This window comes from Lolium perenne, chromosome 4 (assembly GCF_019359855.2).
Source record: "Lolium perenne isolate Kyuss_39 chromosome 4, Kyuss_2.0, whole genome shotgun sequence".
NCBI classification, from domain to species: domain Eukaryota; kingdom Viridiplantae; phylum Streptophyta; class Magnoliopsida; order Poales; family Poaceae; genus Lolium; species Lolium perenne.
In genome coordinates this window covers 332083796-332144743 of record NC_067247.2, presented here as the reverse complement: position 1 = coordinate 332144743, position 60948 = coordinate 332083796, and the positions used below count along the sequence as shown (strand labels likewise).

Here is a 60948-nt window from a genome sequence, read left to right as displayed (position 1 = left end):
ATGGGTTTTACATTTTCATTGTTTACCTCACTAGAGATAAATGAATGCTTATGATATTTCATCTATTGACAATTAAATGGTCTTGTTTGTTCGTGGTAGCATATTTGTTATTCAACATCATGTCAAAGTACCTAAGGCAATACTTTGTTTTACGTAAACTTAGTTTGTGAAGTTTTCTTTTACTAAGGGATTATTAATGATATGTATTGCATCATCTCAATGTTATTTATGTGATTCCCATATAAATGCTTATCAACCGCTACATGAAGTTTTATTGCTATTAAGTTGTTACGTATAGCTATATTCATGCCACCATGATTCAAGTCGAATTTTCTACGTAAGAAACACCGTTTACTTGGGAAATGCACTTTGGCTCATAGGAGCATATGCTCCCATTATGTGAATCCACATTTCAAAGTGTCAAAAAATTCTAAACTAAATTTTTACATGTACATCTAGACATTTTATATTGGTACACAAGTTTTCAAAAAAAACTAAAAATAATTGTGGCTCCTGTAAAAAAGACAAGTTTTGATGCTATAACACGACTACATACAGGATATTTTTTTGTCTTTTTTGTACACGCCATATAAAATGTTGTTTCTCCACGAAAATTTGTGCACTAACATAGAATGTCAAGATGTACACCAACAAATTTATATCAGAATTTTTTAACATTTTTAAAATTGTTTTTTAATTATTTTATATAATGAGAGCATTTGCTCCTATGAGCCAAATTGCCACCTCCCGTTTACTTTACTTTGTATGATGTTCTATTTTCAGTTATATTTAAATCCAAAATTCAAACTTTGTATTGTTAGTTTGCATATTTGCAAACACCATTGATGCATCTTTACTTTTACTATTGCATTTGCATTAACTATAAATTTATTATATATTTGTTTTGATACTTACACATCTGTGTGTCTGGCAAACACCACGGTGGAGTTGGAGGCACAAAACATGTGCTTTGTTATTGTAGATCCCTTGAAGAGGATAAGGAGAGTAAACTGTTATTTCTTTGATAGTTCGATATAAACCCTCGAGTCATCCTCATGGGGAAAAACTTTTATTGCTACACCACTTTGTGTTTGGATACCCAAGGAGTTGGTATACATTTGTACTTTTGTTGCCATCAGTACTCTACCTCGTGCTTTGGAAGTAGATAAGAAATTTGACCCGTCGAGGTCCAGATCAAGAGAAACAAAATATTGCATGAAAGTTTAGGTATAAAATCAACGATAACATATTTCTACATATTTTGGACAATCATAGTTACATTTGGCTTGAAGTAATGCAAACGGTTAGTTTTCAGACACAAAACCTAAATATTCCTAGCTTAACTAAGTTCAACAATAACTTTAAGTTAGTCAAGATGAGCTCAACATATATCTGACAAGTGATAAACAATAAATGTAACTTCAAGCTTAAAAGGTTATCAAAATAAAATAAACCTGGTTATAGTGTTAACCATTGCACACATAGACCGAGATATATCTCAAGCTCAAAGGCTATCACAATGAAATGATTATCTCGATGTTCACTTACTCACTCATCCTAACATTCACTCGTGGATTTTTCTTCTTCTGACGAGACATAATCTATCAATGCAAATATCAGTGCCTTCATATTCGATTCTTTGGATTTTTTTAGATTAATAACACTGTAACATTTTAGTTCTCAGTTTTTCTTTGAGAATATTTTAGTTCTCAGATAGCACACATGACACATGTGTTTAGTCAACTCCTCATGAACTATGTAAAAAAAAAAAACTCCTCATCAACTAAAGCCCATGCCTTCATATATTTCCAGTTCAAAAAAAAACTGAAGTCCATGCCCAAGGCCCGCTCTGCGTCCAACACGACTGCACGATCGGCCCATCCATCCAAGGTCGACCTGCCCCACCTCCTCCAAAGACTCCGGCCAAGTTCGCTGCTCCACCAGTCCCCAGACCAGATCCGGCGCCGCTGCCATGGATCCACCGCCGCTGCCGCTGCCGCTGCCGCGCGTCCTCCGCCTCGCCCTCCTCCTCCTGCTGCTCGCTTCCCCCGCCGCGCTCGCCTGGAAGAAGGACGAGTTCCGCAACTGCAACCAGACCCCCTTCTGCAAGCGCGCCCGCACCCGCGCCCCGCACTCCCTCGACGCGCCGCTCTCCCTCGTCGCCGGCTCCCTCGCCGTCTCCCCCGACGGCGCCCTCACCGCCGAGCTCTCCCACCCCTCCCGCCCGCGCCCGCTCCTCCTCCGCCTCTCCGCGCTGCCGCCCCACGCGCTCCGCCTCCAGATCGACGAGGACTACTCCACCAGCACCCCGCCGCACCGCCGCTTCCACGTCCCCGACGTCCTCCTCCCGGACGTCGACTCCCGGACCCTCCACCTCTCCAAACCCCAAACCGTCGCGGGGGGCGCCTCCACCGTCGCGCTCTCCTCCGACCTCGACGCCGTCCTCAACCACGACCCCTTCGAGCTCACCGTCCGCCGCGCCGGCTCGGGCGACCCCGTGCTCTCCTTCAACTCCCACGGCCTCTTTGACTTCGAGCCGCTGCACGAGTCCAGGCCCGAGGGCGAGACCTGGGAGGAGCAGTTCCGGAGCCACACCGACACGCGCCCCCGCGGCCCGCAGTCCATCTCCTTCGACGTCTCCTTCCACGGCGCCGACTTCGTGTACGGCCTCCCCGAGCACGGCTCCACGTCGCTCGCCCTCCGCCCCACCCGCGGCCCGGGGGTCGAGGAGTCCGAGCCTTACCGCCTCTTCAACCTCGACGTGTTCGAGTACCTCCACGAATCACCCTTTGGGCTGTATGGCTCCATCCCCTTCATGATCGGACATGGCCCGGGGGCGTCTTCAGGGTTCTTCTGGCTCAACGCTGCGGAGATGCAGATCGATGTGCTTGCACCAGGGTGGGATGGCGCCGCATCCACGGAGAATGGCCGAATCGACACGCTGTGGATGGCCGAGGCCGGCGTTGTTGATGCCTTCTTCTTTGTCGGGTCGGAGCCCAAGGATGTGATCAAGCAGTACATCAGTGTTACAGGTACGCCCTCCATGCCACAGCAGTTTGCGGTGGCATATCACCAGTGCCGATGGAACTACCGGGACGAGGAGGATGTTGCGGGAGTGGATGCTGGGTTTGATGAGCATGATATTCCCTATGACGTGCTCTGGCTCGACATCGAGCACACGGACGGCAAGCGATACTTCACGTGGGACCGCTCCACATTCCCCAACCCAGAGGAGATGCAGCGCAAGATAGCAGATAAGGGGAGGAAGATGGTAACTATTGTAGACCCACACATGAAGAGGGATAGTGGGTACTACCTCCATGAGGAAGCCACTGCTAAGGGCTACTATGTGAAAGATGCAAGCGGGAATGACTACGATGGCTGGTGCTGGCCTGGCTCATCATCTTATCCTGACATGTTGAACCCTGAGATACGGGACTGGTGGGCTGATAAGTTCTCCTATCAAAACTACAAGGGATCAACTCCAACACTGTACATTTGGAATGACATGAACGAGCCATCTGTCTTCAACGGCCCTGAGGTATGTCGCTATATTGCAATATGCCTGTGCATTATCTTGCAAACTTGAAAACATTATATGTTTGAATTGAATAAATCATTGTTGTATTTTATCTCTTGAATAGGTCACCATGCCTAGGGATGCAATACATAATGGTGATGTGGAACACCGAGAACTGCACAACGCATATGGGTATTACTTCCATATGGCTACTTCAGATGGGCTTGTCAAGCGAGGTGAAGGTAAAGACAGACCATTTGTTTTGTCAAGAGCCTTTTTTGCTGGAAGTCAACGCTACGGGGCAGTTTGGACGGGCGATAACAGTGCAGATTGGGATCACCTTAAATCTTCTATTCCGATGGTTTTGACCCTTGGTCTTACTGGCATTACCTTCTCTGGTGGGTGGACCTAAATAACAACTTCGCCTCAGTAATCCTGATGTTAGAAGCCTTACTAACATGCAAAGCTTTGACAGGTGCGGATGTTGGCGGATTCTTTGGTAATCCAGAACCTGACCTGTTGGTGCGTTGGTACCAAGTAGGAGCTTTTTATCCTTTCTTTAGAGGTCATGCTCATCATGACACCAAGAGGCGCGAGCCATGGTTATTTGGGTAATGCCACAAATCGTGAACTTTATGGTTTTTTATTTTATTTTAGAAGTTCTCACCCTAGCTGATAATCTCATATAAAAAACTGGCTGATAGTTGAGAAAAATCGTTGATGATGACGTGACTTCACTGTCATCTATGCAATTTTTCTTCATAAACTTAGTTTGGCAAGGTAGATCACAAATGATGTTTGTTTTAAGGCTAATATATTCTTTCCTACTTACTACAGAGAGCGAAAAACTGCCCTCATGAGGGAGGCAATACATATGCGCTATTCATTGCTGCCATACTATTACACTCTGTTCCAAGAGGCTAGTGTAACTGGTGTTCCTGTTATGCGTCCTCTGTGGCTGGAATTCCCTGATGACAAGGAAACATATAATAATGGTGAGGCTTTTATGGTTGGGCCTAGCATTTTAGCCCAAGGAATTTATGAGGAGGTAAGTGACAGTGCATACATTTTCCCCTGAATAAATAACCCATGTTTTGCTTGAAGTTGCAACATACCTGTTTCACATACAGGGCCAGAAATCAGTGTCGGTTTACCTTCCTGGTAAGGAGCTGTGGTATGACTTGAGAAATGGATCTCCATTCAAGGGAAGTGTCTCACACAAGCTGCAAGTTTCAGAAGATAGCATACCAAGCTTCCAAAGGGCAGGTACAATTGTGCCAAGAAAGGATAGATTCAGGCGCAGTTCTACGCAGATGGTCAACGATCCATACACCCTGGTATGTTGAACTTTTTTTTTACATAACTAGCATTTAAATGTGGTTGTGTACTCATATAGCTCTTTCCTATCTCATAGCTCCTGGTCGTTATTTCTTTGATGCGCGACTGGTCGTTATTTGGTTCACCTGTTATTTCTTTGTTGCGTGACTAGCCATTATTAGTGTTATTAAATTATTGTCTACCTGGCATCTCATAATATTTTTCCTGATGAAAAGTTACATGTGAACCTATTATTTTTGTATACTAAAGAAAGGTTCCATGTGAACCTTACTCAGCTAGCCCCTTCGCTATTAGTTGATGTTGTTATGATGACCAAATAACATCATTTTGCTAGTGTTGTTGAATTATTAGGCTCATTGGTCTGTTAGTCAGGGTTGCTGTGATTTGATCACTTGAATTGAGCATTGTACATGCATTATCTTGTTCCAACACAAAACCAGCTGAATAATAAATATCAAATCTGTTTGGTTGATGTAACCATTCGCTGTGCTCCGATCCATATTATTTGCCACTAGTATGGATGTACCTAGAACTAAAATACGTCTAGATACATCAGTATTAGCAGCAACTAATATGGATTGGAGGAAGTACATTACTAGTATGGTTTATTCTTTCAAGTAGACTATCTAACTTTGTAATTTTGCAATATCAGGTGATAGCCCTCAATAGCTCGGGTTCTGCAGAAGGTGAACTTTATGTGGATGATGGGAAAAGTTATGATTACCAGCAAGGGGCATTCATCCATCGGCGTTTTGTATTTGCCGACAATAAGCTAACTTCGATCAATATTGCCCCTGATATTCTGGGCAAGAAGGTATTTTCGACTGAGTGTGTGATTGAAAGAATTATAGTCCTCGGGTTATCATCGGGAGCAAAGAAGGCTATTATTGAACCTGGGAACCAAGAAGTGGAAATTGATCTCGGACCGATTAGTTTAAGGAGTGGTTCGAGGTCTGTTGCTCCAACAGTCAGGAGGCCTAATGTTCGTGTTATAGATGACTGGACCATAAGAATAGCATGATATGCAAGCCCATTCACTTCTGGATCCTGATAAAATTGGCAAGTTAGAAGGGTAGTAGCCTCGCAAGTGTTTATCTGTGGACACCCAAATTTCATTGTTGTGGTGGCATCAAAATTTCTGCATGTACCTGGTACGCATGCTGTTTCTACTGCCAATTTTGACATAAGCGGAGACACAAATTGCTGATGTATACTTGTAGCTTTTATACTGATTTGTGTGCCACGGTCCGGTGTATGTGATGTGGAACATTACATTTTAATAGCTTTTTTAAATTTAGATGGTTCTTGGTGACTTTGTCTGAGGTTACGGATTTATTGTTCATGAAATTCTTTTGTAAGCGCTATATCCCTAGGAACTTGCTAAGTGAGCTTGGGAGGACATGCTCCTGGCTTAACAAACAAAAAAAAAGTACATTCTTTGAAAACGTTTAAAAGATTTTTGTGCCCTGTGAGAAAACAACAAACTCAGTAAGAAGATGTTTTTTTAGATCCAAGAAGATGCACTTCTATTAACACATTTATTTGTCTGGTGACATTCTTGCTATTTTGCTGAACTCAAAATGGCATGTTTTCGTACAGAAAATTGCAGATAAATAGTATACTATCACATGTACATTACTTGTTTTTTGAAAAAAAATATTTTGAAACTTTAGAAAACATGTGTTGAGCTATTTTTGAACCAAAGAGTGCAAGTGAGCTCGGTAGCAACAGACAATTTGATAAAATACCCCACTTTAGTTTGCCGTTTGCCCCAAAGGGCATATTTAGTTTGGCATGGATGAAATGCCCTGCTTTACATTGCCCATTTGCTAAAATGCCCTGTTTTGGGTGATTTACTGCTACTAGTTGAAATAATATACTCCTCTTAAGCTAATCTAATCTCTAACCTGTAATTACCCCTTTGTCCTTCAGTGGATTGAGGCAAACCTGGCCACCTGTCCAAGTGCATCTTTGTCTCTCCCTCCGGTACGAATACGCACTTACTTAGGGCTTGTTTGGTACTAGAGTTCTAGTGGGGATTAGCGGGGATGATCCGCTCCAAACTTGAAATTCCCACTTATCCCTAATACATGTTTGGTGCTAGAGTATGAGCGAGTTTAATCCCCACTTATCCTCACTTTCCCCCAAATTTAGTGTAATTTTTTCAATCCCCAATACTCTACCCCTACCTAGTGGATTGGGGATGGGGTTTTGTGCGGATTGGGTGACAACAGAGATTCACCCAATACTCTACTCTAGAGTGTTATCCCCACTAATCCCCACTAAAACACTAGTACCAAACAAAGCCTTATGCAGACGACAAGCCCCATCATCGCCCTATCTTTTCCCCGCCTGTCCCTCTCCGCCTCTCCGTCCGCATTCCTATGGTAGAGCGACTTCACTGGTGACCAACAATGGCGCATCTTGGCGACTCGTGATCCAGATGAGAGGGGTGAAGAGGGATGCGACGGCAGAGAGAGAGGGTGGCGCTTGGGCTTTTTCGTGGCAGTGGCAGAGAGAGAGATTAGTATTAACTTGCAGTAAATCATCCAAATGAGGCATTTTAGCAAATGGGCAATGTAAAGTAGGGCATTTTATTCGTGCTATCAAATTTAGGGTTTAGGTTTTAGGACCTAGAAGTGTTGAATGCCTTCAAAAAAGAGTGTAGAACATAAGTAGGGAGTACTCTATAGCTTCGAGCCTTGTAGGTTAGGTTGCTATTTTTGTAGACAATTTGATTGCTCAATTTTGCCCAGGCCAAGAACAAAGCCGGAGCCTCATTAATTGGATATCTCAAGCTCGTCGCCTCGAGCACATCTCATAAGAGGTATAGAAGGGCGGGCAAAAAGTACAGAGTAGAAATAGACCAATGTATCACTGGATGATACTACAGAACCACTGGTCCACTTATATTCCCTTCTCCAGCGCAGAACAGCAGCATGAATCTCACAAGCTCGAAGTACCCTCTCTACCCCCACAAAAGTCAGACAACCGTGAAGCAATAAGCCCCATCTAACTCCAGTACCTGAAGCTTAAAACACCAACAAAAACATGTACTATACTATAATAATTATTTGAATTACATGAGCCGAGCATGCATTGGCTATCTACCAGCTATGTACTGTAGACTAATCGCCATCGATCTTGCCAGCCGATTCATCACTTCCGAAGGAACGCCCATGGCCCCCTGGCTGCCCCCATCCTGCAGATACAAGCCACAAACCTTGATGATTCCTAATCGAAGATTACAGAACATTTCGTGGAACACATAAAGTTTGCAAGAATTTCACAGAGCAGTTCAATTTCTTCAGGATTCAAAAGATTCTACTGAAGACAAGGAGGCCTTGATGAGGAGGATAAGGTGGAGTGTAGTATGATTCATACCTCCAGGTGCTAGCTATGGTCCTCAGGCTCATATAGATCGTCAATGCGACCCATATGCCGATGAATCCGTTGTGGGCAGAAAGGTACACCAGGCACGGTATGGATATGGACGCCACCCCAACCTGAAGGTGTACATAGATTGCTTCAGTCTTGGGAGAAGTTTCAGAGCCAAAATTGATGCAGCAGCTTATAATCTTAGGAGTGAGGGAATTTGCTGTACCATGGAGTAGGCAGAGTATGTGTAGTCTGAAGCTCCAAAGTTGATGCCATCGAACACGAACGCCAGGGCGTTTATTGTCTGCGTGCCGGCAACGAACTGACCACACCGAAACATAGCTCTTTTCAGTGTCTAAAATCCCGGAAAACATTATCTACATTTGAACAGCCGAGGTTCTTACCGGGATGCCCTTGTGGATGACGCCGATCACGGCGGCGTCCTTGGTGAACACGCCGGCGCCAAACTTCATGAAAATACCAAGGACCACCGTGAGACATATCCCCAGAACAATGCTCAGCTGCAAGGTGAGGAGATTACCATTAGTCTCTAATTCTTGGTGAAACGATATGCAATGTTCTCGAGAAAAGGAACGAGTGGCAAGAATCAACTGTGACAAACCTGTAGCACGCGAGAGGTCGCAACAACCACCTTCTTGTTATCGCTCTTGGCAAACGCGCTTGCAAGCACTGCCTGCAAGAGTTTATTCACAACACCCAGTTAAGCACACTTGTCATACTAAAAACTTCTCCGTGAACTAATGCATGGCAATCTGACAGACCTGTCCAGCGACGGCCAATCCGTCGGCTAGAAGTGATGTCGCAAGCCAGAGCTGGCAGCAGATCTGGAAGGCCGCCATGATTGTCGGCCCATCTCTAGCAGCCAGCGACGATGCCAGGGTGACGCAGAATGTCACGGCTACGACCCTCGCAAGCAGCAGGAATCCTGAAGAAAATAGAGGCAACTTTCAGAACCTTCCAGGGACCAGTGAGAGATGTTATCTAGTTTCAGGATTCCAACGGTATCTTACCACATCCAAGAAACCGCCCAAACTTCAGGGATTTAAGGCTCGGTGGGATAACATCAACTTGCTGGACGAGCCGACATACCAAGATCATGGTTATCAGGTACCTGCAAACAAAATGGATATAAGGAGAAAAGTCAGGACATACTGGTCACCGGAAAACATAAGCTGCGAAAGGTACTGGTAGTGGTGAAACCTACTGGGAAATGACATGAGCAACAGCTGCACCAGTGACACCCATATGACAAACAAACATCAAAATTGGGTCTAGGATGATATTTGTTGCGTCGCCAACCACTGGAATGTTTTTCAAGGAAATGTCAGTAACTTGAGGGATTCATCTCTTCAAATGTTTTTCTTGATTGAAATGAAAATACATAAGCCAACTGAAAGAATGTCATCATCAAAAGATGTATTTACCGGTAGCATATAATGGTGTCTTTGTGTCTTTGAAACCCCGGAAAACGCCCTGCATTGCCAAAGACAGGAGAACAGCGGGAGCACCAAGTGATCTGATCGTTAGGTAACGAACCGCAGGTTCTAGCATCGGTGAATCCTATAAATGAAAAATATTTATTAATTTTAAACAATATGGAAAGAAGAATGAGCAAGCATCATAAGTAATTTAAGATTGAAAAGATAAAGAAGGTACCGGCACCTACATGTTTCACACCCATGATGCCCAATACAACTTTTGCTGAAAAGATCAGGAACACAGCCTGAACTAGCCCAAGAAATGAACCAACTATTAGTGCTGATGTCACAGAAGGTATGTACTTCCTCTTGCACACTTGATTTGAGAGATCAGTACACTCTGTGGGGATACAAGAATTAGCACACTCTGGCGTGCCATGACCTGGAAAGAAAGTTGACATGCAGACTTCTTCAGTCCTGGGGTTAAATTAGTTTACTATCAAGATATGTGAAAGCAGGTATTTTTGCAAGAATTTGGTACCAGATGCAGGAACGTTGCATGTTTCTGAATGCACAGCAGAAGCTTTCTCCAGGTCTTTGCTGCTGTTTTCTTCTAGGTATTTACTAATGATGGCATCTTCTTCAGCAACGAATGATGTCGTTACACTAACTAGGGGGTAGATACAGACTTTGGAGACTTGGTTAAATATGGCAATCGAAACACCAACAGCAGCTATCTCCACCGAACCTGAGGACAGATCAATTGTGGCATTAAATCTCAGATCAGCACCAAACTGATCTCTTACATTGCACAAAGTAACACGAGCCAGCTCCGGGTAGTGATTGTAGGGTGTCCGAAAGGCTAGGTAGGTTCTTTCAACACTTATTTTGCAACTTGCTGGACCATACTAAAAGTGCAGAACTAAATGAGTATCTGTGGGAAGGATCATAATTTTTGTGTGTGTGTGAAAGGCAAACATGCTCAAAATGGAGAAGGCAAACATATTATTTTGTGTTTCTAAAATTAAGAGTGAGGCGCCTCTTTGCGCATGGCGGGTGCTAACCACTTGGGTTCAATAATGCCGCGAGAGTAATTCTTTTGTTACCGAGCATGACTCGGCTTTGTAACAAACCATAACTTCTTCTTAATGAATGAATGGGGCAGAGCTTCTGCCTCCCGTTTTTTTAAAAAAAATGGAGAAGACTGGGCTACTGTGATGCAATTCAACAAAAAGGATACGGATGGACGTTTATTGAAGAGTATGAACTCAGCATGTACCTGGCTAACCATTTGTGTAACGAGAAGTTGCAAGTGGCATGCACAGAAAGATTTTGGAAAAGTAGCTTTTGTGATGCGCAAAACAACAAATGAAAACCGGAGTGAGGACAAAAGGCCATACACAATTGAGAGAATACAGTTATTTCAGCTATGTTAAAGATACCTATGTAACTGAATCAAAGTATATATGGAACGGAGGGGAAGAATATTGTATCAGTAAAAGCTAAATGGAGACATGCTTGTTTGAGGAGGGGGAAAAAGGGCCAGAAACACGCAAGTCTGCTCTTATCAGCAAAATAAAATTAGCAGAAACAGAAAGTGATGGTGGGCATTATCACTAGCTAGTAGTACGAAAAAAAACACAGTAAAGATGTAGAACCCTGGAGCGCATTTCCTGCAAGTTTTTTGGCGCCCAATGAGCTGGTTATACGTCCAAATCGAGGGAAAGTGATACTGCAGAGTGGAGTCGGTTACTTTGCCAAACTAGCAACAAGGAAATGCAGCAGGGGCTATCCCGTGACAGAAAACAGCAAAGGCTGACATATTTGGAAATTCGCTTGTATGTCTACCTAAAATTAGGACTGCCGATGAAATGGAATTCGAGGCGGTCTATCCCGTGCAAAGTAAGCAAGACGCGAGCACTGGTGGAACAACAGAGTGAGTACGGTGTGGCCATAGCGACAGATAGTATTTCGTAGTATTATTCTATTCCTTTTTGTGCAGAATTAGATATTAGATCATAGTATGTGGTATACAGAATGACAGGAGTATTGCGATTAGTTACCTAGACGGCCGATGAATGCTGTGTCGACCAAGGAAGCGAGCGGATCGGCGGCCAAGGCCAGCGACGCCGGCACCGCAATGCGCAGCACCTCCGACCCGAGCTCGTCGAGCTTGAAGACGCTCCTGCGACAAGGTCGAATTGTTAGGAGAACAGACAACGTACATGGGCGCAAGATAATCGATCAACCCAGCATGGGACGAACCTGATGTTCATGACGAAGAGGTAGAGTCCCGTACTCCTTGGCCAGCCGGACAATGCTGGTGGCGCTGGCGGCGCCGGCGGCAGGTCCTCCGCCGCCTTCTCCTCCCCCGCGCCGAGCCCGTTGGTAGGGACGTCGATGGCCACCCGCTTCTCCCCGGTCATGCTCGCGGCGCCCTCCTCCATACACAGACGATCGATGCTTGCCTGATCGCTGGCTCCCGGTCCCGGTGGTCACGACTTTGGACTGAGAGGAGGAGAGACGCGATCACGAGAAGAGCAGCGCACCCCTACTTATAGGGACCTTCTGGAGTGGCGTGCTCGCTTATCAGGGCGTCAGCAGCTGTCACATGGAAAGGCAAATGCAGCAATTTGCGTCAATCAATCTACTATATGATTTGTACCGGATCCTAGGTCCTTAGCTTATACTACAGGAGTATCTCTCTCGAGTCTCGACAAAGAGATCATCATCTTCACCTAAGGCCGTTCCGTTCGTGTACGTGTGTGTTAAGTGGAGGCGAAGGCCAAAACAGAAAGCAGCCAGTGGGACGCAACGCGACAGCAGGCAGGCGTTACGGCCGGTGGCGGTGAGGCGCGAGCACGAGCCCAAGTCGTCAGAAATGGCAAGTTACGGCATCCTAGTCCGGTGCTCGCGCGTGCCGCCGTGGTCCGCCGCGCGAACGGGGCAATAGCCAGCAGGGGTTCTGAGGCCCCGTGCGTGCCACGGGCCGACGACGCGCATGGAGCGGAACGCGCGCGGCTGCGCGGCCGGCCGTCGACCGGGAACGTTCCCAGCGAGAGACTGGCCGGCCGGCGACGGTTTCGGTTGGCATGCGTACGTGTGCGGAACGCCGCGCGCCGGGCCGGAGTTCCGGCCAGTATTGATTGCTGCCGTTACGTTGCGTGATGGAACGCGCAAGTGACATGGCATCGGTGCCGCCGTCCGGCCGTCAGTGCCGTCCCGGCAACTACCATGCGCAAACCACGTACCGTTGGGATGGCTACGGCCATGGCCGGCGGTTTGGCTTGGTCCTCTGCTGAGCGATGGTACGTACGGTACGGCCGCCGGGCCTCGCCGGAGGTCATGGCCGGCGTAGGCGGCATGGGCTCCGCCCCATATCGATCCTCTCCATCAGCTCTTCTGGCCTTCCTTGTCATCCAAAACCCCTGATCTCTTCCTGTACGGGAAACGGGTAAAGGTACCTTTGACGCAAGGTTTTTTTTTTTTCAAAATGAGGAGAGAAGCCCTAGCTTCTGCATCAATAGATTTACACAACCGTTTCATCTATTGCAATGTATGAATGTTTAATTTTTTGTCGAGAAAGAGGAAATTCTTCATATTTTCTTCTTGGGTGTGATGAATTTTTTCAGTTGAATAAGAATTAACTTAGTTCTCAGTTAGATGATCAATGCCACTAACAATTGAAAAAAAATCTTAATTGCTATCCAACCTGCAAATCCGGGTAGTGTAGAACATGACTGACCACTAAGTTAATTTTGAGCTAGGTGACATTTTAGCAATTCCATATTATTTTTGCCAATTGTGAAAGGAAAAAAAGGATTCTGCCGCGTTGCATGCATATGAAGATTTGTTTCGACGGGCCGGCCGCGTGAATCTGGTGAGATGGAGATGCAAGTGCAACCGGATAGAGATTCAGATAAACGGGACAAGGGGGGCATGGGAAAAGTCGAAAATCCATATGTAGGACGGTTATGAGTGTGTGATGAGCTAGGGTATGGTGTTTCAGTGTGTTCATTGGCCATCCCGTTCCATCTGGTCTGCCTTTTTCTCTCTATTCATGGTCTTTCTCTTCTTCAAGGTGGGAAACATGCATGAAAGGAGCAATCATCTTGGTGTCCCCACTACTCATATGATAGCTCTCTCTTCACTCTTTTCGATGGGAGAGATGCCAGGATATATCACCTATCCTCTTCCATCCGATTTGGGCATCACCTAATTGTCATCATGTTTTTGTAGCCAGTTTCCCCCATCTAGTATTGGGTAAAGTGTAGATGAATATGAATATGCATTCAATGGAGTGAACTATACCCCCTTCTGCCCAAAATAGGTTGCATATAAAATTTGGTCAAAGTCAAATTTGTCATGAAATATATTTTCATATTATATGCATTTGGTATAGTAGATCTTGGTATTATTATTTTTATCATAGTTTGCAAAGTTTAACTTGCACGCGAAATTGTGCGCAACATATATAATATGGGCAGGAGGGAGTACCGTTTGTAGAGCTCATACCGTTTGGGCACAATTTCTACATCAGCAATGGGAAGAAAAATAATTCTTTGTCCCGTCAGAATAATAAACTCCACATGCTGTAGTAAACTACCATGCAACAATACTTCTACTATGCCAAAATTTTGCACATGAATTGCTCCACTAGGGCATCAACAGCGATGTTAACATCATTCCTCGTCGCATGTACCTTGTAAGTTTTTTGTTCAGTAGAAAGAGAGAGAGAAAAACAAAAAAGAAGAAGGCGGGAAGAAGGCTGTCTTCTGTAAAATAGATCACTATTTTATAGTTGTACAAGATGCCCTCCCGTTATCAGCCATTTTACTATGAATTTTAACTATCACAATATCTTTATATTAATTCTAAAAATAATTATTAGAGAGGACACTAAATAGTAATCTCAGTCTACAACAAACTTAGTTGGGTTTCTTAATATCAATTAGGTTTTTGTTACCAGTTTGTGGGAAAATTAAATGAAAGGCCGGGGGCGCCGGTCCCGGTACAACCAGAGCAACAACAAAACCACCAGCCATTTACTGCCCCCAAAGTTTCCAAACAGATTTTTTTTTCCTAAGTTTGATCAAAATATTTATTGACAACACTGCCCTGTTACCTGAGCCCTGGATGAAGTGGAGGGCACAACAAAAGTCACAGTCTTGAGTGGCCCCTTTCTTTCACACGAAAATAATTTGGCTAAATCCATTTTCAATATACACACCTAGTATTAAACATACTCAGTGCCAACTAGATATGGAACGTAGCTCATTATCATCTTCTGTGAGAAGACTTGTTTTAAGCCACAAAACATCCAACATAAATTATGTATTGTGCACTAGTAGCTCTCCTGCTAGTTAGTGCTGGGATTATGTCGCCGGATGTGCCACTAGCATTTTGGACTAACCACATACGCATAATAATTCCAATCATACAAAAGGTGGTGGGCTAGTCTTTCTGAATGTGATTGGCTAGCGAGGTACCTTGCTACTTTTGACCATACTTTGTGTATCACGTATCGGAGTGGAGCTATCTAATCTTTGTCGGTATAAACTCAAAACAAAAACGACTCAACAAAGTGGTAAAAGCAGGTTTAGGTTAGAACACGTACTTGTATGATGTCATCACACTTTGTTACCACAGATACTCCCTCCATACCGGATTAATGGGAAATTACGCACTTCGATAAATAAGTTTGACTATAAATTTGGTCAACAAAATATGAGATATATCCCACAAAAATTAGACCATTGGATTCGTATTCAAAAAGTGTTTTCAATAATATAATTTTTGTGATATATATTTTATATTTTGTTGACCAAATTAGTAGTCAAACTTGTTTCTCGAAGTGCATATTTGCCCATTAATGCGGTATGGAGGGAGTAGTTGTTTCTGACGCGGAGGACATTGAGAGAGAAATGTGCTATGTCAAGGGTGTGCTAAATTAAGACCATAAACAATTAAACTGAATGAATAGGAAAATAATGTCAGAACATTCCCAGATTAACTATTTTTCGTTGAACCGGAACATGATGCCAACTTAACAAGGCAATGCATATAACTTACTGCATGGTATAACAGGCAGAAAATAAATAATGATGTATTCTAGTTATTTTTTCATGGAAAAAATTATGTCTTATCAAACTTGTGACGTATATATCCCCTATTCCCATATGCTTTGGACATATTCCAGAGTTGTGACTGATAATTTATGCTCTCCAGAGTCCAGACAATTCAAATGCTTTGCATCTTAATCTCGCTAAAAAAGCTTTCCCAATAATATCTTGCCTAGGACAGATTCGGAAAAGCTATAAATGGACAGACGTGATAATTGACTTGAAAGACAAGGACAATCTTGGGGAAGCATGCATAAGCGATGTGACGCTAATGCTCGACAAAACCTATCAGGCCGGTTGATTCCAAATAAAGTCTTCAATAATGCTATCCTTGAAGTTTCTGATCGAAAAATTATTACTACTATATTTTCTGCTAAATTCATGGGTGTCGTTTCCGTAGAAATGGTACAACTAATTAGAAGGATGACTTGCCACACAGATACGTCAGAACAGACCACAGAGAAAGTACTATCACTAGCGGGCAAAAATGGATATATCCCAGTCTGCTTATATATATCCAACAAAAGCAGATTGAAATGCGAGCTGCGTCATGGTCATTAGGCATTAGATAAGCAGCTTTAGGAGACTACTGCCATCTTTGATTGATCGTGCTTGCCAGCTTTGAGTGCTTGGCTGAAATGAAGGAAGAAAAAGGAGCAGCGGTGTGTGAACCTAGCTAATGACGTGTAGTTACCCTGGTCGTCCTTTCCTCTATAACAGCAATAAGGTGAACTTTGGACTGGCGCCAGCAACCTTTAGAAAACCACCACCCGATATACGAAAAGAAAAACAAAAGGTGCACAAGCGCACGAAGAATGGTCAGCAAGTATAATCTTCTGGTATACGTATATACCCATGGGAGATGGGACCGATGAATCTAAGCATGGTTTGGTTTTCTGAACTGCATGCATATATATACATATTGTTTGGACAAGTATTAGATTGATGCAGAGTACCTAGAACGGTGGAAGCGTTCTACCTCTGCGCAGTACTAGGTTTGCAAGTAATCCACCGCGGATGCCTGCAGCCGCTCGATTAATTAACCTCTCTAGCTTCTTATGTACTTCACCGATGGATCGATCACGTACAGTTTGCGGGACAGAGACACGACGGCCGGAGCAGTTCGTGGTTAGGAAAACACTCGCACCTGGTTACTTACAAACACTCACCTACTCTAGTTAAAACGTCGGCACACTGAGTATTACGCATCACGGCCACCGCATCGTGCCGTGCCGTCATCGAGGCCCATCGCTCTCCATCGTACTATATGCTCGAAGTCGTGGCTCAAAGGCATTAGCTTGGGTCTTACGATCCATGGAGCTTCATCTCATGGCCCCTATCTCGCAAATCCAAGAACCCTAACACGGTCTAGTAGCTAGCTAGAAGAAGAACACGACTGGAAACGGAAGGTAGATCAAAGCATACGCATGCGTACCTCTGGCCTGAGATTAGCAAAATGGCCGGAGCTTGATCAGCTCTGCTGCTCTTTGCTCGCTCGCTGGTGGACTCTCTGCTGCTGAGCTAGCTCGCTGCTGCTGCTGCTGCTGCTTCACTCTGCCAGGCTCGTGCCCTCTATAAATAGGAGGCGCCGCGATCGAGCGGCGGCACGAAGCACGCGTGGCTAGGAGAGGCGTACGAACTTGCGGTCGCGCGACGGCTCGAGGGCCCGGTGGATTTTCGTCTCCGTTGGCCCCTTTTTAGCTCTGGAGTCCAGGTCGGATTCGCAACATAGCCCCAGGAATCCTTGTTTAGTCGCGCGCCGCGTGGCCTGCACATGCCCCGCGCGCGTCGCCGGATCCGGCGCTCCGGCCAGAACAGCGCGCACCGGCGCGCCGTCCGCCGTGTCAATGCGCCATTGGATGGCGGCTCGCCGGCTGAATCGAGAGCTCAAGCGGGAGAGGTGAAAAGTTTGGTGCGGTGTGTGTTCGCCAGTATACAAATCGAGGATATTACCGGAAAGAATTCGCTCGAAGAAAAATGGAGGATATAAGTCACTAGCAGCAGCAGCCAGCAATGGTAAGCTTGGCCCACTTATTTAGGCCCGCCCGCCTGTGATCGCTTTCGGATCATCACCCCTAGTTTACGCATTCCATCGACCTTGTTTTGCTAGTAGAAGAAGACGTCTGTGGAAAGGAGCTGCACCGAGGAGAGGGACGACGCAAATCCGTGGGAAAGTTAGGTTAGAAGGGGTCGGTCAGTGTAGCAGTGAGTGAGGTGCATGCGCCTCTGATTTTTTATTTCTTGATCAAGAAAGAACAAGGTCACCAAGGACGGGCTATGGCGACGCACTCTCTCCCCAATAATAATTTCCTTGCTGATAAGTTGATCTGGTGATATTGTTTTCTCTGTCTGAATGCGCGCACGGAAGGAAGAGTGCGCCGGTGCGCGCGAGTGGTCGCTTGCGTGTGAAATGCGGTGATCACCTCAGGCACAGGGCGGATGAGCCGTCGGTGCTGGCTGGGTGCCTGCTCTCGATCAACCTCCTACGAACATTGGAGTAGAAGCTTGCGCGACGACTATGGTAAAAGTTCTACCTCTTGCGAACATCATCTCGATCGCTCACCGGTTCAGAGCTTCCATGAAACACTGTAGCATCACTCCACCACATAGTACGCGTGGCAAGCTATCTACAAAAATCAGAAAAAAATGTGAACATGGTGTTTTGGCTAATACGCCCAATTGTTCAAATGCACCAATTCTAAAAATACATTTTAAATGCATTTTAAAATGTTAAAAAATCCTAGGTATTTCAGGATATTTTGTACTCGCACACAAAGTTTCATGAAGAAATTTTCTGTGGGATGTGTAAAAAGAACAAAAAATATATTTTTTTTATCACCGGACATTATCGTCTTTACAGAAGCCACAAAAATATCATTTTTAGCGAAACTTTGTGTGCGAACATAGAATGTCTGGATGTACACCTAATTTTTTTTAATTTTTTTTGATAGTTTAATACTCCCTCTTAATTAATGTATGATCTTTTAGATATTTCAAAATGGACTAGACACATTAAAATAAGTGAACATACATACTAAAATGTCTTTAGATACATGCATTTATAAAAGAAGTTAAAAGATCTTACACTAGTGAATTGAGGGAGTATTTGTTTTTGACACTGGGTGCATTTACTCTATGAGCCAAAATGAATTTTTGAAAAAAATGCTTCCAAGTTGTTCGATCTGCTCGTTTAGGCACGAGGGAGTAAACACGTAAAAGGCACTGGTACTTCCATACCAGTTCAAGCTTTTAGGTGAATGGCTGGGTTGGCACATGTAACTCAATAAACGCTAGTGTCTCAAATAGTATATTGTCGCTATCGTGCGTGTATGTATTTATGGGCCACTGCCACAATCACATCTCTAGAATAATTCCATCCGCATCCAAGCAAAGATGTGTAATGTCATCAGATGGAGAAAAAGGAACGTGATAGATGGGGTGATATCTAGGGCATAAAAGAACAAGGGATCGAAGCATTCATACATACATTAGACTGAGACGGGCGAACTGCAAAAGAGAAGTTGACAAAGAAGAATATGAAGGGAGAGAAAATACTATGGACAGACTCATCAGACTGAAGCTCACCTGGCCGGTTGAGGCGATCACGGAACCGTAGCTAGTGCTCCGGAGAAACACCTGAAAGATGGAAGAGGAATGCCTGGATACTGAACTACTGATGAGAAGAGAGCTTTACTGAGCTCAAGATGGATGGACACGTACCGTCTCATGGAAGACGCCGTGGGCTGCTGTGGTGTTGCATGACAGCCATGTTTAAAAGCCCACACAGTAAGCAGTGGTGGATTATTACACCCACAAAAAGCATTTCGTTGGTTAAGTGGCCCGACATGCTCATTAATGGGCCGTTTTTTTCCGCTTGGGCTGATACAAAGGCTTAGCCGATTAGCTGGCCCTTGATAACAATCACTTCCTTATCATAATTGCAAGTCGCAAAAGGTAACATGTTTTTGCCTGATCTATCTTTGTTTGAATTTTGAAGCCTATCGGGATCGTCCTATTTTCTTTCCCGCGTGGCAGTGTTGTCTCTTCCGACGTCGTCGCCCAGATGGTTCTCGCCCATCAGCTAACCCCAGCTTCTTCCCTACATGTCCGCTATGCCTCTTTCGTGTGTCACCGTCCAAGTGGTCCTCACCCAGCTAACCCTAGCTTCTTCCCCATGTGGCCGCTTTGCCTCTTCATCATGACGAGGCATTTGACAATAGTTGCAGATAAGGTTATCCATCCACTGCAAACACCGTTTATTCCTGGTCAACATAGTTGAGGGAGTAGTTGTGATCCACAAATTTTGCATGAGCTTAAACGGACTAATGCGAAGGGCATAGTAAGATCGATTTTAAAAAGGCTTACAACAAGATTAGTTGGTCTTTCCTGAAAGATGTTCTTAGGAAGAAGGGTTTTTTGCAACAGATGGATTGACTAGATTGCCCTTGCGGCCGAGACACTCAAAGTCTGTTTCTACATAAGTGGGGAGTTCGGAGAATATTTTAGAATCTACAATGGGTTACGGCAAGGAGATCCAATTGCTCTTTCATTATTTAACACGGTGGCAGATGCATTGGGTGTTATCATTACGGTGGCTACAAATAAAGGTCACATGGAGGGTCTTGTTCCATACTTGGTTGATGGATGGATTGCCCATTTGCAATATGGAGATGATACGTGAAAGTACGATATGAGCTACTAGAGGGGTGGTGAATAGGAGCTAACAAAATTTTAATATTTTTCAAATTTTAGGCATTAATGTAACAGAAGATTATTAGCAAGTAAGGTGAGCAACCTAAATAAACAATAACAATAACAAAGAAATAATTTACAACAAAGAGACAATAGTAAAGGAAAGAGGTGACTGTCGGGGGACACCTGACACAAGATTTATTTCCCATAGTTACTTCCAAATGGAAGGACGCGTACGTTGGAGAGGTGTGGTGACGCAAAGGCCTACCAACACCCACAAGGGCTCCACCTTCTTCTCCGATGAAATCACCACAAAGGTGAGTTCATTTCCACTAGGTGGTGTCGATCGAGGTGGATACCAAACCTTCACACAAAGTTGGGGCATGACTCCACAACTCAATTCAAGGCTTCGAATGCCATCACAATCTTGTACAACACCAAGCAAGTCTCATGATAGCCTCTAAACAAAGATGCCCACAAAAGGAAATCTAGGGTTACAAGTTCCTTGAGGGAATCAAGGAGAATTCAAATTCCTTCGATGGACAGTTTGACAAAAGATGGGAATGATAGGTTGGCTAGGGACGGAGAACCACACACTTCAAGCTCAGGAGCAATGGAGGGGAGAGAGAGAGGGAGAGGGAAAAACGAGCTACGTCCTTGGGAAGAAGGGTGCCTATTTATAGCCCCCCTCAGATTTCTTACCATTGCACAACTGCGGGGCTGCATTATCCGAGGTTAGTGAAAGATGAAAGTTCCGCGGGGGAGGGGCCCCTCCCCCCCACACACACACGGAAACTCAGCATTTCTGGGGAAGTATTTCCGGGGCCAATGTTCGGGCCCACTACTGGTGATACGGGGTGGCCTTTGGACACCGCCTCCTCAAGACCGACAAGCCCTCCTCGTGGTCCAATGACACGAGCTCGAGCCCAAGCCTTACACCAAGAGGTGAATTCGCTCCTTTCCACGTATGCATTTGATACCTCTTTGGATGGCATTCTACTTCATGCAAATACCTTGTGTTCAATCAGGTACATCGGTCATCACACAAGCCATGGAGACCAAGCCAATGGAGAGGGAACTGGAAATGAAGAAGATGAAGCTACAGCGCCCCAGCCGGAACTTCCGCCCCCAGGACCGGAACTTCCGGCCAGATGCCTCCCGGATGCCTTCCAGCGCCCAGGAAAAAGGATCCCGTCGGAACTTCCGCCCCGAACGACCGGAACTTCCGGCCACCGGAACTTCCGCCCAAGTTCCGCCCTAGTTTCGAAAATGCGCCAAAACGCCCCGGGATGTTACTGCAAGGGAATCGGACGTTTTCGGAACTAGGCCAGAAGTTGGCCAGAACTTCCGCCCCGACCGGAACTTCCGGCCTCCAGGACCGGAGCTTCCGCCCAGATACTTCCAAGATGCTGTCCAAAGGGAATCCAGCCGGAACTTCCGCCCAGGACGACCGGAACTTCCGCCCGACCGGAACTTTCGCCCCCTGAGGCCGGAACTTCCGCCAGTACGCGTTTCAGCACTAAAACTGGCAGATTCAGCATGTAATTTACCCCTTCGCCCCACCAACTATAAATAGCCTTGTTGGCTCAGATCTGAGATTAGACTTGATGTAAGAGAAAACATGAGCTTTGCTCCTTCCTGCGGGAAACCCTTCTAGATCTACCAATCTACGAAGTTATCTACTCTTCTAGGTAGTTGATCTCTTCCATTCTAGGAATTCTAGTGTTTTGGATCTTTTGCTTTTGCAATTCTATCTATTTGCACTCTTTTCCTCTTTGGAACTCTATCAATTGCTATTGCCAATCTTTTGTGAGAGATTCTACTCCTTGTGGGTCTTTTTCTTGCAATTCCATTGGGTTGGTGTATTGGGCCAACGAAGAACAACCGGTTGTGTGTGTGTGTTGCGTTTGTATCTTCGATCCACCCCGCCTTCCACCCGTGTTCTTCGTGTTCATCCACCTACCCCACGAATCCCACCCAAATCCGTGAAGATCGGGCACACCCTTGGGCTTAGCCCTTATCAACTGGTGGACGGAAACTTCCTGCTGTGTGTGTTTGTGTGGGGGGAGGGGGGAATCAGGCCGGATATTCTGGCCCTACAAGTTGGATATTCCACTCCTTCGAAATCTGCGACAAACGGAAATCAAAATTTTCTTCCCTCTCCATTGCCTCACGCACACTCATGAGTCCAAAAAGTGTAATGATTTTCAATACATAAACATATACTTATTTTGTCTCATAACGTTCTATCTAGTTCTAAACATGTACTAAAATGTATGATTACAAGTTAAGATTCATTTTCATGAGAGATTTGCACAACTAGTAGTTTTAGTAGGATTTTATCAATTTTCCTTGTCCATGATAAGTGTAGGTATTCTGATGTTTATGGACAAAGCACGAGGAAAGTAGCCAAAGGGAAACAATATGGAGGACTTAGCCATTTCAATGGTGGAACAGAGTAATTTTCCATCACAAGATAATAAATATCTAATACCATGGTGTTGTTCAAGGTAAAAAAAAAGACCTTGGTGGTGTAGCCTTCGTCCATAGGAATCCACCGAGCCGAAGAACACCTCAATCGGATTCATACAAAGAAATGGCGCTCAAATTACTAAAGGACTCCAGAATACTTAACGACCGGAGGTACGGTCGTGATGGCCGTGCCGTATGACCGTACGAACCTCCGTCGGGACCGTTTTGTCAAACCTAACAACATTTGTGGAGGCCCTAAGGACATATTTGGTTTGGGGTTATCCCAGATGCAAAACAACCTCCGTGGGGCTTTATAAGGAGTGGAAAACTATAGCCGACATCACCAATTCATTCCACATCTTCACACGGCAAAGCCGTGCCACCTTCATTGATAGTTCTTCAACACCACCACCATCAAGGAGTCCAAGGAAGAGGAAAATAAGGAAGCACTACCACCAATAACCGAGTGTTGTCCCTAGGGCGTGCGTGCTGCCATCATCACTATCTCCATCGACACCCCATCTCTCTCATTACCTATGTATTTGTAAGACTGGACATGGTTGTGACCTTAACGATAAATTCACCTATATTTTAGTATTAATCCAGGTGTGAGTGATTGATCCGGTTCTAGGGTGAGGTATGATCTAGTGCGCTAAGTTAGAATGTTGTGTTGATCTAGTATTCATGTAAATGGAATACGAAGATGAGTTCACGAGATCTTTTTGGTCCGGAAGTGTTGAAAGGAAGAGATATCACCTAGGGGGGTGAATAGGCGTTTAAAAACTCTTGCGGAATTGGCTTGTAAGAATGTGGAATTAAACTAACGTTTAGTTTACAAGCACATCTCCTAAATATGCTAGGCTCAACTAAGTGCAACAATAACAACTAGAGCTAAGCAAGATAGGCACAAGATATATGAAGCACAAGTGATAGCAAGATATATGTACTTCAAGCACAATGGCTATCACAAGGAAAGTAAGCTCGGGTATAGAAATGACCGAGGCACGCAGAGACGAGGATGTATTCCCATGTTCCCTTCCTTTGCAAGAAGGTACGTCACGTTTGGAGGAGTGGAGGTCCCACGATGGATTCCCAAATGCCACGAAGGCTCACCCTATTCCCCGAGCCACACCCACGAAGGATAATGGCCTTTTCCTTATGGTTAGCTTTTCCTCCACTCCGGAGATGGCAAGCTCCATAACCACTTCACAAGCTCCACGAAGGAGAAGCCCGGGCTTCTTCACAATCTTCCTTGAAGAGATCACCGGAGCACCAAATGCCAAGCCAACTAGGAGGTCTCCCTCCAAGAGTAACAAGCTCACGGTCTCTCACTTGAACTAATCGTGGTGGAGAGCTCAACACTATGCAATGATGCAAAGCAAGAACACTAGAGGTGTTCAAATCCTTCACACTCAAATCCCACCAAAGCAACAAATGGTAGGATGAGATTAGAGAGGAAGAACAAGGAGGAAATCAACAAATGACTCCAAGATCTAGATCCAAAGGGTTCCCTTCACTTAGAGAAGAAATGGATTGGTGGGGATTGTAGATCTAGATCTCCTCTCTTAGATCCCTCAAGAATGAGCAAGCATCATGGGGGAATCAAGAGATAGGGCAAGTTCTTCAAAGGCAACAATGAAGGAGAGAGAGTGGAAGAACTTATCCAGCCCAAGGTGGAAGAAGGGCTATTTATAGCCCAAGAGCAAACATAAACGTTGGGGAAAAGTTGGGCTGAGTCAGCCGTCGAGGGGGCCGGTCAACCGGGCCAGGGGCCGGGTCGTCCGGTCCAGGGGCCGATCAGACCGGGCCACCGGCCGGACCCGGCCGGTCCAAACCGGACCACAGGTCGGACCAGCACCGGGCGAAACTGGAAGACTTACTAGGTAGTGCCCGGTTGGCACCAGTCCAGGGGCCGGTTTGAATCGGGCCATCCGGTGGGACGGCCGGTCACGCCGGGCGAGAAACCGGGCCAGCAGGAAAACATGTTATACAAAAATTGTGATAAATTTTGTGTCCAGACCCCGATTGACATGAAACCAATTTTGTTGAAAAGATAACGACGAATAGAACCCCAACTGGAAATATGGAGACTCCTCACAGGATATTTTTAGATGTTTTTAGAGAGGGAGTCTCCCACCGTCAAGAAACGGTGAAGACGTCCAAACTCGAAAACGCAATAGAAGATGCATGCAGATTCCGTTTTTGATGAATTTGGGCTTGCTGTAAAGCTAGCAACAAGCTCAAGAACCTCTCACAGAGAAACACTAAGAAGCAATAGGGATATGCAAAGTATGCAAAGGATTGAGCTCCCTAAGACGATGCGATCAAGTTACCCAACCGATAGCCCCTCTTGATAGTGCGGCTATCTATCCTATAATCCGTTCTCCCAACAACCACCTTGAGACCGGTAAAAGGAAAACCTAGCAAGGCCATACCTTTGCCTTGCCCATCCCGCTTGATCTTGATGATAGCTCTTCAAGCTCCACTCAATCCGGAATGCCTTACTTGATCATCGTTACTTCGTGAAGACTCACAAATGCTCCCCCATACACTATGATGGGAAAGATCCATTGATGTACATCTTCACATGTCCATTATCATCAAATGGACGACAGGCTTCAAGCATATGATCCTCTCGAGATGCTCAACTTGAACTTGCCCAACTCAACCTTGATGACGATCACCACTTGCGTCATCCTCTCATGGGCTATATGAGATCTCACTTTTGATGCATGCCCATGGAAAGATAGCTAACCCACATAGACAACACAAGGCACATATATGATGGGTTAGTTTATGAAGCATAATTGACAAGGCTTACCATACCACGTGACTTCACGTGGCACATTCTTCATGATTCATGTGTTGACCAAGCTTGAATCTATTCTTCACTCTTTGTATTGGTCAACCTTGTATCTTCTCATGCTCTATCATACTATCTTGAGGTGTATAAAGAATTCTTCATTTGTTTGCATGCTCTAAATCTTAGTCAACCATAGCTCAACTTATGAGACTATCATGACACCGACTTAGAGCCATAACTTGAATTCTTCACTTGGAATCAAGCTCTCAAGATCTTGATCATTCATTGCTTATCACATAAGCTAGAGCATGGCTAATATTGAGTTCCACATAAGAACTCTATCTTCATTTCTTCTTCTTGATCATATCACATATATATCTTCAAATCGATGATCTTGATGCCAATACACAAGGTATATCTTTATCTTCATGGCATCCATACTTGAATCCTACACATGGAATACAAGTAGTACCTATGGAATATTACTTTATATAAACTCAATGAAAACATTAGTCCATAGGGGTTGTCATTAATTACCAAAACCACACATAGGGGCAATATACCCTAACAATCTCCCCCATTTTGGTAATTGTTGACAACCACAATAAGAGGGTTTATATAATGAATATTAGAAACAAGTACACAACTTATCCGAGAATAAGTTGTATACAAGAGGTTGTATTTGATATGGTTAAGTAACACAAAGCTACTAGCCCATATCAAAACCAGCTCTACTCACACAACTACAACTAATGCAAGGGATGTGAGTAGAATCAACATATATAGAGCAAACTCCCCCCCCCCCCACAATGTATGCACGTGTGATGAACATGAATTCATTGCATACATTGTCAAGATTAACCTTCAGGACAATTTCCACTATATATATACAACCATGCAAGACATATAAATATGGAAGGCTATGGAATGCATGAGAGGAAAAACACTTAAGCACAAACCAAACTTAAGTATAAAACCATTCCCTTGAACCCTCTAAACTTCTCCCCTATTGGCATCAAGTGCCAAAATGGGAGAAAAATTTAGAAAGCCAATATAATGTGAGTTCCTCCCCAAGGTGTGCACTTCTCATAATTTGAGTGGAATCAAATGCACATATCCAATGACGAATACTTGAAGGAAGTCAAACTATATTGAGGATCAAAGATTGCATAAAGATAACATGATGAAGTAAGCTTCAACAAATAAAGCAAGCAATCAAAGATCCAATTGGACAAACAAAGATATCATGATAAGAGGGATATAGTGCTCTAAATAAAATAAGGAAGCTCCCCAAGGTTCGTGCATAATTTATAATGTTTGAATTTGAATACAATATGCACAAACATGGAATCCTCACTCCCTCTATTTCATTTAGACACAACCAAGATAAAGAGAATATGCTTATCAAGAAAAACTTGAGTCCAACAATTACGAGATATGAGTGTATGAAGAAAAACAAATAAACCAAGCACTCATAAATCTTCTGTTGGGGGGATGACCCCCGGTATGCCAAAAGCATGCCAAACCGGATGGTTTGAGTTATCAAGATACCGGTTAAAAGGTTGTTCCGGACTAAGAAATTAAGCATGTGGCTAAGTAAATCTATGCCGGTATCCCAGAAGGGGTATACCGGAACAAGTTAAGAAGGTACCGGATTACCGGTACAGGCTACACTGTAGCACGTCGGCAAGACTGGTCAAAGATGCTCTCAAGAGCTAGAGGACAAGGATGAGCGAAGCACTTCAGCTTTAACCGAAGCCCTGGGGCCAAAGCAGATGATGATGTAAAAGGTGCCGGAGGATGTCACCGTTCCTGATTAAAGGTCTACCGGTGTCATCCGGGCCAAAGAGGCTTTGTAAAGTAGTTTGTCTAGTCCAAGATGCCATTAGGGTTTCCTAGGGTTTCTTCCCGTGTAAGCCACCCTCTCCCCTATATAAGGAGAGGGGCCACACCCTTGCGCGGGTATGTGAGAAGAAAGAGGTGCGAAGTCCTACCTTGTATCTGAGAACCTGCAACCTGGTTCAAGCATGGAATAGAGAGATCTGAGTAGAGATAGCTCTTGTGTTCTTCTTCTTTTACCTCTGGCCAAGGCCAAGTTCATCTAGATAGCATCCGGAAATCCATCCGGAATTCATCCCCATATAACCAAAACCCTCCCCCGAATCCTCTAGCGCACATTCGGCCCCAACTTAAGCCATCCTATGGCATCTGTCTGTTCACCACGACGACAGTTGGCGCCTACCGTGGGGCCAGCAGATGCGCTTGCTGGAGTACATATTCGGGCGGGCCTCCTCACCATCGCCGGCGAGCGTGTGGTTACTGCACTCGTCGATCGCGTCCTCGCCATGGACTTCATCAACAACAACACAGGCTGCTTCGCCAACGGCGGTAAGTTCCCCAAGAACGGCCGCATCATCGAGTTCGGCAGCCTCCGTGTCTACTACGGCACGGTCCTGGAGCGCCAGTGCCTCCCGCCGGCGCTGGTTGCGCCGGACCCGCCAAGATCTGCTGTGCGCAGTGGCCACGCCGCCGGCAGCGTCGAGGTGCTGGTGGTTGGTGCGGCGGACGCTGGCAAGCAAGCTGTGGCGGAAGGCGCTGGACAGACGAAGTCCACACGCACGGCCAAACCGCCGACCGAGCGTGACCAAGTGGTTGCGGGTGCATCTACAGCGCCACCGGAGACTCCTCTCCAAGCGGCCATGAGCGTGCTGGTGACGCCCATCGCGCAGAACATCGATCCGGCAGCGGCTCAGGCGGAGCTGGAGGCACAACGGCAGAAGCTGCTCTCCGGAGGCGCGGACATCATCCGGGCGCAGCGCGAGCTGAACCTGACCCTACGTGAGTATAACGCTGCCCACGGCTTTGCTTCTGTTAGCGCTCAGGCTGCTAGAGTACCAGAAAACCGGCTTAGAGCTCGCAATCTAGATCAGGATCTGCGCAAGGAAGTTCTTACCGGAAAAAGTACCTCGGCATCGTTGAGCATCGTAGAAAAACCAAAGTACAGCAGTCTGGATAAAACCATAAAAGCTGCTAGGGCTGCTGTAGAGCTGTGTGATTTGCTTACCGGAGATGCTTTAGCAAAACAACAAGATCGTGTTAGGGAGCTGTTTGACATGATACAGGAACAAAATGTTGAGCAGCTTGCCAAGGTAAACAAAGCTGCAGCGTCAAAATCTGTGCGTTCGGCAAAAAATGCCGGAAGCAAGTCCCATGGGCAGGCATCGTCCCCCCATCCGGACAGAAGAAAAGAAAAAGAGGTGAATGCGCAGCAAATGACTGTGAATGATCCGGTACTTGCCGAAAAACAACAAGCCGGGTGACATGAGGTTGGAAGAAAAAGCCAAGTGGCAGGTCGAGGCTATGCTGGAAATGGATACGCCGGAAATGATTACGCCGGTAGAGGTGAAACCGGGAAAAATTATCGCGCACCAAGAGCTGCTTATGTTGAGGAGGAAATGCCTCCACCGAGATACCGACAGGCAAGAGCCGCGGTACCGGAACGATACGATGAAGATGATTCAGGAACTGAAAGAGTCGCGGCCTACCGGAACCCTTTGGGGGAACGTGTAGTAGAAAGATGCCTGCCAAATCGGGATGCGAGGCACAGGCTGGACAGAGTATATTTATCTGAGATGATCGAGGCAGAAGGTCCTCCGGGCCCAAAGTGCTTTGGTCCATGGATCATGAAAGAGGAACCACCGGTTCGCAACTTCCAGTTGCCCCGTGACACAAAAACATACGATGTCACCACTAAGCCGGAAGGCTGGCTTGCGGATTACGTGACTGCAGTGTACGTCGCTGGCGGCGGAGGAACCGTTGTTGGTGGAGGAAACAGGCGTTGGGCCGTGAGAATTGTACCATCCTTTCTGGTAGGACCGGCACGGATTTGGCTTAACAACTTTCCAGCAGGAAGCATAAATGGCTGGCTGGACTTTGAGGAAGCTTTCGTGAGCAACTTCAACAGTACCTACCAGAGGCCAAACAGGCCGCAGCAGTTCGCCTTGTGCGTGCAGCGCTCCAATGAAATAGATCGGGATTACCTGACCCGGTGGAACTCCACAAGAAACTCTTGTGAAGGAGTAATCGATGTTGGAGATATGCCCAAGAGGCTATAATAAAGTGGTTATTATAATATCTTTGTGTTTTATGATAAATGTTTGCATACCATGCTATAATTGTATTAACCGAAACATTGATACATGTGTGTTATGTAAACAACAAGGAGTCCCTAGTAAGCCTCTTGTATAACTAGCTTGTTGATTAATGGATGATCATGGTTTCGTGATCATGAACATTGGATGTTATTAATAACAAGGTTATGTCATTAGTTGAATGATATAATGGACACACACCCAAATGAGCGTAGCATAAGATCAAGTCATTAAGTTCAATTTTCTATAAGCTTTCTATACATAGTTGTCTTAGTCCTTCGACCATGAGGTCATGTAAATAACTTACACCGGAAGGGTACTTTGATTACATCAAATGCCATTGCGTAAATGGGTGGTTATAAAGATGGGATTAAGTATTTGGAAAGTGTGAGTTGAGGCATATGGATCAATAGTGGGATTTGTCCATCCTAATGACAGATAGATATACTCTGGGCCCTCTCGGTGGAATGTCATCTGATTAGCTTGCAAGCATATGATTTGATCATAAGAGATGACATACCGCGGTACGAGTAAAGAGTACTTGTCAGTAATGAGGTTGAACAAGGTATGGAGATACCGATGATCAAACCTCGGATAAGTAAAATATCGTGTGACAAAGGGAATTGACATCGTATGTAAATGGTTCAATCGATCACTAAGTCATCGTTGAATATGTGGGAGCCATTATGGATCTCCAGATCCCGCTATCGGTTATTGCTCGGAGAGGAGTCTCGACCATGTTTGCATAGTTCGCGAACCGTAGGGTGACGCGCTTAAGGTTCGATGTCGCATAAGTAGATTTGAATATGGTATGGAGACGAAGTTTGTTCGGAGTCTCGGATGTGATCCAGGATGTCACGAGGAGGTCCGGAATAGTCCGGAGAATAAGATTCATATAAGGGAAGTTGATTTCTGGGTTTCGGAAAAGTTCGGGATTTTTGCGGTGATTGACTGGAAGGTTCTAGAAGGTTTCGGAGGGGTCCACTATGGGGCCCACGACCTAGGAGGGCTAGCATGGGCCGAGGGGATGCTCCCTGGCCTAATGGGCCAGGGGCACATGCCCCCCAAGGCCCAGGCCGGCCAACCCCCTAGGGTTTCCCTGGGGGGATCAACTTGGGGGAGGGGAAAGCCCTCTCCCCCCTTTGGCTGCCGCCCCCCTAACCCTAGATGGGAAAGGGGGCCACCCTGGCCGGCTAGCCCCCTATATAAAGAGGGGAGGGGGTGGCCGGCCACCACCCCCCATCATTGCCTCCTCCTTTGGCCGCCTCTCCCTCCACCATACGCTGCTCCGGCTTAGGCGAAGCCCTGCAGCTTTTCTTCCTCCACTACCACCACCACGCCGTCGTGCTGCTGGAATTTGGAGGAGATCTACCACACCTCCGCTGCCCACTGGAATGGGAGAGGAAGGAGCTTCATCAACACCGTACGCGCGACCGAGTACGGAAGTGCTGCCGGATTGCAGCACCGGGGACGATCGTCTACACCAACAACGAGATTAATCTCGTAGGCTTTGGAATCTTCGAGGGTTAGTCTCATCTCCATCTCGTTGCTTCGATCTTGTAGATTAGATCTTGGGTGTTCCATAGATTAGATCTTGGATTTATTCATCTTTGTGGTAGGAAATTTTTTGTTTTCTATGCTACGAACCCCATCAATCGAGGCACATGCCATTGCTTGGTTTTGCAATGGGTGCAGAAGAGGCTCACCGCTGTGGCAAAAGCTGCAGAGAAACATGCAGGTGACTTTGGCTGAAATGATACGTGTGGCAGATAGCTACGCATTGGGAGACCCAATGCAACCGGCGGTTCAAGCTGATCCGGCGCAGACGAGCCAACCGCGCCAAGATCAATACCGGGATAACCGGCACAACAAAAGAAGGGAAGATTTTCCGGATAGAAGGTACGGACAGCAAGTGGCCGCGGTGCAAGATAATCCCGGCACTAGCGGAAGCCAGAGGCAAAAAACCGGATCGCAGCCATGGGCGGGTCCTAAAAAACAATGGGTTGAAAAGAGGCCGTGAGCAGATAAAAATAATTGGCGAGATCATGCAAAATACACCATGGAATCAGCAATGGAGCAACCGTGCCGATGGCACACTCCGAATCCGGCAAAGCCGACAAACCATTTGACAAAAGATTGTACCTGGATGAAGTACGTGATGTTGAAAGGCGCGGTAAAAGATGCACAAGCGCAAGGACGATGTTGCCACCATCGCAAGATTTCTTGCGGCAACAATTACCACCGCCACCTCCGCTTACCGGAGCAAATGCTCTACCGGTACAGCCTCAGCTGAACCAGCAGCAACAACAACAAGTTCATCAGGTGTAGGATGGTGATGGCCAACCACCACCGTAGGCACCTTTGGACCGGAACATTTACAAGGATCCGCACCTGTGTTGTGTTCGTCACTGAGCCAACAGACAGGAAAAGCATGCATCGCCGTTCCATGGAAGTGAACGCAGTTATGCCGGCAGTACCAAAATACATGCTGTGGTCAGATCAGGAGATTGCCTGGTCGTTCAAAGATCACCCAAAAATAATGCCAAACCCGGGTGGCTACGCTCTTGTTGTGGATCCTATCATACATGGGCCAACGACTCGAGTCCGGTCAGCAAGGTGCTGATAGACAATGGGAGCAGCATAAACATTATGTACCGGCACACTATGCCCACGCTGGGGATAACCGAGAACATGTTACAACCAACTCACACCACCTTCCACGAAATCGTTCCGGGCCTATCCTGTTCGCCCATGGGAAAAGTCCGGGTGGATATGTCGTTTGGAGGACGCGACAATTGCCGGGTGGAAAACCTTCTGTTCGAAGTGGTGGACCTGGACAGTCCTTATCATGCATTGCTGGGGAGACCTGGATTGGCGGCATTCATGGCCTCAACTCATACGGCGTATCTCAAGATGAAAATGCCGGCACCTCGTGGACCCTTGACTGTGGTGGGAAACTATAAGATCTCACTGGAAACCGCTTCCACCGGGTCAAACCTGGCTGAATCGTTGGTGATTGCAGAGGAAAAAAGAAGGATGCAAACTGCAGTTGCGATGGCTCAGTCTTCACAGTTGAGCTTAGCGGCAATGAGTGGCAACTTGGGCACACCGGCATTCAAGCCGACCAAGGAGACAAAAGACATCGTGCTGGACCCGGCGTACCCTGAGCGCACCGTTCGCATCGGTGTTGGCCTAAGAAAGGCATAGGAAAGCGCGCTCATCAACTTCCTCCGTGAGAACCGGAATATCTTTGCCTGGTCTACTGACGACCTGGTAGGTGTTCCGAGGGAGTTGGCTGAGCACTCTCTGAATGTCCGGAAGGATGCAAGGCCAGTAAGACAACCCTTACGCCGGTTCGCTGAAGACAGGAGAAAGATCATTGGAGAAAAAGTGACAAAGTTACTGGTTGCCGGTTTCATCGTGGAGGTACTGCATACTGAGTGGCTAGCCAATCCGGTGCTGGTCGAGAAGAAAAAAGAGGAAGATCTGAAAGCTCCAAAGGTGTGGCGCATGTGCATCGACTACACCAACCTGAACAAAGCTTGCCCGAAAGACCCTTTCCCCCTACCCCGGATCGATCAAGTGATTGATTCTACTGCTGGCTGTGAGCTGTTGTCTTTCCTAGATGCTTATTCCGGTTTCTACCAGATTCCCCTGAAAAAGGAAGATCAAATAAAAACTGCGTTCATTACCCCGCACGGGGCTTATTGCTATGTCACTATGCCTTTCGGTTTGCGCAACGCTGGTGCAACGTACCAGCGCTGTATGCAAAAGTGTTTGTTTGATCAAATTGGAAAAAATGTGCAAGTCTTTGTGGACGATGTCATGATAAAGGCTAAGGTAAAATAAACCTTGATCGATGATCTGAGGCAAACGTTTGACAGTTTGAGAAGGTTCCGGATGAAACTCAATCCGGCAAAATGCACCTTCGGTGTCCCTGCCGGCAAACTGCTTGGTTTTCTCGTATCAAGCCGGGGTATTGAGGTTAATCCGGTAAAAATCCGGGCCATCGAAAGAATGACTATACCGCAAGATCTCAAAGATGTGCAAAGGTTTACCGGAAGCTTGGCATCGCTGAGACGGTTCATAAGCAGGTTGGGAGAAAAGGCTCTGCCACTATGCTTTGATGAAAAAATCCGATACCTTTGTCTGGACCCCTCAGGCAGACGCAGCATTCAAAGAGCTAAAAACAATGTTGGCAACTGCGCCGGTACTGGCTTCGCCTTTGGAAAGGGAACCCATGTTGTTGTACATAGCAGCAACAAACCGGATCGTGAGTGTTGTGGTTGTGGTAGAAAGGGAAGATGAAGGAAAAACCGTGCAGAGACCGATATACTACCTGAGTGAGGTGCCCCCCCTCTCAAAACAAAACTACCCTCACTTCCAGAAAATGACCTATGGCGTGTTCATGGCCGCCACAAAGCTCAAGCACTACTTTGAAGAGCACCCCATGAAAGTGGTGAGTGAGGCACCCATTTCCGATATCATGTGCAACAAGGATGCTAGCGGCAGAATTGCTAAATGGGCAATTCAGCTATCACCATACGTACCGGTGTACGAGAGAAGAGATGCCATAAAATCACAAGCCTTGGCTGATTTCCTGGTTGATTGGGCGGAAATGCAATACAAACCTCCAGAATAAAAAATAGAATACTGGAGGATGCACTTTGACGGATCCAAACTCAAAGAGGGTCTGGGTGCCGGTGTGGTTCTTACTTCACCTAAGGGTGATCATCTCCGGTATGTTCTGCAAGTGCATTTCAGGGCATCAAACAATGTCGCTGAGTACGAGGCTCTGATCCATGGGCTCAAGGTCGCAAAAGAAATCGGAGCACACCGGATCATTTGCTATGGTGATTCAGATCTTGTGGTGCAACAATGTTCCGGAGATTGGGACGCAAAAGATGGCAACATGGCCTCATACCGGTTTCATGTGCAAAAGATTGCCGGATTCTTCGAAGGATGTGAGTTTCATCATGTGCCGCGAGCGGAAAATGAAGCCGCGGATACGCTCTCTAAGTTGGGCTCCTCTAGGCAAGAAATCCCTCCCGGAGTAGCGTTGGCTCACCTGAGGGTGCTATCGATCAAACCAAGTCCGGAGTCGGAATCAATTTTTGTACCGGAATCGCATGTTGTGCCAATGGACATTGACGATGGAAACCCGGGGACTGTTCCGGTAAACCCGGGGACTGCAAAGTCCAAGCCAGAAGAAATTATGTTGGTGGACAGTATGGAGATAGATGTACCGGTGTTTCTGGTTCGAGAAGCACCAACTTGGGTTGAACCTATTAAGGAATTCCTGATCAACGGCACTCTACCGGTTGACGAAAATGAAGCACGGAGGATACAAAGGAGGTCCAAGGCCTATACTATCATCAACGGAGAGGTATACAAGAGAAGTGTTACCGGTGTCCTCCAAAGATGTGTGGAACCGGAAGAAGGAAAAGAGATGCTTGTGGAGATTCACCAAGGAGAGTGCGGGCACCACGCTTCATCAAGGGAGCTAGTGGCAAAAGTGTTCCGGCATGGGTTCTACTGGTCCACGGCACTGGAAAATGCAGAGGATTTGGTACGGAAATGCAACGGGTGCCAGAGGTACGCCAAGCAAAACCATACCCCAGCATCCGGTCTAAAGACTATACCATTAACTTGGCCATTTGCTATTTGGTGCCTTGACATGGTTGGCCCATTCAAAACTGCAAGGAGCAGCATGACCCACATCCTAGTAATGGTGGATAAGTTCACCAAGTGGTTGGAAGTGAAGCCTATCGCAAAATGTGATGGGCATACGGCGGTGAAGTTCTTGCAAGATGTTATCTTGCGGTATGGATACCCGCATAGCATTATCACTGACAATGGGACAAACTTTGCTCAAGGTGAGTTCATGCGATTCTATGAGGACAACAACATCCGGTTGGATCTGTGTGCAGTGGCACACCCGCAAGGCAACGACCAAGTGGAAAGAACCAATGCTTTGGTGCTTTCCGGTATTAAACCAAGGCTGATAGAACCGCTTGAAAAGACACCAGGATGCTGGCTCGATGAGCTACCATCAGTGATGTGGAGCATAAGAACAACACCGAACCGGTCTACCGGATACACTCCATTCTTCATGGTTTATGGGGCAGAAGCCGTGATCCCTAGCGACATTATTCATGATTCACCAAGGGTTCAGCTCTATACCGAAGAAGAGGTAAAAGAGGCCCGAGAAAATGATGTGGACCTGCTTGAGGAGGCAAGAGAGGTGGCTTTGGCAAGAACAGCCATATACCAGTAGAACCTCAGACGCTATCATAGCCGGAAGGTTAAACCGAGAGTGTTCCAGGAAGGGGACCTGGTGCTACGCCTAGTGCAGCGCACTAAGGGGCGCCACAAACTCTCACCTCCGTGGGAAGGACCTTTCATTGTGAGCAAGATTCTACACAATGATGCCTACTACTCGATCGATGCACATGAATCAAAGAAGGGAAAGGCGGACAGGTCAGGAGAGGAGACCAAGCGCCCATGGAACATAGCTTTGATGCGTCCTTTCTATTCCTAAAGATGTGCTGTAAGGAGTTCCTTTTTGTACCTTATTTCCTATGAATAAAAGATGCCGGCACCTCAAATGAATCTTGGGGACTGCCTCTACCGAAATTGCATGCAACATGTTTATTTTTTTCAGTATACCGGTTGGTTGTTGGATGTCTTATTTTTTCCGGTATAGTAGCATGCTAAGCCTACCGGAGTCTTCGACTTTGCTGCTGTCCGAAACCCGGCTTCATGGCAAGCAAGATAAACCAGAAGGATCCAAGCACGTGAAACACATAAAGAGAGATTGAGAACAAACAATCCGAAGAAAGCTGGAATACCGGTTTTTTGTGAAAATTTTGAGTTATTTCTAAGTTCAAGAAAGTGCTTGCTTGGCAAAAGAACTTTGTGACTCATACGCCAAAAAACCCAGAGAGGTAGGCAGAGCCAAAGCAAAAGAACCAAGTGTGCATCGGATTGGATGCGGAAACAATTCCGAAATCTTCACAGTGCAAAATCAAAGCAAACAACAAAGGCAAATTGCTAAAGTAGCACAATAACATAGCTTGATGAGTTACCGGTATACAAGATACCGACATAAGGAGTTGTAGCACAACCAAAAGAACTGCAGAGCATTATCTTACATCAAACACCCCGGCATTCCGGGGTAGAATTTAACAGATTGTTTTAGGGCAGCAGGTGTGGCAAACACATAGCAAGGAACATTTAGGCGATTGGAGGCTGAGCGCCAGCTTCAGGGGCTTCCGGGGCTTGCTCTGGAGGCACTTCACCCTCTTCCGCATCCTCTTCTTCATCCTCAGCGGAACCTTCCTCCTCGTCGTCAGAGACTTCGTCCTTGATGTCTTTTGGAGGAGGGATGAAGGTGCCAATGCGGGCGAACTTAGCTATCCAGTACGCGCGATCTTGGCGCTTAGCGGTCAAGACCGGGTCCTTGTCAGTAGGCGCATCGCCGCGAAGGCTGTGGAGGGCGTCGAGGTCCAGGTCCTCGTACCAAGAGCAGGCAACACGTAGCGATGCATCAGCTCCGGCATGGGCCGATGACCACTTCCACTCCCGGAACCTTCGGCAGGCGTCCTTGAGGCGGCCGGAGAGGAGCGTGAGGTTATCCGGAATAGCTTCCCTGGGCCACAACACTTTGAAGATCTGCATTTCCCTTTCCGGCAGATGAACAAGATGCCGGTCCACAGCGCGCATGTGGGAGATGCGGGCGGCAAGCGCGACCAGATGGTCGTAAGCATCCCAGGGAGCACCCGGGTTGCTTAGAGCTTGTTCATCCCTGCGCTCCGATACCTTCTTGAATGCGTGCGGTTGCGAGTCCGGGAAAAGCTCTGTGGGGAAGAAAAGGAAGAAAAAAGGAACCGTACAAGGACGTATTACCGGAAAGAAAAAGCTTTTAAGAAAAAAGAGAAGAGAAAGAAACTTACTGAAAGCCAGCTTATCAGCCTGAATGACCAACCAGTCATATTCAGCCTGGTCTGTGGTGAGGGTGGCGATCCGGGCTTCCGCTTCCTTCCGCAACCGGGTCTCCTCCTCCAGCTCCTTCCACAGTTGGCTGATGGCGTCGGTGTAGTCCTTCAAGGACTCATCGAGCTTGGCCTCAGCAGCAGCTTGGGCCTCCTTCAGCTCCCGGCCGTGCCGGAGTTCAGCCTGCATGAGCTGATCCTTCAACGTAGAGGAGATGGTCTCCTAAGCGTCTAGGGCCTTGCGGTGCTCCAGGGCAAGCTGCTCCTTTTCAACTGTGATCCGAAAAAAGAAACTGTTAACAAAATGAATCCGGTAGATTCAAAAGGTGCAAGACAAATGAAAGAGAAAATGGTACCTTTATGCGCGGAGAGCTGAGCAGTGAGGTCCTCGAAGGAGGCTTCCGGAAGAGCTGGTATGCAAAGAATTTATAAGTACGGAAAGGAAAAAGCAACCGGTAAAAAGAAGCCGGAGGCGCAGAAACCAACCTTGGCACTTGCTGTGGGCCTCAGAGAGGTACCGATGCTCCCACAGAAGCTCCTCGAAGAGCTGCTTCCGGGTGTCCAACGTGCTCTGTTCAAGTTAAAAAGTTCCAGTAAGAAGATGCCGGTATTGGAAGGAGTTTCGCGCTAAGAGCTGCGTTCTCAACCCGAAAATCGGGGACTAGCTATGCCGGTTTTTTGTGTTTCTAAAGGAGTTTCGCGCTAAGAGCTGCGTTCTCAACCCGAAACTCGGGGACTGGCTATGCCGGTTTTTTGGTTTCTAAAGAAGTTTCGCGCTAAGAACTGCGTACTCAACCTGAAACTCGGGGATTGGGAAGATATATACATAAGCTGGAGAATTGAAAACCGGCAGGAATTTAAAGAACTTTGAAGTTTGTGCAACTTACCACCACGTTGTTGTTGGCATCATGCCACGCGGTGTCAAACTCTTTGACCGCGCGCCTGAGCCGGCTGAAGTGTTGCCCGGTGCTCCGAGGGCCAGCAGGATCAACCACCGGTAGCTTGTCCTTCCCGAGGCTGCGCGTCGCTGGGGACAGGTCTGCCTGATTCCACTTTTCAGCGTATTCGAGCAGATGGCCCAAGTTGGCTTCTCCACGGTTAAGCTCGGTGATCCGGCCCAGCTGAGCTGAGGCCGTCTCACCGGCCGCAAAGGCGGCGCGGGCGAGGTCGCTACTGTAACCACCGCAGCAAGTTGATGGGCGGTGAGCTTGGCGCCCTCTGGAGGAGTTGGCTTGGCGGCAGCGGGTTTGCCGGAAGGAGCTGCCGGAGATTTTGGCATGGTTTCCTTGATGGGCGCAGCGGCTTCCGGCGTGCGCTTAGCCGGAGGAGAGGCTGCTGGAGCGGAAGGCTCCAGCACGATCTTGGAGGGGGAGGCAATCGCCTTCTTCTTCTTCTTCTTGGGTGGAGAGGGAACCAAAGGTTCCATCGTCCCGGTTTCTTTGGTGCCGGCGCCGGTGTCTTCAATTTCTTGAGGGGAAGATGAATCCTCCTCTGCGCGATGCTGTGGAATTTCAGGGGCCGCACGCCCCGCACTTGTATTGCCCCCCCCCCCCCCCGAGAGGAGGCAGGAGTTTTGCCGGCACCAGATGGTACCGGACTTGGTTGAGGAGGAGAGGTTCTGGCCGCTTCCTCGGAAGTTTCTGGCCTCATGCCAGAGGCACTCCTGGTGAGGCTCAGGGCAGGCCTGAGAAAGAAAAAGAGAAAGAAAGTTAGAAAAGGAAACCGGAGAAACAAACTCGCAAGCAAAAAACAAGAAGTAAAAAAGAACCGGAAGCTTACCCGGAAGCAACCGGCATCTGAGACCGGTAGCGCTTCGTGGTGTAGGGCTTGCCACTGCGATCCTTCTTGGAGCGCTTGGCAGGAGGCTCTTCGCTGGGGCCGGCGTCGGAGGCTGGGGCTTTGTTCTTCCGGCCCCTGTCGTTCAGCTTGTCCAGGAATTCCTGGCCAACCTCAGCTGCAAGGGGAGGAACGCCCTCCACGATGACCTGAGGGTTTGTACCGGCTGAGGGGAGATCTACAAAGAAGCAGTTTATAAGGAAAAAGGAGCTGAACAATATACCTCGAGGCAAACGATCTCATCATCAGAACCGGAGTCTTTATCCGGATGAGAGTTGAGAGGTTACCGGGGTGCTTGATGTAGGACCGGCCCATCTTCTGCTTCCCCCTGACGTAAGGGTCTGCGTCGCAGTCGTCCTCGAAACGCCGGTTGGGCGTATAGGAGGCTTGCAGCTTCCTGCGGATCCGGGCGAAGTTCTACAACACAGAGAAAACAAGTCAGGATGGAAAGTTCACAATTATACCAGAAGAAATTCATAAGCTCACAAGTAAAAGAGTCACCCGGAAATCCTGAGATCTTACTTTGCGCGAGGGAGAGTTGTTGCGGCTGTAAGGGAGCAGCCCGTATTTGCCGGAAGGTTTCAGTGTGTTTTGGCAAATCTGCTTGGCCTTAGCGACCAAGTCAGGGGCGCTCATAGAGTGGGTCGTGATCCTTGTTGGATCCATCCGGCCCAGCATCTGGCATATCTTGTGAGCGCGGCGCTGAAGAGGCAGCACCCGACGCGAAAGAAAAAGCATGACCAGATCCTCTGCGCAGAGGTTGGTCTCCTTCTTGTTCGTCTCAATGAAGAGGGCGATCCGGATGGAATCCTGGTCATCCTTAGGGTTGTGGAGCCAGTTCCTCATGCTGGGAGGCCACGAAACGTACGCCAGAAGATTGATGAAGTCTTCCGAGCCGATGTTCCGGACATAGAAAAAGCTTTTCTGCCAGGTCCGGACAGACTCCAGACCGGACAATTTGTAGAAGGTGTCCCCTGGGCGGGGTGAAAGGATGCAACCCCCGCACTGGACAAACGGTTTGGGGGCAGGAAGATTCTTATCCTGGATAGAATTCTTCCGGAGATAGTAGAAATAAGAGAAGTTATCTACAGTGGGAGTGATACCGACGTACCCCTCCATGAAGGCAGCAAAAGAAGAAAGGTAGAAGATAGAATTGCCCGGAAGATGATGGGCTGGAGTTCAAAGAAGTCAAGAAAGCTCCGGAAGAAATCCGAAGCCGGAAGGCCTAAACCGTGTTCAAAATGAGCGGTGAAGACCACGTGTTCATCAGGCTCGGGCTCAGGCTGCCGCTCCTTGCCCGGAATACGGCACCAGACCCCTTCCGGTATTCTCCGGGATCGGTATAGCCAGTCGACCTCCGCTTCTGTCATGTCGGGGCCCATCCAGGCGCCCCGCGTGTAGGAGTCCAGATCTATGCCGACGCCCTGGCTGGAGCTGCCGGCTTCCATTCCAATTTCGCCGGTGCCCTGAGCCGAGCTACCGGCATCGTTGCCCATCTGGGCCAGATCCGCTTTAAGCTCAGCGGTATGGTGGCTGCTGGAGCCGGATGCTGAAAGGTATTCTTCGGAAGACATACCGGTCTAAAGTTCCAAAAGCTACCCACAAACAGATTTCCCAAGATCTAGCCTCGCGCGAAGATCTACGAGTAAGAGAAAAAGCAAAAGAAAAGGAAAGGTCAATCCCCTACCAGCCCAAGAACTAGGAGGCAAAAAGAAGAGAGTGTAGAGGCGTCGAAGCTAACCTGAGGCGGCGGAGGACATTGAGGACAACGGTCGCCGGAGATAGGCGAGCTTGCTGACGGTGGCGATGAACAGAGAGGAAGAAGAGGAAGTGCCGTGAGGCGCTCAGTGCAGGAGAGGCGAAGGAGTGCGGTGAATCTCTGCGGAGCTTCTTTGCAAATTCGTCGGAGAATGGAGCTCTGGCAGCGAACGATGGAGGCGGGAGCGCAAGGGGCAAGGGCTCAGAGCGCCTAAGAAGTGGTGAATGCGAAGAAGAAGAGGAGGAGGAACCGCTTCGCCCTTAAATAGAGGAAGGAGTAGTGGGCCAGAAACCGCTGGGCCGCGGTGGTTCGCTTCGTGGGCTGCCACGTGGCGCGGTGATACACGCGCAGAAAACAGAAAGCCACAGGGAGGCCACACGGATCCGGAATGGCGGCGAGGATCCGGTGTGGCGCCATAAATGCTAGCGCAGAAGTCGAAGGGAAGTGACCCCAAACAGTGCGGATGTCTCTGACAGGCACTGTATCCGAGATATTCTCGACTTCACCGAGGAGAGTTTTAATGACAAAGATACCGGAAAAGCTCGGTATGGAGAGATAAGTTCGGCAAAGACGCCGGAAAACTCGAACCGGGTGCTGGAATGATTAAACCGGTACCTTGAGTAATGGGAACCTGGCATGGTCCGATGGATAGGATCCACCGGACTATACCAGCTTTGGGGACTAATGTTGGGGGGATGGCCCCCGGTATGCCAAAAGCATGCCAAACCGGATGGTTTGAGTTATCAAGATACCGGTTAAAAGGTTGTTCCGGACTAAGAAATTAAGCATGTGGCTAAGTAAATCTATGCCGGTATCCCAGAAGGGGTATACCGGAACAGGTTAAGAAGGTACTGGATTACCGGTACAGGCTACACTGTAGCACATCGGCAAGACTGGTCAAAGATGCTCTCAAGAGCTAGAGGACAAGGATGAGCGAAGCACTTCAGCTTTAATCGAAGCCCTGGGGCCAAAGCAGATGATGACGTAAAAGGTGCCGGAGGATGTCACCGTTCCTGATTAAAGGTCTACCAGTGTCATCCGGGCCAAAGAGGCTTTGTAAAGTAGTTTGTCTAGTCAAAGATGCCATTAGGGTTTCCTAGGGTTTCTTCCCCTGTAAGCCACCCTCTCCCCTATATAAGGAGAGGGGGCACACCCTTGCGCGGGTATGTGAGAAGCAAGAGGTGTGAAGTCCTACCTTGTATCTGAGAACCTGCAACCTGCTTCAAGCATGGAATTAGGGGTGGACTAACGAGCTGCTCGGATCGTTAAGGCTCGGCTCATTAAGCTCGTGATCGTTAAGGCTCGGATCGTTAAGCTCGTTAAGAATAACGAGCTAAAATCATTGTTCGACTCGACTCATTATGTTCGTGCAAGCGCTCGCGAGCAGCTCGTTAAGGAGGCAATGAAAAACAAACATGTGTGCATTCCTTGGTGAGGAAGAGAGGAAACATAGTTTTTTAGATCCTAATGTAGGAGTTTCAAGCATGGTTAAAGAACACTATTTTGCTTGGCCCCTTCCTGCCAAATATTTGAGATAACTAAAGTGACTCGCAGTCAAAACTGGTGAAGCTTAGCTTGTTACCGATCTTAACGAGTAGCTCATGAACATAGTCAGCTCGATTGTTTAGCTCGTTAACCTTAACGAGCAAAAAATGATGCTCAACTCAGCTTGTTAACAAAATGAGGCGAGCTCAAACGAGTCGAGCAAACGAGCACTCATTTAACTCACCGAGCTTCGAGCTTTTTGTCCAGCCCTACATGGAATAGAGAGATCTGAGTAGAGATAGCTCTTGTGTTCTTCTTCTTCTACCTCTGGCCAAGGCCAAGTTCATCTACATAGCATCCGGAAATCCATCCGGAATTCATCCCCATATAACCAAAACACTCCCCCGAATCCTCTAGCGCACATTCGGCCCCAACTTAAGCCATCCTATGGCATTTGTCTGTTCACCACGACGACATCTTCTATACCAAAACCACTAAAATCAACAGGATAAAAAGATGGTCGGCAAAGAACAAGGATATCAAGGCGATGGATTAACGCTCTCATGTATATAAGTTTCTAAAGTGGACAAAGTGATCCATAAAGAAACATGCACACACAATAGGTTAACCAAATAAATAATACAAGATATCCAAGATGAAGTCATAAAATATACCAAAGGATGTTTGCTTAAAAAGCATATATAGCATATGGATCCAATTTTCACTTGTGGTATATGAATGAGCTTCAACCAAGAAAATCTCATAAACATCACAACTAACAATAAGGGAAGTAAAGCTAGTTGGAATGTTTTGAGAAAGGCAACAAGTATCACAAATAGGGACTTATTTCGTAATTTCATCAATATTGCACATAAGAGCTCTTTGAGGAATTGATATGCAATAAATTGCTAGAGGGCACATTTGGGATAGGTGAATCATAAATATGATTTATATATATTCCCATCATATCCATCTTCTCAAATTACTCAAATGTACAATAAGAAGTTTTCTTTTAAAAAGGATTTTTCAAGAATCGCAATATTTTCGAAATAAAGAATTTCATGCCAAGGTGCAACCTACAAGAGGTTGGATGCTATATGAGTATGCATGAATAAGATACTTGTTACCAAGATAGGAATGGCATGATGTAGTAGATAAGAGTTCATCGATCATCCTAGCTTGACTCCAATTCTCATATGGTGACAACACCTTCCTTATAGATGAGACAAGCCTCCATTGCATCTCCAATGTACCTAAAACAACATTCAAGTACATCTTGGTCCCCAAACTTATTGGGTCTAAAATGGTTAGACTAACCACAATACATAGGATCCACTCCATATCAATATGTGCATATTTATAGATGAAGTTGGAATTTCATGCACATCTTAGCCATTTAGGATTTGATGGAGTATACCCTATATAATGGATCAAAGAAAGCAAGCATGCTACAAGTTTAAACAAATTACATATAAGCATGCACAAAGACTTTAAAGATCCAAGAAAGATACACTTTGGACAAAACACCAAATGAATTCAAAAAGGCATAAAGGTGTGACCAAACAAATTTGTTGTCCAAATTATATCAAAGAAGCAAATCACAAAAGATTTGTTCAACAAAGTTCAACAAATGAACTAAGTAGAAACCATTGAGTATAAAGGATGAAATAAAACAAACATGCTCAAAGATTTATCTCATTCAAACAAATAAAACATAGAAGCAGGAATGAGATAGAAAACTCCCAAAAGAGCAAGGTTCGAACAAATAAACCGAACTCTCAACACTTTTCACAATGGCACAGTGTATCGTAAAGAAAATGTTTGTCTTCCAAAACAAATACTTGATATGAATCAAAAGATTTTTCAAAGGGACATGGAAGACACATGGGAGCAACAAAGATTTCTTGGAAATAAAATAAGGCAATAAGAAGCAATCCAAGGTGAAGGTGATCCATAAATTCTACCACATACAAGGTTATCAATTGTCAAAGACAATGAGAATATTGGAATTAACTTCCGGTGGTATAACAACAAGGATAGTAAGGATCAATTTCTCAATAGAATGCATAGGATAGGTATATAGAATTAAGCACTATGCACGGATGAAGATTATTGATAGCTTCAACTAGTCAAACAATCACACACGACAATGACTAGAATAACTTGAAGCAAACGGTGTCCCAAATAAGATATGGAGATATGTATTTGAGGAAAATCGTACCAAGAATTTCTTACTCAAACAAGAATCCATAAGATAGAGCAATAAAAGCTTTTTAATAGAAGTGGAGCTTGTTTGAGCAAACATGTCACCTAGGAACAAGATAATTAAGAGCAACAACTCTAAGTGGCATAACCTCACATGTTCACATTTTCTAGGCTTGTGATATGTACAAAACATATTACTCCCCCATAATGTGATAAAACATTTCTTATAAACAAGAGGCAACTAAAATTTGACTAGAGATGATTAATGGACATTTAAAATTTGAATTTCTCATAAGTATGACACACCACATAGTGACTAGATAATTTTGCAATGTCAATACTAAGTGGTGGTACCCATGTACACACATTTTAAAGAAAGATAGATGCACAATGCATATCACTCCCCCAAAATGTAATGTTCCATTAATCACTCAAAGAGAGCCAAATAAGATGTCATCAAGATGCATTAGGCTCAAAACAATACACAAGTATATGATGAGTCACACAAACATACTTGAATACACAAGATAGGCAAGTAAGACACAACACATACAAACACATATTTGGTACAAAACCAAACATGCAAAGGGTGCAAGTAACTTACAATAAATATGAAGAGTTGAAGTATAAGTTACCGCAAAGAGGAACATTGGATATAAGATATATATGATAATCCATACGACTTGGCTTGGTCAAAATATAATATATGAAGATCCCTTAATTCTTCATGAAGTAGCCAAGTCTCCATTGCCCTCCACATACAACTATTGATCAAGTTTGAGCTTGTTGGTCCCCAACCAAGTTGGGTCCTAAAAGGTTAGTCACAATAGGCTTGGCAACCCAGATGGTTCTTTTCTTGAAACCACTTTGAGTTCCAACAAACTTGGCAAACACATTGCCATCCCGATCCTTCCCTAGAGAATAGTCATCATCAACAATTATAGGGTTAGATAAGGTACAACTTAAACATGAAGAAGCAAGGTGCCCCTTCTCACGGCATAAGTAGCAACTGTTCCCCTTTCTCTTCTTTATTGATTTCTTCTCTTGGGGAACTTTATCTTGATTCTTCTTGGAAAGTGGCCTATCTTCAACTTGAGGTTGAGTGAAAGAGCAAAGTCTAAACCCCGGGTTTTGTGTGTTTGATGACAACACTCGAATAATCTCACCGTGTGCTTTGAGTATCTTTGTTAGATTTGCAAGTGCACGGTGACCTCGCTGGACATGTCAAAATTGGAGGACTGAAGCGTAGCTCTTAGGTTTTCTGGTTTTGTGTGTGTATCGCGAGGTGACAAGGTTGGAGAGAAAAAGGGGAGAAATACAGTTTTTGTCAGGCCGGTACTACCGGTACCAGTAGAGGTAGTACCGCTACCCCTACTGGTACCGCCCACGGTACCGCTCTGAAGATCTGCACTGTTCTTGACCCACGGTACTCGTTACGGTACCTCTACGGTACCGTGAGCGGTAGTACCGCTTTCAAGCGGTAGTACCGCCCACGGTACCGCTCAAGTACCGTAACCAGTTACGGCAGTTCCGCTTCGGTACCACCCTGGTACCGCCTGGTGTCCTGTAAGGTTTGGACCCCATTGCGGTACCTCGAGCGGTAGTGCCGCTTTGTGTCCACGTGGACCAGATCTGTGGGATTTCGAACTCAGAGCGGTAGTACCGCTTACCCAAAGCGTTAGTACCGCTTAGGAAAAAACTGGACATAACGGTTGGATTTCGGGGGGCCTATTTAAAGGGCCCTTCTTCCCCAACTCGTTTTTATCTCTCCTCTCCTCTCTCTCCTCCATTGTTGCTGAGCTTAAACCTAGTGGATCTCCCCAACCATCCAACCAATCTTGCCCAAATTTTGAGGAGTGGTGGAGGAGACCCCGATCTATAGTTCTACCAAGAGAGATTTCACCAATACTTGTTATTCCTTAGTGGATCTTGGTGTTAGGGTTCCTTTAGTGGGATCTTGGAGGAAGTGCATCCATGGAGGCTAGCTTGGTGGTGTACTAGCTCCATGGGTTGTTGGGAGCCTTGATACGTCCAAAATGTACCTACTTTCCCGAACACTTTTGTTATTGTTTTGCCTCTAATTTGTGTATTTTGGATACAACTAACACGGACTAACGCTGTTTTCAGCAGAATTGCTCTGGTGTCTCGTTTTTGTGCAGAAATTCAACTTTCGGGAAATCCTCGGAATTTATACCAAAGGGCCTATTTTACCAGAAGAATCACGGAGCCAGAAGGGCAGGCCTGGGGGAGGCCCAGGTCCCCCAGACGCTAGGCCGGCGCGGCCTGGAGGGGGGGCGCGCCGCCCTAGCGTGTGGCCCCCTCGGCTGCCCTCTGACGCCCTCCTCTGGACTACTTAAAGGTTTCGATCTAAAAATGCGAGACGAGAAGTCGAAGTCGCCAGAAACCCTCCAGAACGCCGCCACATTGCAAAACTCCGTCTCGGGACCAGAAACTCCATCTCGGGACCAGAAACTCCGTTCTGGCACTCCGCCGGGACGGAGAATTGGAGGAGATCATCGCCATCATCACCACCGACGCCTCTCCATCGACCAGCAATGTTTCCCCCATCCATGTGTGAGTAATTCCCCCGCTGTAGGCTGAAGGGGATGGTAGGGATTGGATGAGATTGGTCATGTAATAGCATAAGATTGTTAGGGCATAGTGCCTAGTGTCCGTAATTGGTACTTTGATGATATTGTTGCAACTTGTTATGCTTAATGCTTGTCACTAGGGCCCGAGTGCCATGATCTCAGATCTGAACATGTTATTATTTCATGATAATATGCATTGTTTTATGATCTTACCTGCAAGTTATATACACATGTCGCTGTCCGGAACCCGAGGCCCCAAAGTGACAGAAATTGGGACAACCGGAGGGGAAGGCGATGATGTGAGGATCACATGTGTTCACAGAATGTTAATGCTTTGCTCAGGTACTTTATTAAAAGGAGTACCTTAATATCCAGTAGATTCCCTAGAGGCCCGGCTGCCACCGGCTGGTAGGACAAAAGATGTTGTGCAAGTTTCTCATTGCGAGCACGTACGACTATATACGGAACACATGCCTATGGATTGCTTAGTACTTGGACACCGTTTTATTATTATCTGCAAATGCCCTGCTTTGATTGTTACATGAGTTTCTCTCATCCATGCAACGCCCGTCATCCATCCCTGTGCCTACAGTATTTTAATCCTGCTGTTTACTGTAATCACTACTGCTGTCTTTGTTACTCTGCTGCTGTTATTTCACTACTGCTACTGCTATAAAACTGTTACTACTGATAAAATCTTGCGAGCAAGTCTGTTTCCAGGTGCAGCTGAATTGACAACTCCGCTGTTAAGGCTTTCAAGTTTTGTTTGTCTCCCCTTGTGTCGAATCAATAAATTGGGTTTTACTTCCCGCGAAGACTGTTGCGATCCCCTATACTTGTGGGTCATCAAGACTATTTTCTGGCGCCGTTGCCGGGGAGCATAGCTTTATTTGGAAGTTCACTTGGATTGATATTGTTCGCTGCAAATTCTCCATCATGGGTAAATCTCGCGATTCTAAAGTCGCCATTACACCATCCACTACAAGAAAAGGTACAACTCTGAGTACCTCAGCTGCTCTTGATTCACCATTTGTGATAAGTCAACTTGTTTCACCACCGCAAGCTTCACTTGCTGGTACTTCTGCTGAATCTGAAAATTCTCATAATATTGATGATGTTTCTACTGTGCTTGATGATAGTGGTTCATTGGGATCTTTTCTAGATGCTACAATTGCTAGGTCTAGACAAATTGAAAATACTGAAACTCCTAATGTAAATGCTGCTACACCTGTTAATTCACCTGAGTCTGTTGATTATTCTAGTGATGATCCTGATGAGGATTATGTGGAGCTTGATGATGATTTTATTGATAAATGCAATGCTATTACTGATGCAAGAAAAATTAAAAAGTTTCTCGCACAACATACTATTAGATATAATCTATCTCCTGATCCTAAATTTGCCACATCTCCTATAAACATTAAGGATAAAGATTATGATTTTTCTCTTGATCTATCTCATATAGCTATTGTTGAGAAAACACCCTTTTGTGGTACTGAAAAAGAAAGTGCTGTAGAACATATGAATGAACTTTCTTCTATGAGTAGCTTGTTTTCTGATGATGTCAAGATGCGCACTTATTTTGTTGCTGAAATTTTTCCTTTCTCATTAAAGGACGATGCTAAAACTTGGTTTAATAGTTTGCCTCCTGGTTCTATTAATAGTCCAGGTGATTTGCTTGATGTTTTCTTTCGGAAATACTTTCCTGCTAGTGCTCAACATGCTGCTTTACAGAAAATTTATAGCTTTGACCAGGAAGATATAGAGAAATTGCCTGAAGCGTGGGCAAGATTTTGCTCTCTTATCAGAGCTCGACCTGGACATGATTTGGAAAAGCATGATTTACTTGATATATTTTATAGTGGACTAACCGTTGAGTCTAGAGCATATCTGGATAGTTGTGCTGGTTGTGTTTTCAGGAAAAGGACTCCAGACGAAGCTGAAGAATTATTGGCTAAAATAGGCCGGAATCATGATGATTGGGCTACACCTGAACCAACTCTGACGCCGATATTGAAGAAGAGGGGTTTAATTAAATTAAATGATGAAGATATGAGGGAAGCCAAGAAGTCTCTTAAGGAGAAAGGTATTAAATCTGAAGATGTGAAGAACTTACCTCCCATAGAAGATTTATGTGAGATAATTCCCCCTTCATCCATGATTGAGGTAAACTCTCTTCAACGCTTTACTAGGGAAGATATTCTGTATTCAAAACCTCCTGCTCAATGCTTAGATGAGTTTGATAATTATATTGTTAAGCAAGAAAATTTCAATATGAGAGTAGAGAATCATTTAATGGAAAATTCTCAAGCTATTAGTAATTTGCATGATATTGTGGAGAGAACCTCCAATGATGTTAAGATGCTTGTTAAACATTTTCAAATGGTTCAAACTCAAATTGATCAGCTCACTAAAGTGCAAAATGACTTGTTAAAAAATAATTCTAAAGAGAAACATGCTTATGAAGTAACAACTAGAGGCGGTGTCTCTACCCAGGATCCTCTATATCCTGAAGGGCATCCCAAAAGAGTTGAACAAGATTCTCAACGAATTGAACCTAGTGCTCCTTCTAAGAAAAAGAAGAAGATACATAAAAATGTTGTAGAATCCTCTGAACCTGTTAATGATCCTAATAGTATTTCTATTTCTGATGCTGAAACTGAAAGTGGTAATGAACATGATAACGATAATGATAAGAATGATGCTTCTAATAAAGAAGAAGTTGAAGATGAACCTGAAAAGCATGCTAAAAATAAAAAGTATACTAAAGAAGATTTTATTGCTAAGAAACATGGTAATGAAAGAGAACCTTGGGTACAAAAGCAAATGCCTTTTCCTGCTAAGAAACAAAAATCAAAGGAAGAAGATCATTATAATAAATTTTGCGATTGGATGAAACCTTTATTCTTGCAAATCTCTTTGACTGATGCTATTAAATTGCCTCCTTATTCAAAGTATATGAAAGATATTGTCTCTAACAAAAGGAAAATTCCTAATGAGGAGATTTCCACTATGCTTGCTAATTACTCTTTCAATGGAAAAGTTCCAAAGAAGTTGGGCGACCCAGGTATACCGACTATTCCTTGTTCTATTAAGAATAATTATGTTAGAACTGCTCTATGTGATTTGGGAGCCGGTGTTAGTGTTATGCCTTTTTCTCTTTACAAGAGACTTATTTAGATAAGTTGATACCTACTGATATATCTTTGCAAATGGCTGATAAATCTACTGCTATTCCTGTTGGTATATGTGAGAATGTTCCTGTTCAAGTTACTAATAACTGCTTGATATTAACTGATTTTGTTGTGTTGGAAATGCCTGAAGATGATAATATGTCTATTATTCTTGGGAGACCTTTTCTTAACACCGCAGGGGCTGTTATTGATTGCAATAAAGGAAAGGTTACTTTCAATGTTGATGACAAGGAGCATACCATTTATTTTCCCAAGAGGATTGATAAAGTATGTGGAGTTAATACCATTTCTAATGTGAGAACTATCAAAGTGGGAGCTATTGATTGTCCTATATATGAGTCTAAAGAAGGATATCAACATATTATGATTGGATCCATATCAATACAATTTAAGGTAACATGATGGATTTGAGGTTTATTTCTTCTTATGCTATATAAAATTTATTTGGTGGCAAGACTTGATCAACCTTGTTAACAAATACTTTTTATATGCATAGAGGAGCTAAACAACATTTCTTTCTTCCTCCACTTGTTCTACTTGCTGTAGCACTTTTGTTTTGCAAAGTTTTTTAGTTGTATAGAGATTTCAAAATCTTTTTCTGCCCAGTAATAATAAATTTAACACCCAGAAATGTGCATTTTTCAAAGTTTTAAAAAATTCACAAAAATTATACCGTTGGTCATATTTTTCGAAAGACGCACACAGGAGCACACAGGGATGACCAGTGGGGCACCCCAGGGTGGCACCCCACAGGCCGGCGCGGCCTGGAAGGGGGGGCGCCACCCTGGCGTGTGGGCCCCTCCTTGCCCCACTACTTTATCTCTTCCTCCCACTCTCTTCTCTCTCCCGAAAAAACACGACCAGATTTCTCTCACTCGCGTTTCTGCTCAAGAGCTCAAGATTTCTCGATCTCTTTGCTCAGCCCAGATTTCTGTCTGAAATTTGGCACATTTGCTCTCCAGTATGTGACTCCTCCGATTATCCAAGTAGAATTTCGTTTGGTTGAGTATATCTTGAATATTTTGCTGCTGTAGGTAACATGTTTAGTGAGCTTGCATGCTTGTTCTAAGTTGTAAAAACTAGTTTTGATGCATGATTAGTACTCTAGCAAGTCCCTATAGTAGTTTCCCTCAATTATATGTCACCAAATCAAATTTTATATTGATTGTTGAAAATTTCAGAAAATGGAGTGGAATAGGCATCAACTAAACCAACAAGAATTGGAGGTGCAACAAGTCATGAGAGTTAACCGCGAAGAGGGAGTATACCCCTCTTACTACCCGTGCACAGATTTTATGAGAAGTGCAGGAATCTTGCGAGATGTTCAGAATCTAATTTCTCGTGCAGGGTTGGATGATTTTGTTGATGGAGAACCATGCCAGTATGCAAAATTGACTATGTCTGTTGTGCAGGATTTTGAATTCAATTGGTCGCAATCTAACCCCATGGTTCGGTACAAAATTTATAATAAAACTGTCAACTTGCCATTCGATGATTTTTGTGCAGCAATTAGAGTGCCGTAATGGGGATCATGCGAGAAGATAAGGGGATCGCCACAAGAGCTCTTGAACCTCTTCGAGATGATTTGTCATGGAAGAAGCTTCTCAGAGGATGGTGGTAAAATCAGTAGCGTTCAACTCCCAGCTATTCGCTACTTTGCTTATTTCATTACTAAGTGCGTTCTTGCTAGAAAGAATGCAAGTAAATTATCTATCCAGGATTTAGCTTTTCTAGCTGCTGCCTTGCAAGGTAATAAGACCTATAATTTGGGTGCTTTGATAGCCTATGGACTTGCTACTAACCGTGAGAAGGGCGTAATTTGTGGGGATCTCATCGCCTCTCGTTTATTAGCTATGCATGGTGTAGAACCTCACCATCTTGATATTCAGCTTCCCATAGAGAAACTTGACATAGTATCCATGATTAAACATGAATTTGTTTCTGATTCATCTAATTCGGGTAGCCTGTCTTACAAGATAACATTTTACAAGAAAACTTGGAGAACAACTAAGAAAACTGAAAAACTAGTAGGATTGCCTGCACCTGTTCTATTTAACCTTGATTCCAGGGAAGATTGGTCAGTCACGGAAGGTGCACTGAATGCATACATAGAGGGAGGAGGCCATCATGCAAGAGACGACACGGAGGAGGCCGAGGAACACCTCGACTCGTCATCCGATGTAGCAAACTCTTCGCATCAACATTTTGGGCATGTGGAGCCTTCACCCTTTTCTTCTGCACCGGGACCTTATTATGACTACGCCATGCATGATCCACCGGAGTGGAACAGCGAACCTCGCTGGGGTTGATCTCCACTTAGGCCAAAAGCTAAGCTTGGGGGGAGGTATACCGGCATCACTCATTCTTTGCATATTATGGTTGCTGGATACTTGTATATACTTGTTTAGCTTCTTGAAGTGGTTTTCTAATAAGAGGGAGATGATATTTGGGGAAGTGCTGCCTGAAAACAGATTCTGGACTGATACCGAAAAAATTCTCAAAAACAGCCAGAACGTTATTTTGCGAAGCCAATTTTTGTGCATGTTCCCCAGGTTTTTATCTAACTTTCATTAGTTGAACACTTTTCGATCTGGGCAGCGGAAGAATTTCTTAAAAATTGATTACTGTACTGCTGTCAAGTTTGACGAATTCCTGCTGCTTTGTGTTTATGTGACTTTTCTAGTTTTCATTTTCTTGTTTTTGCTTTGTTTCTTTCCTAAAACACAAAAATACCAAAAATATTTCTATTGTTTCTCTTCACCATTTGTTTATTTTGGTTTCTTGCTTTTATTTTGCTTTATTTGCTATCGTTGGTTTGCTATAAGAAAATCCAAAAAGATTTTGCTTTGTTTGCTTGTTTCCTTTTGTTCTTGTTTCCAATTCGAAAACACCAAAAATATTTGCTGTTCTTCTTTGGTTTTGTAAAGTTCATTATGAGTTCAATGGTCTTCGGTGGCTGGAGCGTGGTTTTCATTCATATTATCCAAGCTACACAAGTGAAAGGCAATAATGACGATCTACGACAATTCGACTGTGGTGAGAGGCTGGTATGAACTCTATTTGTTTTCATTTTTGTACATATACTCATCCATGTGAGCATGCTTAGTTGGTTCATGTGAGGTATATGTCATTTAAGAAAGTCTATTAGTTCATGATCTCTCATGTTTAGCTCCAATTTATTAATATGAGTAGCATGTCATGGATGTTTGCTTGCATTGTTTTATTCATAAATAGGTATGAGATTGTGGTATCCTCCTCTGAATAATTCATTTGAATCGACTTGGCACATGCTCACGCATGCATATGACTAAACAAAAGTCAATTAAGCTTCGATGATTTACTTTGCTTCAAAGTTCTTGTATCACTTTTATGCCTCCGTTAATTTATTTTGCCGCAAGCATGATTATGACAGTGACTGCTCTCTTGATTTGTCGCTCCCCAGTCTATTGCTAGCCTTCACTTGTACTGAGCAGGAACGCTGCTCGTGCTTCCAAACCCCTAAAACCCAAGTTGATCCAAAGTGTCCACCATAAATACCTATGCATGGCATTTCAAACCATTCCAAGTAAATTCTCATGCGCTACCTTTAAACCTTCAAAATGCTTCTCAATTTGTGTTAATGTTTTATAGCTCATGATGAAGTATGTGGTGTTTATCTTTCAACCTTGTCATTTACTTTTGACAGACCTTCATAATAAGAGCTGGCAACGGGGTGCCCAGCCCCAACTAATAACTTCATTAATAATTCTCTTCACATGTTTTGCTCTGATTCATCAGTAAGCAACTTAATTTTGCAAATAGACACTCCGCCATGGTATGAGATTGATGGAAGGCACCCGAGGATTCGGTTAGCCATGGCTTGTGTAAGCAAAGGTTGGGGGGAGTGTCACTCATAATAAAAACTAAAGTACATGTGTAAACAAAAGAGAAGAGGGATGATCTACCTTGCTGGTAGAAATAACGTCCTTCATGGGAGCCGCTCTTGAAAGTCTGGTTGGCGAGGTAGTTGGTGTACCCAGTACCATTCGTTGACAACAACAAACACCTCTCAAAATAATTTGACTCCTGTTTTAAAAATAAAAAGCTCTAGCGCATGTTAATCCCTGCTTACCTCTGCGAAGGGTCAATCTTTTACTTTCATGTTGTGTCACCATCCTTTCTTTGAGCACTTTCTTGAGAGCACAACTGTCATTCTTAGTATAATATGCTTGTCCCAAAATATGATTGACTGTGGTATAAATTTGATGCTTTTATCTTTGACAATCTCTATTTCTAGTCTTTCTATGAACTTCAGAGGTGCCTGTGCATTTATGTTTTGCTATTCAAATTCGGGCAAGCAAGATACCACTTTATCATATCCTTTTATGAACATTGCAATCCTGCTGATAGACATGGTTCATGATGCTTATTATTAATTTGTTGGTACCTTTCCATGATTGACATAGCTATTGGATGATCTTATTTGCATGTATCTTATTATGAATTGTCTAAGTACTAGCCCATATCATGAGAATATTTACATCATATGAACAAATGTGTTCGTGAAAGTTCTTTTATCGCACTCAGTTATTAACTGAATTGCTTGAGGACAAGCAATAATCTAAGCTTGGGGGGAGTTGATACGTCCAAAACGTATCTACTTTCCCGAACACTTTTGCTATTGTTTTGCCTCTAATTTGTGTATTTTGGATACAACTAACACGGACTAACGCTGTTTTCAGCAGAATTGCTCTGGTGTCTCGTTTTTGTGCAGAAATTCAACTTTCGGGAAATCCTCGGAATTTATACCAAAGGGCCTATTTTACCAGAAGAATCACGGAGCCAGAAGGGCAGGCCTTGGGGGAGGCCCAGGGCCCCCAGACGCTAGGCCGGCGTGGCCTGGAGGGGGGGCGCGCCGCCCTAGCGTGTGGTCCCCTCGGCTGCCCTCTGACACCCTCCTCTGGACTACTTAAAGGCTTCGATCTAAAAACGCGAGACGAGAAGTCGAAGTCGCCAGAAACCCTCCAGAACGTCGCCACATCGCGAAACTCCATCTCGGGACTAGAAACTCCATTCTGGTACTCCGCCGGGACGGGGAATTGGAAGAGATCATCGCCATCATCACCACCGACGCCTCTCCATCGACCAGCAATGTTTCCCCCATCCATGTGTGAGTAATTCCCCCGCTGTAGGCTAAAGGGGATGGTAGGGATTGGATGAGATTGGTCATGTAATAGCATAAGATTGTTAGGGCATAGTGCCTAGTGTCTGTAATTGGTACTTTGATGATATTGTTGCAACTTGTTATGCTTAATGCTTGTCACTAGGGCCCGAGTGCCATGATCTCAGATCTGAACATGTTATTGTTTCATGATGATATGCATTGTTTTATGATCTTACCTGCAAGTTGTATACACATGTCGCTGTCCGGAACCCGAGGCCCCAAAGTGACAGAAATTGGGACAACCGGAGGGGAAGGCGGTGATGTGAGGATCACATGTGTTCACAGAATGTTAATGCTTTGCTCCGGTACTTTATTAAAAGGAGTACCTTAATATCCAGTAGATTCCCTAGAGGCCCGGCTGCCACCGGCTGGTAGGACAAAAGATGTTGTGCAAGTTTCTCATTGCGAGCACGTACGACTATATACGGAACACATGCCTATGGATTGCTTAGTACTTGGACACCGTTTTATTATTATCTGCAAATGCCCTGCTTTGATTGTTACATGAGTTTCTCTCATCCATGCAACGCCCGTCATCCATCCTTGTGCCTACAGTATTTTAATCCTGCTGTTTACTGTAATCACTACTTCTGTCTTTGTTACTCTGCTGCTGTTATTTCACTACTGCTACTGCTATAAAACTGTTACTACTGATAAACTCTTGCGAGCAAGTCTGTTTCCAGGTGCAGCTGAATTGACAACTCCGCTGTTAAGGCTTTCAAGTATTCTTTGTCTCCCCTTGTGTCGAATCAATAAATTGGGTTTTACTTCCCGCGAAGACTGTTGCGATCCCCTATACTTGTGGGTCATCAAGCCTCCTTGTGGTGCGGAGCTCGCCCCAACCTTGTGAAGGAATCACCGCCTCGACCGGTGTCATAGTGGAGAAGGGGGAGCCCCTTTGTGGAGCTCTCTCGAGGAAGAAGGTGAGGCCTTCCTTCGTGGTGTGGCCTCCTAGCCTCTTGTGTGAGGCTAGCACCTCCTCAATGCAGACGTACTCTCTTTTGTGAAAGGAACTGCGGGAAACAAACCTCGCCTCGTCTCCGCACCATCCGGTTGTCCCGCTCTTTACTCTTACTATCTTGCTTGTTCCTTTGCTTGTTGCACTTGCTCTAGCATCATTGTAGGAACACCGTCACCACGAAAGGTTCACCTTTACCTTCCGCACCGCTAAAATTGAAAAAGACTAAAACTTGACGTAGCGTCCATTCACCCCCTGAAGGAGATATGCCCAAGAGGCAATAATAAAAGTGGTTATTATATATCTTTATGTTTATGATAAATGTTTATATACCATGCTATACTTGTATTAACCGAAACATTGATACATGTGTGATATGTAAACAACAAAGAGTCCCTAGTATGCCTCTTAACTAGCTTGTTGATTAATGGATGATTAGTTTCATAATCATGAACATTGGATGTTATTAATAAAAAGGTTATATCATTGTATGAATGATGTAATGGACACACCCAATTAAGCGTAGCATAAGATCACGTCATTAAGTTATTTGCTATAAGCTTTCGATACATAGTTACCTAGTCCTTATGACCATGAGATCATATAAATCACTTATACCGGAAAGGTACTTTGATTACATCAAACGCCACTGCGTAAATGGGTGGTTATAAAGGTGGGATTAAGTATCCGGAAAGTATGAGTTGAGGCATATGGATCAACAGTGGGATTTGTCCATCCCGATGACGGATAGATATACTCTGGGCCCTCTCGGTGGAATGTCGTCTAGTGTCTTGCAAGCATATGAATAAGTTCATAAGAGACCACATACCACGGTACGAGTAAAGAGTACTTGTCAGGAGACGAGGTTGAACAAGGTATAGAGTGATACCGATGATCAAACCTTGGACAAGTAAAATATCGCGTGACAAAGGGAATTGGTATCGTATGTGAATGGTTCATTCGATCACTAAAGTCATCGTTGAATATGTGGGAGCCATTATGGATCTCCAGATCCTGCTATTGGTTATTGGTCGGAGTGAGTACTCAACCATGTCCGCATAGTTCGCGAACCGTAGGGTGACACACTTAAAGTTGGATGTTGAAATGGTAGAACTTGAATATGGAATGGAGTTCAAATATTTGTTTGGAGTCCCGGATGAGATCTCGGACATCACGAGGAGTTCCGGAATGGTCCGGAGAATAAGATTCATATATAGGAAGTCATTTTATAAGATTTAAAATGATCCGGAAGGTTCTATGGAAGATTCTAGAAGGTTCTAGAAAAGTCCGGAAGAAACCACTTTGGAAGGCGGAGTCCCAAAGGGACTCCACCACCATGGCCGGCCAACCCTAAAGGGGGAGGAGTCCCAAGTGGACTCCCCTAAGGGGGCCGGCCACCCCCTCCCAAGGAAGGGTGGGAATCCCACCTCTAGTGGGAGTCCTAGCTTGGGTAGGTTTCATGTGATATGGAAGGTTTTGATTTGGGGTCTTATTCGAAGACTTGTAGACCAACTCTTGGGTGTTCCACCTATATAATGAGGGCCAAGGGGAGGGGGCCGGCCACCCAAACAACACAAGGTGGCCGCACCACCTAGATGGCCGGCGCCCCTTCTCCCCAAACCCTAGCCACCCCACTACTCCTTCTTCCCCGCACGCTTAGCGAAGCTCCGCCGGGTTTCTCCACCACCACCGACACCATGCCGTCGTGCTGTCGGATTCAAGAGGAGCTACTACTTCCGCTGCCCGCTGGAACGGGGAGGTGGACGTCGTCTTCATCAACAACCGAACGTGTGACCGAGTACGGAGGTGCTGCCCGTTCGTGGCGCCGTGGTCAAGATCTTCTACGCGCTTTTGCAAGCGGCAATTGAACGTCTACCGCAGCAACAAGAGCCTCATCTTGTAGGCTTTGGAATCTCTTCAAGGGTGAGACTCGATAATCCCCTCGTTGCTACCGTCTTCTAGATTGCATCTTGGCTTGGATTGCGTGTTCGCGGTAGGAAATTTTTTGTTTTCTATGCAACGAATCCCTACAGTGGTATCAGAGCCGTGTCTATGCATAGATGGTTGCACGAGTAGAACACAATGGTTTTGTGGGCGTTGATGCTCTTGTTGTCTTTAGTTTGAGTACTTTGCATCTTTGTGGCATAGTGGGATGAAGTGGCTCGGACTAACTTTACATGACCGCGTTCATGAGACTTGTTCCTCGTTCGACATGCAACTTGTATTGCATAAGAGGCTTTGCGGGTGTCTGTCTCTCCTACTATAGTGAAGATTCAATTTACTCTTCTATTGACAACAATAGTATCACCGTTGTGGTTCATGTTCGTAGGTAGATTAGATCTCTAACGAAAACCCTAAACCACGTAAAATATGCAGACCAAATTAGAGACGTCTAACTTGTTTTTGCAGGGTTTGGTGATGTGATATGGCCATAATGTGATGATGAATATGTATGAGATGATCATTATTGTATTGTGGCAACCGGCAGGAGCCTTATGGTTGTCTTTAAATTTCATGTTGAGTAGTATTTCAAAGTAGTTGTAATAGTTGCTACATGGAGGACAATCATGAAGACGGCGCCATTGACCTTGACGCTATGCCGACGATGATGGAGATCATGCCCGAAGATGATGGAGATCATGTCCGTGCTTTGGAGATGAAGATCAAAGGCGCAAAGACTAAAGGGCCATATCATATCACATATGAACTGCATGTGATGTTAATCCTTTTATGCATCTTATTTTGCTTAGATCGCGACGGTAGCATTATAAGATGATCCCTCACTAAAATCTCAAGATAATAAAGTGTTCATCCTTAGTAGCACCGTTGCCAAGACTTGTCGTTTCGAAGCATCTCGTGATGATCGGGTGTGATAGAATCAACAAGTGCATACAACGGGTGCAAGCCAGTTTTGCACATGCGGATAGTAAGGTGGCCTTGACGAGCCTAGCATGTACAGACATGGTCTCGGAACACGTGATACCGAAAGGTAGAGCATGAATCATATGGTTGATATGATGAACACTTTGAGTGTTCGCCATTGAAATCACACCTTGTCTCGTGATGATCGAACTTAGGTGCGGTGGATTTGGTTCGTGTGATCACTAAGACAATGCGAGGGATATTGTTTTGAGTGGGAGTTCACCTAGATTTTTAATTAGGTTGAATCAAAATTTGAACTCAATTTGTCATAAACTTAGTCTAAACTTTTGCAAATATATGTTGTAGAGATGGCGTCCCCAATCAATTTTAACCAGTTCCTAGAGAAAGAAAAGCTTAAGAGCAACGGTAGCAACTTCACCGACTGGTTCCGTCATGTGAGGATCTTCCTCTCTGGCGGAAATCTGCAATTTGTGCTTGATGCACCGCTAGGTGACCCTCCTGCAGAAACTGAAACCGATGAAGTAAAGAATGTTTACGCGACTCGGAAAACTCGGTACTCTCAAGTTCAGTGTGCCCTCTGTGCGATCTGAAGCCGATCTTCAAAAACATTTTGAGCACCACGATCCTCATGAGTTGGTCAATGAGCTGAAAGCTATATTTGAAACTCATGCGGCCGTGGAATGCTATGAAGCATCGAAACACTTCTTCAGCTGCATGATGGAAGAAGGCAGCTCCGTTAGTGAGCACATGCTCGCCATGACCGGGCATGCGAAGAAACTCAGTGACTTGGGAATAGTGATTCCTAATAGACTGGGGATTAATCGTGTCCTTCAATCACTGCCACCAAGTTACAAGAACTTTGTGATGAACTACAATATGCAGAACATGAACAAGGAGTTACCTGAACTCTTTGGCATGCTAAAAG

General features: G+C 45.3%; 2 protein-coding genes across 2 annotated transcripts; one reads left to right on the top strand and one right to left on the bottom strand.

Moving 5' to 3' along the window:
* Positions 1 to 1917: 1917 nt before the first annotated feature.
* LOC127296479 (probable glucan 1,3-alpha-glucosidase) lies at positions 1918 to 6155 on the top strand. Its single transcript, XM_051326559.2, has 6 exons — positions 1918 to 3541; positions 3645 to 3918; positions 3996 to 4131; positions 4358 to 4568; positions 4651 to 4857; positions 5511 to 6155. Exons 1-6 carry the CDS (start codon positions 1973 to 1975, stop codon positions 5877 to 5879), a joined length of 2766 nt encoding a protein of 921 aa, XP_051182519.1. The 5' UTR covers positions 1918 to 1972; the 3' UTR covers positions 5880 to 6155.
* Positions 6156 to 7743: 1588 nt separating this feature from the next.
* Positions 7744 to 12277, bottom strand: LOC127296478 (protein DETOXIFICATION 42). The gene is made up of 13 exons (XM_051326558.2): positions 11941 to 12277; positions 11739 to 11860; positions 10217 to 10423; positions 9924 to 10117; positions 9682 to 9817; positions 9462 to 9558; positions 9268 to 9368; positions 9019 to 9182; positions 8859 to 8930; positions 8641 to 8757; positions 8463 to 8558; positions 8243 to 8364; positions 7744 to 8060 (listed from the first exon to the last, which is right to left on the bottom strand). The coding sequence occupies exons 1-13, from the start codon at positions 12120 to 12122 to the stop codon at positions 8018 to 8020; spliced, it is 1653 nt and encodes a 550-aa protein (XP_051182518.1). The 5' UTR covers positions 12123 to 12277; the 3' UTR covers positions 7744 to 8017.
* Positions 12278 to 60948: the final 48671 nt, after the last annotated feature.

Bases quoted from the DNA above. Each gene is read 5' to 3' on its own strand.
- LOC127296479 (XM_051326559.2), top strand. From the start codon at position 1,973: ATGGATCCACCGCCGCTGCCGCTGCCGCTGCCGCGCGTCCTCCGCCTC. The intron at 3,919-3,995 runs GTGGGTGGACCT...AAGCTTTGACAG, and splicing joins TACTGGCATTACCTTCTCTG to GTGCGGATGTTGGCGGATTC. The intron at 4,858-5,510 runs GTATGTTGAACT...TTGCAATATCAG, and splicing joins TCAACGATCCATACACCCTG to GTGATAGCCCTCAATAGCTC.
- LOC127296478 (XM_051326558.2), bottom strand. From the start codon at position 12,122: ATGGAGGAGGGCGCCGCGAGCATGACCGGGGAGAAGCGGGTGGCCATC. The intron at 9,183-9,267 runs GTAAGATACCGT...TATTTTCTTCAG, and splicing joins TGGGCGGTTTCTTGGATGTG to GATTCCTGCTGCTTGCGAGG. The intron at 8,931-9,018 runs GTCTGTCAGATT...AAACTCTTGCAG, and splicing joins GATTGGCCGTCGCTGGACAG to GCAGTGCTTGCAAGCGCGTT.